General features: G+C 39.7%; 4 protein-coding genes across 11 annotated transcripts in view; 2 read left to right on the top strand and 2 right to left on the bottom strand.

The window, feature by feature from the left end:
- FLVCR1 (FLVCR heme transporter 1) overlaps positions 1-10195 on the bottom strand; it is a 23651-nt gene extending 13456 nt beyond the window's left edge. Inside the window, exons 1-3 of one of the 2 annotated variants that reach the window (XM_036442945.1) lie at positions 9332-10195; positions 5184-5328; positions 1-111 (exon numbers count right to left, since the gene is read on the bottom strand). The exon at positions 1-111 is cut by the window's left edge and continues 30 nt beyond it. In XM_036442945.1, the coding sequence (XP_036298838.1) occupies positions 1-111; positions 5184-5328; positions 9332-9973 (898 nt within the window). In that variant the 5' untranslated portion in view covers positions 9974-10195. The remainder of the gene's footprint in view (positions 112-5183; positions 5329-9331) is intronic. The other variant, XM_036442946.2, reaches the window with a different exon arrangement.
- A 6945-nt stretch (positions 10196-17140) lies between these two features.
- Positions 17141-22906, top strand: SPATA45 (spermatogenesis associated 45). The gene is made up of 2 exons (XM_036442957.2): positions 17141-17457; positions 22549-22906. The coding sequence occupies exons 1-2, from the start codon at positions 17181-17183 to the stop codon at positions 22566-22568; spliced, it is 297 nt and encodes a 98-aa protein (XP_036298850.1). The 5' UTR covers positions 17141-17180; the 3' UTR covers positions 22569-22906.
- A 4921-nt stretch (positions 22907-27827) lies between these two features.
- Positions 27828-39149, bottom strand: TATDN3 (TatD DNase domain containing 3). 6 transcript variants are annotated; one of them, XM_036442952.2, is made up of 10 exons: positions 38999-39148; positions 37222-37254; positions 36263-36336; positions 35971-36055; positions 33950-34012; positions 33338-33447; positions 33123-33178; positions 32005-32117; positions 30340-30420; positions 27828-28634 (listed from the first exon to the last, which is right to left on the bottom strand). In XM_036442952.2, the coding sequence occupies exons 1-10, from the start codon at positions 39062-39064 to the stop codon at positions 28491-28493; spliced, it is 825 nt and encodes a 274-aa protein (XP_036298845.1). In that variant the 5' UTR covers positions 39065-39148; the 3' UTR covers positions 27828-28490. The 6 variants fall into 6 exon arrangements, with proteins under 6 accessions (XP_036298845.1, XP_036298846.1, XP_045439074.1 ...); XM_036442953.2 differs by having other exon boundaries at positions 30340-30417; XM_045583118.1 differs by lacking the exon at positions 38999-39148 and adding an exon at positions 38866-38919.
- An 8-nt stretch (positions 39150-39157) lies between these two features.
- NSL1 (NSL1 component of MIS12 kinetochore complex) lies at positions 39158-61707 on the top strand. 2 transcript variants are annotated; one of them, XM_036442950.2, is made up of 6 exons: positions 39158-39460; positions 43439-43517; positions 46674-46804; positions 48824-48878; positions 59441-59508; positions 60202-61707. In XM_036442950.2, the coding sequence occupies exons 1-6, from the start codon at positions 39224-39226 to the stop codon at positions 60478-60480; spliced, it is 849 nt and encodes a 282-aa protein (XP_036298843.1). In that variant the 5' UTR covers positions 39158-39223; the 3' UTR covers positions 60481-61707. The 2 variants fall into 2 exon arrangements, with proteins under 2 accessions (XP_036298843.1, XP_036298844.1); XM_036442951.2 differs by lacking the exons at positions 59441-59508; positions 60202-61707 and adding an exon at positions 51845-52319 and having other exon boundaries at positions 39224-39460.
- Positions 61708-71201: the final 9494 nt, after the last annotated feature.

The raw sequence follows: 71201 nt of genomic DNA, 5'->3' as shown, positions 1-71201 counted from the left end.
TGTTTTTAAACAGGTTCATTATTGAGTTCTTATAGGAGTACTCTGCAGGGGGGCTGTCTTGAATGGCTGCTTGAGCCCGACTTGGAGGATAGCGAGGTTTTTCTTTGAATGCTGGAAACGTACATGAAAAGGTCATTAAATAAATGCAGCGTCAGTAGTGAGGTGACTAAATTCAATTTACGTTCAAAGAGGCAGTGAAAGGCCAAGAGTAAGGCTTTTCATTTTCCACTGATTTCTAAGCGATGACTAGTTTGGCATTGAAACGGACTAAAACTCAGTGATTTGGATCATTCAAAACTGCAAAACCATTAGCAATTCGTAACAAACTTGCCCACTTATTATTCCAGTTTTAATTAAGCAAGAGCAATCTTTATTAAGTATCCAACAATTCTATTTCTAACTTTAGTTCAATTTGAAAGTAGAGGTAACATCAGGTAGGAGCAAGCCAATATATTACTGAACTTTTAGAGGATTGTCTTGAGTTAGTAACTATTTCTTCTGAAATCTGGCAAAAGTATTATGTATCCAATCCCACTTCTGGAACTGAAAAGGTCCAGGTGGATTCAGGGGGACTGCTAGCTGCATATGGGAGGGCTAGGGGTGGAGTTGAGAGAACAAGTGTGATGGTTTCTGATTCTGCAGGTCATAGCACCGCCCACTGCTATGGACTTAGGAACGGGTTTCACAGGCTTCTCAGGCAGCCATTTAGAAGACTGCCCTTTTGCTGGGCAGGGAAGGATCCACTAACTTCCTGCAACAGATGGCTAGGGAAGAGATTTCTGTAGGATTTGGCTAGCCAAAAGTCAAGACTACTTACTAGAAGAGCCAAACTGCCAAAACCTGGTACATCAGAAATCAAAATCCAGTCTTAGAACCAACTCAAAAATTTAAACCAAAATAAAGTGGAAAATACTGTATTTCATTGAATCTAAGATGGTCTGATGCTGGCACTCAATGATCTTGCTAGGCATCCATAGAAGGTTCTCACATAATCATGTCTCAGTTGGCACCAATGTTATATGCCATTGATTTTTTTTATTAGTATTATTGGGAAAAGAACACGAAATCTACCCTTATAACAAATTTTAAGTTCACAATATGGTATTGTTAAGTATGGGCATAATGTAGAACAAGAACTTTGGAACATATTCATCTTAGATGGCATTGATTATTAAGATCATTTCAATTTCAGAGATTTCATGATAAAAGTGTACATTTTGGAATCAATGAAATAGAGTAAATGGATTCAGAAAAAAAGTAATATTTTCTAAAAGACAAGAACTTTTTTTTCTTCTCTCTCTTTTTTAATAGTGGCTATTTCTTCCAACAAGGAAGGCCTGCCTTGTTTAAAAGTGGGCTAGGTCTGCTGAAACCGGTATGGCTCAGTGGATAGAGCGTCAGCCTGCAGACTGAGGGGTCCCAGGTTCGATTCTGGTCAAGGGCATGTACATTGGTTGCAGGCACATCCCCAGTAGGGGGTGTGCAGGAGGCAGCTGGTGGATGTTTCTCTCTCATCGATGTTTCTGACTCTCTATTCTTCTCCCTTCCTCTCTGTAAAAAATCAATAAAATATATTTAAAAAATAAAAATAAATAAATAAATAAATAAATAAATAAATAAATAAATAAAAGTGGGCTAGGTCTGATGGACCTGGCTGACAACCATAATCACATAGAAAATTTAAAATAATAGTTTTTATGAGACTATCCAAGAGTCAATGAATCGGAACCTCTAGAACAGAACCTGTGAATCTGTATTAAACACAAAACTCTCTGGGGGTTGGGGGCGGCTTGGGAGAGGTCTGGGGGGGCGGGGAGAAGACTTATGTAATACTTTAAACAATAAAGAATTTAAATTAAAAAAAATTTTTTTCTCCAAATGCTATTAATATCCAGCCAGCTGTGAAAATCACTGAGAAAGAAATGATCCTTAAAGCTTCTATATAATACTGCAGTTCTTTAATTCTTCTCTTTGCTACTAAACATTAAAAACTTAGTTCTTTACTCATCAAAACATGATTAATTATGATATAACTAAAACAGACTTCTAGTTTTACAAGTCTCACAATTAATTCAAGAGGAGACATAATTCATACATATTTACTCTATAATATCCTTACATTGGAGGACAGGTAGACATAAATGTTTAAGTTGCTGCAATTTCTCCTCTTCCTTTCACCCTATCTGCTCCTTGCACTGTTGAGGAAGTCTGTTGTCCTTTCCTGAAAGGGTCCTAGTTAAGATAGGAGATACCTTTTTTTATTAATATTGGTCATACAGAACTCACACAGTCTTTGTAAAGCAAAGTTTCAGAATGCAAAAAAATGCTTACAAGGTAGTCATGAATATTTACTGAATCTTAATTTTCTTCGTTTTTTATTTACTATGGCAAAATTAGTCTAAATGGCACAGATCTGAACTCAAATGCAAAATAAAAACGATCCTTGATAATAGTCTTTAAATCCACTAGATTTATTTTCTGAATAGAAGTGTGATCCTTTCATTTCAGGCAGTCAGTTGCCCTCTGGAACAAAAATCAGGCCTGTATCTACCGGCTACACGATATAATAAAGTTGGGTTTAGGTCTATATGAAGGAAAGAAAAAGGAATAAAAAAAAACATTGGTCTGTGACCCTGTACTGCATTTTCAAAGGATGAAAGATGGCTTTTTTTCTCGTCCTTTGAAACTGAAAAACAACTGCCTTCTTACCCCGCTTTTTCCCCCCACCAAAAACTTGTGCCAATAAAACAATTAAGTAAGTTAGATAAGCATATGGTGTGCCTTTCAGCATATCTGGTACGTATCCAGCAATCAAATGTTAGAGGCCGTAATAGAATTCTCCCAATAAGAAGGGGGTAGTAGTGTCAATTTAGTGGAAGGCTTGGGTTAATTTAGAAACGCCAAATGGATTACACTCAAGCTCGGTGTAAGAGCGTTGCATGGCATGAACCCTCAAGACAGTATTTTAGGAAGACGGCCAAAGACCAATTTAGTTATGTCACATTGCTGAAAACATAAGTTACAAAATAATTTAGGTTGTGCTTCCAAAGTATTTATGGGTAGAATTTAGAAGAAAGTAGGATTGTCTCTTAGTAACTTAGGACCTTTAAGTTAGTAAGGACTTTTTAAATAACCCCAATTTTTCCCAATAGCAACTATTTGGATACATATTTAATTTATTCAAATTAAAAATTTCATTTAAATGTCACAATTTTCAACCTAAGACATTCACATCACAACAGTGTATTTTTTTTTTTTTTTTTTGCTTTTATACTAGGCTTGGTATTGTAAGATTGGTCACCAAGCAAAACTGAACAGTAAGCCCTTTTTTCCTGTTCCATTTCCAGTCCATGTTTTACATTCCCCCACCCCCACTTCTATTTCCGCTGTGAGCTATAAGCTATGCACACATAAATAAGTAATTATGTACATGCATAGTTCTCTTTTAAATTCTCAAACAGCACAGGGTGATATGCCAGTGGTCACACCGATTATTGTGGGTGGTTGTTTTTTTTTGTCTTTCTCCCTTAACAGATAAAAACCTTATATTTGTAGCATCTCATTATATATGTTTAAGCACATATGTGTACATATATAATTTCATATCTATAGATATTTCATATACAATCTATTAGTCTCTCACTTCTTTCAAAGAGACAATTTGAAAACAATAAAGAAAGGAAAACCAGAGTTTATGTGAAGATTCATGTGCAATCAAAGGAAATAGGATTTTCTATTGTAATAATCCCTATGGCTAATAGAAGACTCAGGAATGCAAAATGCATATGAACTATATTTCATCTAGCAAATCAAAAATGGCTGTCAGAAAAATATACTTAAAAGTTTGCTTTTAAAAATATAGATTTCTTTGAGACATAAGTAAAAAACTTTAGACCATAAATATATATATGTATATGTATATGTATATATTTTAATATATATATAGATTTCTTTTAAAACTTTGTTAAACTGCTAAAATAGTACAGGAATAATTTGTCCTTTTTCAGTAGTCTGCACACAACAAATATGCCACTCACTAACTGAAACACAAAAACCAACCATAAGTAGAGTGGATATGTCAGAATATTTCTTATGCTACCAAGAAAATATTTTGTTCATTACCTTAAGGGAAATTAAATTTATGTGGCTGAGCTTCCTATACCTGAAATCCATCTATAAAGGCAGTCTCTATCAAAACATTCTATCATCTTCAGCGTACCTTTCGTTGAACATTGAGGATTTCCTATTTGGAGATCATAAAACTTGAACTTCTCATTACTATTATAGCCAAGGTAAAAATTAATATATAAATGAAAAACCCCAGTTTAATTGTAAGTTTTAATGATTAAAAGACGGCCTTACATCTTTAAAGTGCCCTTCTTCTCACATTAAGATATACCGAGCGCCTAAAGGGCAGTATTATAGTTAGGTTAGCAGGCACATTACTTTAAATAAACCTTACCTAGCCCTTGCCCTGAAATCAAAATTGTTCCCCATTAAAAATAAACTGTAAAAAGCAGACCTTCCCAAACCTTCTTCCAAACTGATGATGGCTGCTTGCAGCTGATTCTGACTGACTGCTTCGAGACACAGGCCCCGACGAGAGGACTCAGTGACGGAGGGTGGCAGCAGGGCTGTGCTGGCATGGCCTAACAAGTAGATAGTTGCCACAGTTTGAAATTCTGCTGGACAGCTCGCCACTGCCCAGGAGCATTCACTGGTCAACATTTTCAGATCCAGTCAATGGTTACATTGAGGATCCTCAGGAGGATTTATCATTCAAGGAAAGATTGTAGCCTGTCTGCATCATATCAAAGCATTGGCAAGAACCTGTTCCTGGCGAGGTTAGCGGAAGGTGCAGAGCAGGAAGAGGAATATGCAAGGAGGAGGCAGGTAAGGTTTGAAACCCAACAGTTATCAGGGAAGAAAAGTTAGTAGGGGGACAAGGGAGATGAATTAGTCTTCAAACCCTTTACAATATTAAAGTAGATGGACCAGACATAGCCCTAGAGCTGTAGACATTTGTTCCCTGAGCAAGACAGTGTTAACAGCAAGAATGAAACAAGCAAATGGCATTTGCGATAGTAATAACAAACGTTTAGGGTTGGTTGTTTTTCTTTTCAGACTTTTTTTCTTCTTCATGCATTTATCTACCTAAGCTCTAGGGAAAATAATTCACTTACCAATTATTGTTAAAATAAATAAAAGTGTGGAGATGGCCGACGTTCCATAAAACATGGTACTGATATTATAAGCCAAAAGCTCCGTGGTGTTATGTGAGCTGGGCACCAGCACTGGTGGTAGCAAAAAGCCAACTGCAGTTCCAAGCTGTAAAATAAACAGTCCCGTTAACAGGTACATTAGGAGAGAAAAAAGCACATACTGCCAATTAATACAACCAAAGAGGACAGCTAGTGTATGTGAGAACTCTAAAGCACCACGTTCTAATGTCTTTAAAAAAAAAAAAAAAAAATATATATATATATATATATATATATATATATATATATAATTGATTTTTTTACAGAGAGGAAGAGAGAGGGAGAGAGAGTTAGAAACGTGAATGAGAGAAAAACATCCATCAGCTGCCTCCTGCACATGCCCTACTGGGGATGTGCCCACAACTAAGGTACATGCCCTTGACTGGCATCGAACCTGGGACCCTTGAGTCTACAGGCCAATGCTCCTTCATCCACTGAGCCAAACTGGTTAGGGCCATTCTAATGTCGTTTTACAATGCTACCCTTAAAGAGGAACTGCTGACAGATACCTTCCCGATCAACAAGCATTCACTGAGCTCCTTAACCTAAATGATTCTGCTCTAAAGATTGATACTTACAATAAAAAAAGGGAATAAGAATATGCAAAATAAGGTTGAGAAAAGACAACCTATAGGATGGAAGAAAATACCTGTAAATTGTATATTTGATAAGAGTCTACTATCCAGAATACACAGAGAACTCCTACGACTTGACAACAAAAAGACAAACATCCCAATTCAAAAATGGGCAAAGGACTTGAATAGACATTTCTCTGAAGAGGCTATACAAATGTGCAATAAGCACATGAGAAAAAAAAAATGCTCAGTATCATTAGTTATTAGGGAATTGCATATCAAAGCCATAATGAGATACTACTTCACAGCCATCTCCCTTCCTCTCTGAAATGAACAAAAATATGTTATAAAAAAAAAAAAAAGAAAGAAAGAAAAAAAAGAGAAGACTAGAGTTAGCCAAGTGAAGTAGAAATATCCCCAGACAAGGGGACATCATGTACACAGGAAATATCCCCAGACAAGGGGACATCATGTACAGAGAGCATGACCCTGTGAGAAACTGTATGTAAAGCACACAGTTTCCCTCAGAGAAAGAGTAGGCATGTGAGGGTGGGGGTGTGGAGAGAGGTGACACTGAGGAATTGGCAGGAAGGCAATGGAAGCCGCTGCAGGGGAGAGCCCAGACAGATCTATTAGAAAGACCACACTCGATGAATGTGGAGAATAGAGGGAAGAGAGCAAGAGCTGCGGATGGAAAGGTCGGTTCACAAGCTCCAGGTGACGGCTGCAGGCAGCCAAAGCTAAGACAGTGGCACTGGAAATGAGAAAAGAGCTAGGAGGCAAAGTCAATTTTGATTGGTGGGGTCGCATGGGATATCCAAATGGAAATATCCAGCTGGCCAGTGTCTGTGAATCTGAAACTCATCCACATAGTCAGCAATTTTTATGGAGACTCTACACTGTGCCAGGCATTGTGACAAATGCTGGTGATATAGGTGTGTACGTTCAGATATCTTGTGCCAATTTTTGTGAAACTTACAATCTGATGGCGGGGATGGGAAGTGAGTAATAAAGAATGGCTGCCAAAGCCGGTTTGGCTCAGTGGTAGAGCGTCGGTCTGCGGACTGAAAGGTCCCAGGTTCGACTCCGGTCAAGGGCATGTACATTGGTTGCGGGCACATCCCCCATGGGGGGTGTGCAGGAGGCAGCTGGCCGATGTTTCTCTCTCATCGACGTTTCTAGCTCTCTATCTCTCTCCCTTCCTCTCTGTTAAAAAAAAAAAAAATCAATAAAATATATTAAAAAATAAAGAATGGCTAATATACAAACAAATAAATATGTAAATATACCAGACGGTGATAAACACTCTATGGAGAATTAGCGTATAATTAGGTAATAAGAGAATGATTGGACATTACATGAGATTGTTAAGAATTGCCACTGAGTGATATTTAAAATGAATTTAAACTGAGAGCTCAGTGACAATAAGGATGTAATAGTGTCATCCTAACAAGGAAGAACATCCCAGGCAGAGGGAATGCTTCTGCAAAGATGCTTATGCAAAATGCAAGTTTAGTATTGTTTAAGGAACCAAATAAGACATATTAGTAAGGTTGTATAATTCAAAGTAGACTTTAGATTTTAAGTACTATGGTAAATCATTGGCAAGTTCAAAGCAGGGCAATAGCTTGATATATTTTAAAGGGTTCTTTCGGGTTAAGAGACCTGGCAATGTTAGATGGGTAATTTAAAATCTAGAATTCATGAGTCAGACTTGAGTGTGAATGTTGGCATTAATTAGCTGTGTGACTTTTAGGAAATAATTTCATCCCTTCAAGACTCAATTTCTGGATCTATAAATTGGGGAGAATCATAGTTCCTACCTTACATTACCAAATTAAATGATGCATGCAAGTAAAGGACTTAATATGGTGCCAGGTTTTAGTGAGTGCTGAAAAATGTTGTCTATTATTATAAATGACCACTCCATAATCTAGGCTGAGGTTGCACACTTGAGGGTCATGAGCTACTGGAGTCAAGGAAGGTTGAGAACAGCCAGGTAGATATAGGAAGAAGGCCCAGAGATGTGCTGATGGTTAGAGGGAAATCTACCTATGAGAAAACATTTCCACTTATTATCCATGAAATAGATAATCCAGGGCTATAGAGTTGATAATATTTGTCATGCTCAATGAAGTCTTAATCTTGAATATAATTTTGTAAATGTGAAATACTTTAAGTAAACAGTTCCTATCCAAGCATGCAGAAACAAACAACTAAAATATTGGTCATAAATTATTTTGGATACAATATAGTTCAAGCTACACTTTTACACTTCTGCACTTTTAGAGAAAGGAAATAAATATAAAGCATGTAGAGCTTATCTTTTTTTTTAATGGATTTTAAATAAATCTTACTGTGATCTTGAAACAGTATTGGATTGGAAGTAACATTTTTTTTTTTAGTTTCTTTTTTAATAAAAAAAATTTTTTTTTTCAGAGCGTAAGAGAGAGAAACATCAATGATGAGAATCACTGATTGGCTGCCTTCTACACGACTCCCACTGGGGATCCAGCCTGCAGCCCAGGCATGTGCCCATGGCTGGAATTGAAGCCAGGACCCTTTAGTCCACAGCCGAGGCTCTATCCACTGAGCCAAACCAGGTAGGGCAGAAGTAACATTCTTTTGTTACATAACTACATATATTGCTACATGTAGTACAGAGAGATGCGACGTTCTTGGTGTACAGGTTTTTAACTAGATTCTCCTCAAGCTTAATGAACATTCAATACAATTCACATAAAGTATAGAACTCCATATGCAAAATGTAAATTACAATAAGAGAATCATTCTGCAATTTTAAAAATCCACACATTCTACTTAGTCATACTAATGGAATATGAACCTATGGTGTAAGAAAAGACTAGGAAGCACCTTAATGGAGACTGGGCAATGTAAGCCACCCTTTTACAATGGATTCCAAGATCTGTGATTTATCTTCATTTTCTTAATTGTTAAAAATTGGTCATTGGACTCAGGAATTTGGTGAGATTTTTATCACTAGGACACCTATTTAGCAGTCATGTATAAGTGTTTGCTATGTACCAAGCACTCTGCAGACGGCTACTATAATATATAAAACTAAACAGGGCTATTCACATTGGCCACTTACATGGAACAAACTTCCCAGAATCCAATACCTCTTCTGCAAATACCCTGGTGGGGATGACAAAAAAAAAAAAAAAACCTACCCAAGTCTCTGCACTGCCAAGTCTTCTATGATGTCAGGCACATAGGAGCCAATTCAGTTAATTATTTTATAGGTAATTCTCAAAGCCAAGTGATAAGGTGCTTACTTTAAACTATTTTTTTTTTCTCCCAAAGTCCTGTCTTTACAAAGAGACCAAAAAAAAATCCCTCGTTAAGCCAAGGCTGACTCCTATTCATTCACAGACAAGCCTCCTGAAGGTCCATCCCTATGCCTGGCTCACATTGGCCTATCCCTTTATCTGGCCCTTGAAGCATCCGATTCTCATCTCTCATCCTAGTCCTTACCTGATTGCCTAGCACGGCGGTGGCACAGGCTGTGGACACCTCTGTGGGCCCAAACCACACGGAGGCGATGCGGGACGGCAAGCCCAGGATGAAGACCTGGGCCACGGAGCACAGGGACTGGCCCAGCATGGTGACCCAGAACAGGTGCTGCTGCACGCTGCCGCACTTGACCCAGGCGCCCAGGCAGTTGAGGCCGGAGCCCAGCAGGGCGGTGAGGCGCAGGCCGCGGGTGTCCAGCAACCAGGTGGCCGGGAAGATGAGGGGCACATAGGCCAGCATGTACACCATGGACAGCCAGTTGATGTGCAGCGAGGAGACGCCGTAGAAGCCCTCGAAGATGTTGCTGATGATGCTGTACTGGATCCACTGGAAGGCGTTGACCATGGAGTACAGGCTGAAGATCAGGAGCACCACAAAGCGCCGCGGGGTGAGCGCAGTCCGAGGCGCCAGGGGGCCCTCGGCCCCTGGAGGCTCCTCCCCGGGGGTCATGGGCAGCAGCCGGATCTGGGTCTCCTCCTCCGGGGCCAGCTGAGTCTGCAGCCTGCCCAGGGCACCCGAGACGACGACCGTGGGGCTGTCCCGAGGGACCCCATTCAGGGCCACGCAGCCGGCTTTGGGCCCGTTCTGCGGCTCCGCGCTCATCTTCCCGGCCGGCGAGTCCCCGGGGACCGGGAGGAACCCGGGAGGGATCCTTTCGTAGGCGGATGCCCGGGCGCCACCGCTATCCCCTCCTCGTCGTCCGGCCTGGCCAAGTCCCTGGGCTCCCCGGTGCTGCCTCGCGCCCCCAGCCTCCTCCCTCCCCCGCCCTGCACCCCCTGCCAGCACCCGAGGCCCTCCCGCACCCCAACCCAACCTTTTGGCCCACCGATCCTGTGCGTGGCCCCTCTCTCCGACAGGGAGAGGCAGGTGGGAGCCCCAACTAGGAAACACGCAGCCTGGATCCGCGAGCAAAGTAAATGCCCCGAGAGGAGAGCAGAGCGAGGCGGGGTGGAAGTCACCCCGCCCCAGGGTGTCGCATCACCTCGTGATGACAGCCCACCGACCAACCAGCGGGCGCCTCCGCCCGGCGCGGGAACCAATCGGGGAGCTCCCGTCAAGGGCGGGAGGAGTTCCCGGAGGCCGAGGAGGAGGAGGCAGGACTGGAAGGAGTCCGGGGGCTGACACGCAGCAGGCGGCCGGAGGTCTAGGCTGCTCCCGGTGGGGGACGAGGAGGAGGGAGGAACAGGGGGAGACAAAGAGGCACAGGTAGCCCGGGAGTTTGCCGATGGGACCCAGAGGGGCGCCCCCAGGGCCAGCTCCAACACGGGCGGAGGTCTGATTTGCACCCTCGCACCAGCACCGCTGTCCATCAAGGTCGGACCCTGCCTTTGGAGCGGACGGCGCCACGTTTTGTAAATCCGTGCTCTCTCTACGCAGAGGAAACACACCAGAAGGGATTCCAGTCCAAATAAAGCGATCCCGTTAGGTTCTGCTCTTGCGAGGTTGGCATCCCCCCACCCCCGCTCCCTGACAAAGGAGGCGGGTGGGGTTTTGAGGTCGGAGCAGGCGCTATCGCTCCGCATTCGCCCTCAGGCCGCCACGTGTAGTTAGTAATGAATGGGCACATTCGGAAGGTTCAGGGGGTTCCAGGTACCAAACTTGTTTGGAACGGTGTGTGCCAGATACATGAGAGGGCCCTGGGGTATAAAATATTAAAAAGGGACATGATCTTTGTTTTATAAAGCACATGTAGTCAGTCCCAGGACGGTGTGGCTCGCTGGTGGGGAACATAGGCCCGCGCAACCAAAGGTCGTGGGTCTGATTCCCTGTCAAGGGCACGTACCTGGGTTGCAGGTTCGCTTGCGCCCTGCCCTGGGTGGGGGTGTCCAGGAGGCAGCAAGTTGATGTATCTCACTCACAACAATCAATCTCTCTCTCTCTCTCTCTCTCTCTCTCTCTCTCTCTCTCTCTCTCTCTCTCTCTCTCTCTCCCTTCCTCCTCCTCCCTCTCCCCCCACCCCACTTCTCTAAAACGCAATGGAAAAAGTATCCTCTGGTGTTAATAGGACTAACAACAAAAGTAGAGCACATGTAGCCCGCCAGTCTTCCTGGACTAGAGGAGAAGTCAGCCCTGCTACTTGAGAAAAAAAATTACTAAAAACAAAACACACACACACACTCCAAATAGTCATTATTAAACTGAAATTAAAACTAGGGGTTTCTCACAATAGATTTAATCTTAAATACAGTAAGTGTTAGATATTTACTGAATGACTGCAGCTAACAAGCATTGAATATTTAAAATATTTGCTTTGCAAATGAACTTCTCCCCCCCCCAAAAAAAAACCAACTTGTAAATTTCCTCTACAAATAAGAGTTTCTAAACATTTATTTGAGTATTATTTCATATTACTAAGCAACGTTCTCTGAATAAAAAAAAAATAGCTAAATATGGAATCCAAAGGCCTTCGGTCTTCGTTAAGAGGTTTATTTTATGGATTTCTGAAAAACTGGCTAATTGTATTGCTTAATATTCAGCACAACTTACTCAGTATTTAAAGGCATTTTTAAGTCCTTCATGTACCATGAAACCTTCTACATAGCGCGCGCACACACACACACACACACACACGCACACACACACACAAAACCGTTCAGAAAAGGAATCCAATGGGGAGAATTTTAAATGGACCTTTCCTTGCCCACCAGAGTTGCACCTCCATTGCACATGTTGATAGTAAACAGTCAGGTATTTACAAATTGCCCACTCCCTTTCTGAAAGCAGAAGCTGGAACATTACATTGGCCTCTTTTTGTTCTTTAACTTCGTTCACAGAGGCAGCCTCCTGCATGTACTCCTGCAGGGAGACATTCTTTCTGATTGTTTAGGCTCCCTCTGTTTATAGATAACGTGTCCTCTCTGTGTCCTTTGCAAAAAGGATGGGGTTGGGAGTCCTCTGAGGACCAGTGAGCAACTACTTTCCCTCCGCATATTTACCAGCTGGTGCCTATCCTACTCTTGTCGGCCTTGCCATTTGCCTTCCCTGCACATTCAAAGCTCTATATGTGACACCATCACTATCCACAGGGAGTGTACCACCAAGGGCATGTAGAGCGGTGGAGGAGAGCATCAGATCTAGAGCTCTAGGCTACCTGGGTTGGTATACCAACTTTAGTACAGACTCAGTAGCTGCAGGACCTTGGGTAAGTTACTTATGTTCCATAACCATTCATGTTTCATAGGACTGCTCTTTTGAGGATCAAGTAAATAAATGACACCTGCCATGTGGTTTGGACATTCTCAACTAGTTACAATCATTAAGGTGGTCTCCTGTCATGGCTAAGGGTCCAGACTCCAGGTCCCATTGGCCTGGATTCAAATCCTAGCTCTTTCGTTTACTTAGCTGCATGACTTTGCTTTAGTTACTCTGCATCTTAGTTTCTACAATACAACTGGAAAATGAAAATAGTGTGAGAAATAAATGGCTAGGAAATATAAAGCACTTAGGTGAGTGCCTGAGTGACCTCTGACCTATGGTAATACTCTGTAAATGTTACCACTATCATCAACTCATATTTCCTCAAAGTCATATCTCCTTCTCATGTTATCTTAGATTTGACCCCTTCTTGTCTAGTCAAGGCTGCATGGATTGTCCTGGAATGACTCCAAGATTTTCAGACCAGATTTATGATTGCAGCACCTGGAAGGTGCTCTGTGGATGCCCCTAAAGGGCAACACACACTGGCGTGCACTAACTACTTTTGGCCTAACAAGAGGAAGATTTCCTATCATTAGAGGCGGTCAGCAGTTGAATGAACCACCATCTAGGCAAGAGTTAGATGATGTCTATGCTGGACCACGTATGTTGTGGATAGGATTCATGAATTCCATGGAAGATTGAGCTATGTGAGATCTAGAGTTTCTTCTGCTTTTAAGTTTCTGTGACTCACGAAAAGTAAAATTAGTTATTTCCAAGGAAAGCATTAGACAAAATTCACATACCTGTTTCAACCAAGTGTGAAAATAAAGAATGGAGCTCAAAAAGGGGGAACTCAGCAGTATCTCTTTATTGTGTGATTCCAATCTACTAGCCTTACCTTCTCTCTCTGGAGGCTGCCATAGTAGGTACTTATTAACCAGGTCAGGCATAAATCATAAAGACATCATACATCCGGATGTATAACACAACATGAACCTTAATCTCTGCCAGCGAGGGCACGGCAGGGAGCATCACTTGGCTGGGAGTCCATATCAGATTGAGCTATATTGTGGGCATGAAATGCCAAGTCTGAGAGAGATTTGAGTACAGAACAGTTCGGCAATATGAGATCTGAACGGCATCTGGGAGCCAAGGTCCAAGAAGCCATTAGGAGTGATGTGGCTGATCCTGAGCAAAGGTTTCCTGCCATCTAAGAGGGTAAGCTGCAGAGCAGAGCAGTGCCAGGAAATGTAAAATGCATTTTTCATGGGGTGGGAGTAGATTTTAGCAGCCTGGCCTTCAGAGTGCACCACTATTCCTGTGCTCGGTTCACACGAACAGCCACAGCTGTGCTGTTCTATTCTGTGGCATGATTGCATTGGGAATGAAGGGATGGAGGAGGCTTAATTACCTTCAGGATCTCTTTAAGAAACTGACATCAAAATTAAATGCCAAGAAAATAGGTGCAAGACTTTCAAAGACACCCTGAATGAAGCTTAATCTATAGTAACTTGATGGTAATTCCACCTCTACTCACCCCTCCCTTATCATCCTTGTTTGATGGGATCCTGCCAGGATTCAAGAATTGTTCAATAAAGCCAATTAGATCTTTAAATGCACTCAGTTGAATTTTTGTTCTTTTTTTAAAAAAAATTTTTTATTGATTTTTTTACAGAGAGGAAGAGAGAGGGACAGAGAGCTAGAAACATTGATGAGAGAGAAACATCGACCAGCTGCCTCCTACACACCCCCTACTGGGGATGTGCCCGCAACCCAGGTACATGCCTCTGACCAGAATCGAATCCGGGACCTCTCAGTCCACAGGCTGACACTCTATCACTGAGCCAAACCGGTTTCAGCTGAATTTTTGTTCTTTATACAACATATATGTCTCTCCCTCAGCCCCAAACTAAGCTTCAGTCTAAGTCATATTTGAATCTCCTGCTCTTTGTGTTCCCGGAAAGGGGACCTGGCCCTGAGTGTGTGGGTTCTGCCAGCAGTGTGTGGGTTATGACTTCACACAGAAAATATTACATAATACAAGTTCAAGTGATTTTGAGAGAACATTTATTAAAGCTGGGGACAGTAAAACAAGAAAGGGCCTAGGGTGGAAGAAACAAAAGGAGACCAGGTGGGCTGCTTTAGCTCTCTAAAAGTGTTATAGGAAAGAAATGGACCTAGGTCAATGGTCGGCAAACTCATTAGTCAACAGAGCCAAATATCAATAGTACGATGACTGAAATTTCTTTTGAGAGCTAGAAACTGACTTTTGCACATGGGCCACGAAGTTTCAATTGCACTGTATGTGTGCGCCCACACGTGGTATTTTGTGGAAGAGCCACACTCCAGGGGCCAAAGAGCTGCATGTGGCTCGCGAGCTGCAGTTTGCCGACCACTGACCTAGGTGGAGCAGCTGTCAGCTCATTGGAAAGGCAGAGAAATGGGGGCCTTGGAGGCAGGTTCAGGGGATTAGCCTGTGATGAGCTGCCACTGCCCATCGCTCCACTGGTTGCAAGTCCTGTAGGATGCCTTAGTTTAGGAGATGCACACCTGTCCGGGAAGAAGAAGAGGAAGAGCAAGGCTCAGATATGCTCCCAGGAGGTGTGTGCTGGATCCTTTGTTTTGCAGGTTTTAAAGTCTGGAAGTTAAGGGGAGGATCTCAATAGAATATTCATCAGCTTTTCCACATGTACCCTTTCAGGGTCATGGTCTCCACCAAGGGTCGGTGCCAAGACAAGGACCTAAGTTATTGTACATGGTCCTGGTGTCACCCACCTGGTTTTGCTGCTGAGGAGGTTAAGGTTCGATTTCCGGTCAAGGGCACATACCTGGATTGCAGGTTTGGGGTGAGTGCAGGAGGCAGCTCTGCTTAATACATAGAAACAAACACAGAGAAGCAGTCAAAACGTGGAGACAAAGAAACATGTCACAAATAAAAGAACAAAAGAAATCTCCAGAAAAGAATTAAATGAAATGGAGGCAAGCACACTACAGGATACAGAGTTCAAAATGGTGGTTCTAAAGTTGCTCAGTGATCTTAATGAGAGCTTCAAGGGACTCAATGAGAGATTGAAGGGACTTAGTGAGACTTACAAGGATCTTGTGAGAATGTCAAAGACATGAAAAAGAACCAGTCAGAAATTAAGCATACTCTATCTGAGGAAGCAAAAAAACACCCAATCAGAAGAGCAAAAAGAATAAAAAAAAATATGAAGTTAGTGTAGGGAGCCTCTGGGACAACATCAAGCGTACCAATAAGCATTATGGGGGTGTCAGAAGGAGAAGAGAGAGCGCAAGATATTGAAAACCTATTTGAAGAAATGACAGGAAACTCCCCCTTCCATCCACAGGCCAGCGCTCTATCCACTGAGCCAAACCTATAATTTCTTGTAACTAGGATTCTATAAATAGAACAAAGTTGGAATGGCACAATCAGAACATTCCATCACCAGGGTAACATTCAATGGACTGATCCACATGAGTGGACTTCAAATAGGCTTTGGATTGCTGCATGTGAAAGGTAATTTAAAATAAGGTACTTGAAGAAACAGTAATATATTTACTTGTGGTTTCACTTTTTTCGTGGTTTCAGTTAACTCACGGTCAGCCACAGTCCAAGACATTAAATAAAAAATTCCAGAGAGAGAGAGAGGAAGAAAGGAAGAGAGGGGAAAGAAGCCACATTCACATAGATTTTATTACAGTATATTGTTATAATTATGCTATTTTATTAGTGATTGTTATTAATCATTTACTTTGCCTAATTTGTAAATTAAAAATTTATTAGAGATTTATATGTACAAAAAAAATTGTATATATAGGGCTTAGTACTACCCAAAGTTTTAGGCATCCACTGGGGAGTTGGGGATCTTGGAATGTATCCCCCCAAGGACAAGGGAGGACTCTGTATACAGTAGATTCTCATTATTGTGGTACTTACGTTCTGTGAAGTTTCCCCAAACATTGACTTAGCAAATCCTGATGGAAGTACAGGATTAGGTTCCTGCCAGTCTCTCTGCTCACAACATTTTTGTTAACAGTCAATACATAACCTTGTTTTATGTGTGTTTCTGTACAGTTCTAACAAGCAAAATCTTCCTAACTACTCAACAACCTTTATACATTTTAAAATTTATGTTCTACTTTAGCCAATTCACTGTTGTTGTTTTTCTGTATTTGTTATAATAAAATTACTTTGGATATTTCTTGTGAAAGAAACATCCAAAATGTGAATTTGGTTGTTTTTGGATCAAGAGTGATTTTAGCTTTTCTACCTTATGCTTTTCTGTATTTTCTTTAAATTTTTTTTTTATAATCAGAAGAAATAACAAAATGCCCTAAAAGCAAGAATCAATGCATAGTATCTAAAAACCAAAATATATTCTTCTACTATATCCTTTTTAAACACCCCCCCCCAAGAAACATAAAAAATAAAAAGACATTAGAAAACAATAATGAAAAATTGAGTGAGCTGTGGGGTGGGGGCAGCAGTGGAGGTATAATGCAGGAGGAGAGTGAAGACTGGCTGACACCTGATTCTGAACAATACTGGCTTCTGGATCAATCAGGCAACTAACTGATGGTTTTTGTTTGTTTGTTTGTTTGTTTGTTTGTTTGTTTTTATTTGTTTGCAGGACACAAAGAAGCACCTCATGATTAGTCTGCCAGCATAATGACGTCTATAAACATAACCAATGAAACAATTATAAAACGCAAAGCCGATAGACAACGTCTCCTGAAAGAAATCAATGAAAAGCGTGAGTCCAACTGCTTGGTGGAAAGAAGCAATCAAGTCAGCTTACTGAGAGTTCAGAGGAGGCACTTCAGTGGTGCCTACCAGTGCCATATTTATAGCCAAACCAAAGAACCTGTGCCCGACAGTGGCAGGAGCTCCTGGGTCGAACTGAGTCTCATTGCTCACATAGAGAAGAAGCACTTCCCATCCAAACGTAAGATGTTGTGGGTAGGCTTCCCACCCAATCGACAGGAGGGAAAGATGCATACATTTAGGGAGAATTTCATAGTGATGTTCTGGGAGAGCTTAAAGGGCAACCTGTCTGAGGCATCAGTAAGCGAGACTAGTTAATGGAGATTCTCACTTTTTTTTTTGAAACTTGATCTCCTTGGGCCACAGGAAATACAGGTGAAGTGCATTTTTTAAAATATATTTTATTGATTTGTTTTTTATAGAGAGGAAGGGATAAGGATAGAGAGTTAGAAACATCGATGATAGAGAAACATCTATCAGCTGCCTTCTACACAACCTCCACTGGGGATCTAGCCTGCAACCAAGGTACATGCCATTGACTGGAATCAAACCCAGGACCCTTCAGTCCAAACAGGAGAGGGCATCATTTATCTTGTGCCTACAGAATCCCAGGCTCAACATCCAGGAGGCCTCATTTAATATAGGCTCTAGATGGGGTTTGGGGCCTGCATTCTCAGCAGGCTAAGGTGATTTTGATGCTGATGGCCTGAGAATCATATAATGAGAAAAGTTGTGATAGTTAATTCTAATAAACCACAACAACTTAGGAGGCCGCCTATCTCACCAATGTTCATTGCCTCTGCAAAAATTTCATGTGCAAAATTGAGATAAAATGGAAATTATTTTGATGACAAGTATTAAACAAAAAGCCCCAGAAACAATAAAATGTGGATGGAAGTTGGGATGACGGTATGCACTGGGGGTAGTATTTTGCAGGAGGAAGAAGAGGAACTGGTAGCTACCTTGATTGTGAATACTTGTTTCTAATTCAAGGCAAACAACCGATGATGTTTTTCTCCTTTATTTGAAAAAAAAAAAAAGAAAAGTAAAAGGAGAGTATAATTACAATGGATGTGGCAAAACATCCCAACCAAGCTCCATTAATTTTTGCCGAGTGACCAAAGATGTGTGTGGCCTTGCATTGTCATGATGGAATACAACACCTTTTCGATTTGTCAATTCAGGCCACTTTTCTTTAACTGCATTGTTTAATTTCGTTAGTTGTTCAATGTAGACATCAGAATTGATCGTTTGGTTGGGTGGTAAGAGTTCAAAGTAGACAATTCCTTTGTAATCCCACCAAACTGATAACAAAACCTTCTTTTGATGAATATCAGCTTTTGATGTTGTTTGAGTTGGTTCACCTGGCCTGCTCCACGATCTTTTCCACTTGATATTGTTGTAAACAACCCATTTTTCATCGCCAGTTATCAGTCGTTTTAAAAATGAATCATTTTCATTATGTTTCTTTAGCAAATCGCAGCTGCTAATGCGTTGCGTTAACTGTGATTCTTTCAGTTCGTGAGAAACCCATGTATTGAGTTTTTGAACATAGCCAAGTTGTTTTAAAATATATAATACAACCAACAAGTGATCCCGTTAGATCAGAAGCAAAAGAATCGCCATATTGGAGATTTGGAGGTTTAGTTTCTTTGATGAGGGGGCTGTGACTTTGCCTTTGACTGGAGCGCTCCTGGTAGGTGGTGTTGAGAAGATGAAACAGTAGGGCCTGGACAAGTGAGATTCTCCATTGTGTTTTAAAGTTAATCTGTAACAGGCAGGTGTTTATTTTACATTAAAAAGTAACTCGTTTAGGAGGAGGAATGCCTTTAGTGTTCCTAATTCTAAGTGTTACCTTTTATTCTGGTTGACTTACTTGGAGCTAGATGAGTTAAATCACAGGTAGTAGGTTAATTCTCACAAGTTTAATGGTGAACGTTAACATCCACTTCCTATGACATAGTTTACCGCTTTGCATGAATGTACATGGTTTTCTACAAAACAGAGTCTAGCAAGTACAATTCCCATCACCAACATTAATGATATAGAGGCTATAAGCCCACAATTCTGGAACATTAAAATAAACCTTTAAATACTGCAGAAAAGCTCCTTGTTCCTTTTAAGTGAACAGAGTTCAACAGAAACTCAACTTTATGATGACAAGATACTGGGTAAGTCTAGACCTAATGTAAATGTTATGGGAATCAGTATGTGAATCCATGGTCTTTCCTTAACGAGTCTAAACTAGTAGTTCTCAAAGGGTGCTCTGGGGATACTGGGGGCTTATTTTATTTTTATTTCCACAAGTGGAGAGTCCCTGGGTATTAGAAAAGGGTCCTGACACTTGTTTGAGTGTCTACTTTATTCTGAATACTGTTGAGGTTTGAAAAAGTCAACAGTAATTCCCTCCACTGAGAGATAGGTGGAGGTTAAAATGGTGACTTTGTTGCTGGAAAACAAATCTATACTGGAGGCATTGGCTTAAAAGCAGCCGAAGGTGAACTCACCCCAAAAGAGAACTTGGCCCAATCTAAACCAAGAATTTGGGCCTGCCACACTAAGACTGAGAGCACCCCCTTCCTGCAGAGGCCAGCAGATGCAACGAGAAAACCCTCATTTGTGAAACATTGCCTCCCAAATTTGATGCACATACAGTACTCTAGTAGATCCTCAACAAATGTGCAATGAATCAAATGATAAACATCATTAACTATAAAATAGCATCCCCTTTATTAGGATGGCCCTCTCCTGTCCTCCGCATGCTGAAAAAAAAAATCCTGGGCCCTCTTTCAGTACCTACCCTTGGTTTCTAGGTGATTTCCACCCAGACAGATTGCAGGTCGCTGCTCTGTTACAGGATTCAAAATCTCATTTCTACTCTGAGAACTCCCGCATTTCTATTTCTACCCTGACCTTTCTCCTGAGTTCTGGACACGTCTATCAGATTGCATTTATCAGATTGCCACCTCTCCTTGACGTTATGTGAAGTTTACCATCACCAAAACAGAATTCCTATCCTCTACCCCACAATCTCCTTACCCTTGACCCCTCCTCATCTCAGAAAATGGCCATATCGTGAGGAGTACCTTTGACTCTCTTTGTCTCACATCCCACATCCAATCTGTCAGGAAGTTCTGACAGCCCTTCCTTCAAAATCAGTCCTGAATCTGACGACTGATATCACCCAGATCCGACCCATGATCATCTCTCTTTCGAAGTACAGCAAGGACCTTACATCTGTTCCCCAGCCTCCGCTCTTGCCAGCTCCCACATTTATTTCTTCACACGACAGCCTGAGTGATTAAAACACACACACACACACACACACACACACACACACACACACACACACCTATGTTAGATTCTTCACTTGTTGCTCAAGACTCACCCATCATGTCACACCACACTGGATAAAATCCACACTGTATCCTGTGGGTGCTTATCTTTTCTGCCTTTTCTCTTCTACTCTCCCTGGCCTCATCCCACTTAGCCACCATGGTCTTCTTCCTGTTCCTGGGATGTACCACTCCGGTTCCCACCTCTCTCTCTCTCTCTCTCTCTCTCTCTCTCTCTCTCTCTCTCTCTCTCTCTGTCTCTCTTTCTCCCTCTCTCTCTTTCCTTCTCTCCTCCCCTCAATTTATTCAGATCTTCATTCAAAAGCCAATTCATCAGACTGAGGTTCAGTGCTTGAGTGGTGATCTATGAACCAGGAGGTTGCAGTTTCATTTCCTGTCAGGACGCATGCCCAGTTTGAGGTCTTAAAACCCAGTAGGGGCCGTGCAGAAGTCAGTCAACCTGATGATTCGCATCATTCATGTTTCTCTCTCTCTCTTTCTCTTCCTCTCTGAAATCAATAAAAAAATATTTTTTAAAAAGCCAATTCATCAGAAATCACCCTATCTACAATAAGTAAAACTTTCCAACATCCTACCACCCCTTTTCACGCTTTCTCTTCAGTTTTCCACTTAGAGGTGTGAACACCAAAAGAGGGGCAATCTTACTGAAAGACACTAGCCTTAAAAACGGAAAACTTGAGTATCTTAGTTTGGGCTGCGATAAAAAAAAAAAACCTCGTACACTGGTGGCTTAAATGACAAGTTTCTTCCTCACAGGTCTGGAGGATGGGAGCCTGAGATCAGAGTGTCAGGTCAGGTGCTTGGTGCTTGCTCTCTACCTGGTTTATAGAGGGCTACTTTCTGGCTATGTCCTCTCACATGGCAGAAGGAGCAAGCTAGTTCTCTGGCCTCTTCTTTTTAAAAAAAATATATTTTATTAATTTTTTACAGAGAGGAAGGGAGAGGGATGGAGAGTTAGAAACATCGATGACAGAGAAACATCAATCAGCTGCCTCCTGCACACTCCCTACAGCCTTCTGCACACTCCCTACTGGGTATGTGCCCGCAACCAAGGTAATGAATGCCCTTGACCAGAATCGAACCTGGGACCCTTGAGTCTGTAGGCCAATGCTCTATCCTAGGGGTGTCGAACTCAATCAGAGAAGGGGCCAAAATCTAAAATCCAGCCTAAATTGTGGGCCGAATAGTTTACTGAACAGTCTTAAACTGTCATTGTGATGGAAACGCAGCGGAGTGCAGTGATGACAGCGCGGTGCGGGCCACATTGCAAGGCCTGGCGGGACGGATTTGGCCCACGGGCCTTGTGTTTGACACATGTGCCTATCCACTGAGCCAAATAGGTTAGGGCTGGCCTCTTCTTATAATATAAAAGCACTAATCTCATTTGTGAGGGCTCTACTCTTATGACATAATCATCTCCCAAAGGCCCCACCTTCTAATGCCTTCTAATCACACTGGGATCAAGGTTTCAATATAGAATTTTATTGGGGGGAACACTGACGTTCAGTCCATTGCACTTGGGTTCATGTCCTGCATCTGCCATTGTCTAGTCCAGTGGTCGGCAAACTCATTAGTCAACAGAGCCAAATATCAACAGTACAATGATTGAAATTCCTTTGGAGAGCCAAATTTTTTAAACTTAAACTTCTTCTAATGTCACTTCTTCAAAATAGACTCGCCCAGGTCATGGTATTTTGTGGAAGAGCCACACTCAAGGGGCCAAAGAGCCGCATGTGACTCGTGAGCTGCAGTTTGCCGACCACAGGACTAGTCTTACGCTTTCAGTCACTTAGTGTTTCTAAACCTTACTTGCTGTATCTTTGAAACAGTATTCATCCTCTCTGCCCTCAGGGTTATTTAAGAAACTATGAAATGAATTATAAGTTATTTAACAAATACTTTTTTTTTCTTTTCAGATAATGCCATATTTGGATAAAGTGCATCCCCAGAGACACACAAAAATACCATCTCTTTATCCTTCTTCAGTATCTATTTACACTATTTACAAATGTTAATTATAAAAGAAGTCAAAATTATTTGCTAGGTCACCAAGGAAATACTTTGTTAAGTCATATAACATGTATTACATCTTCATCAATTTCATTCTATCAGTCATATTTTTGAAGGGATGAGTTATTAAATATACTTCCACCCAAGTTGGTGTGGCTCAGTTGGTTGAGTGTCGCCCTGTATGCTGAAAGGTTGAGGGTTTTGTTCCTGGTCAGGGCACATACCCACCTTTCAAAACCTGTGGGAAGCAACTGATAATGTTTCTCTCTCTCTTTCTCCCTTTCACTCTAAAATCAATAAAACTTTTTTTAAGTTAAAAAAAAAGATACTTTAAAATATATATCATCTAAAAGGTCCTCTACAGTAATCTCTTTATTAATTTAAAATGTTTAAATTGTTTGTTTCTATAAATTAGTGGAGTACATTGATCAACCTCACAAATCAAGCAGAAAGCTAAAGTCCTCAAAGTTAACAACTTGCTTCTACACTGAACTGCATGAACTCAGAGCTAGGATTTTGGTAATTTGACTAAGTACCTACTTGAGAGATTAACAAGGTGGAGCTTTTTTGTTTTATTTTATTGTCCATCCCCAAAGTGAGCATTGCTAGAATTACCTGTGTGTCATTCCTTCTTGGAAATTAGCAGACTAATTTTCAGATTTAGAGGTGGTGTTGGGTTCCTTTTTGCAGTTTGAGCCAATAGCCTGTTATTCCATATGGCAAACTGGGTACTGCTTGGCTTGGAACCCAGGTGCTGCTTTGCATTTGTATTTATATCAGTGAAATATTCACCTTTTGTTTGGTTGCCATTTCCCTCCATAGAAAGCTCAGATTCACAAGCCAAAGAATATTAATATCGGAAAGGATATGTGTCAGTCAATTGGCCTAAAACCATATCTCAGCTAGGACTGCACCAGGGCACAGTGGGGTAAGATTCATTGACCCTGAGAGTATATATTAAAAAGTGAGGCCCAAAGCTAATTTTTTGCTTCTCAAAAAAATTCCCGCAAAAAAACAAAAAACAAAACTCACACACACACACACACACACACACACACACACACAAAACAAACAAACAAACAAACAAAAAAACACCTTCCAGGGTTAAGAGCTGTGAAGGGTTAGTCTGCCACAGTTTCACGGGCATTAGTGACAGAAGACAGAAGAATCTTGGTCCAGAGGCAAAGGACTTTATTGCTCAGAGCACAGTGTTAACATAAAAACCTGCAAAGAATTTTTGTGAATTAATTTGAGCCAAACTGTCGACAGTTGCTGGAAAGCAGTATCTCAATGGATTGGGATAATGCTCTAGAGTAGGGGTGTCGAACTCAATCAGAGAAGGGGCCAAAATCTAAAATCCAGCCTAAATCGCAGGCCGAATGTTTTACTGAACAGTCATAAACTGTCATTGTGATGGAAACGCAGCGGAGTGCAGTGATGACAGCGCGGTACGGGCCACATTGCAAGGCCTGGCGGGACGGATTTGGCCCGCGGGCCTTGTGTTTGACACATGTGCTCTAGAGAATGGCAGTTTTTAAATCTATTTTTATACATTGCAATCAAAGGAGAGGACTTAGGTGGGTTACATGAAATCCATTGGTGGTAGGTTATAGAGGCGGGAGAAAGCAGAGGGGAGGGTGATGGACCTCTGGGACTGGATAAAAAGTAAAATGATGGATACATATTTATGCGGGTGCAGGGTAGTTAACAGTCAACAATTAACATGATAACAATAACAATGAAGGAATTTGTGGCATCTGTCCCGGCGCCCTCCACATTTGGTTGTGCCCCAAGGGATCCGGAAAAAGGGAAGGTACAATTTACCCAGACATTCCAAAGAGTATATTATCATAGATGCAAAAGACAGATAGGCTCAGTTAAGGTAAAGGTTGACCATATTAGTGAAGATACAGGCCTAGGATGTAACTACCCACCAAAAATGCTTTTAGTTAAAGTTTAATTTCAGGCCATCCTTTGTGGTTACTTTAGGTCTCTGAATTTGCAAGACTGCAATACAGGCCTCCCCTGAGCTTCTCCAGTTAGCATGTGGCCCTTTCTTCCACAACAGCAAGCAGCACAAGTCTCATGTTCTGATTGGTACCCTCTGCCCACCTCCACCCCCAACCGGCCCCAAATAATGTGAAGTCATCCAGACAGATGCCATACACACAGAGGCTTCACAGCTGAAAGTCTCTGCGCTTTGGAAACCCAACCTTTGTCCTGGCTGGTGTTTCTCAATGATTAGAGCATCAGCCTGTTCCTTGAAGGGTCTCAGGTCTAAGTCCCAGTCAAGAGCATATACTTGTGTTGCAGGTTCGATCAGCAGCACCCCTGTTGGAGTACATGCCAGAGGCAACCAATCGATGTGTCTCTCTCACATCTCTCTGTCTCCCTGTCTTGTTCTCTTTCCCCCTTCCTCATATTATCTATAAAAAAAAAAAATCAATGGAAAAAATATCCTTAGGTGAGAATTAACAAAAAATAAAAATAAAAGAAAGAAAAGAGAAAAGAAAGAAACCTAACTTTTGACTGGAGGAATAGATGCTCTCTATTATATTGTAGAATAAATAAACTTGCCCTCTGCTTCAGTGGGAGACATTATCTGTCTTCCAAAGCCCTTGGCTATATAAACATCCTTGAAGAGATCATCTGGGCCTTGGCTGGTAGTTCAGTTGGTTAGAGCTTCATCTTGATAGGTCAAGGTTTTGGGTTTGATCCCTGGTTAGAACACATGCAAGAATCAACCAATGAGTGCATAAATAAGTGGAACAATAAATTGATGTTTCTCTCTCTCTCTCTCTCTCTCTCTCTCTCTCTCTCTCTCTCTCTCTCTCTCTCTCTCTCTCTCTCTCTCTCTCTCTCCCCCCCCCCCCCCCATCTCACTCAATTGAAGATAATCTGGACCAAAAGCTGTCAGTGTCTCTGCCCCAGGGACACACAGAAATGTGAGACCTATGGAGAATTATCTCCCAACACTTAGCAGCCCACGTAAAGACTATCAAACACAGCATCATGTCTTTGGTTCGTTCTAAGATGAATCAGGGAATAAATACAAAGTAAATGAGTGTCAGGTTATGTATAATACACTTAACAACTTTCTAATCTTAATTCTCTATCCTCTTCTGCCTCCTCCCTCATGCGCCTCTGGTTTTATGGAACTACTTGCGGTTCTCTGCTTTATTCTCTTACCCCCCTTCACCTGGCTAACTTTCGTTTAAATACCACCTTCCCACGGAAGCTCTCCCTCCGCCTCCCCCTTAGGCGTTTCTACTTTGTCCCCCTCTATACTCCTCTTATCAGCCTCAGGCCAAAAACAGAAAGTCAGTCACAAAATTATCAATTTTGGACTCTGACCCTACCTGAAATCATAGTTAAGTCCAGACACCTCTCCACCCCTCCCAGGTGTGTTTTGGATTTGTGGATGCACCTGTTCCCTCAGTAGACATAGGGGGATGGGCTGACAAGCATTTCCCTCCATTGTTCCTCAGCCTCCCTGCAGAGCTGTCTGCGGTGAGTTCCCAAGTCAAGGCCACCAATGCCTGTGCAGAAAGGCCCTCTGTGGCATCCCTGGTATTCAGAGAGGCTAAGGTATGGCCTGCCATTGCCGCTGGAGCTACCAGCACCCAGTGCCTCTTCCCTGGAGAGTGTTTTGCAGGCCAGGGCGGGGGAAGCTGCATTTTAAAAAAATATATATTGATTTTTTACAGAGAAGAAGAGAAAGGGATAGAGGGCTAGAAACACTGATGGGAGAGAAACATTGATCAGCTGTCTCTTGCACACCCCCTACTGGGGATGTGCCCGCAATCAAGGTACAATACATGCCCTTGCCTGGACCTTTCAGTCCGCAGGCCGATGCTCTACCCACTGAGCCAAACCGGTTTTGGTGGAAGCTGCATTTCTTTGCTGGCATGGAAGATGTGTCCAGAGGGAAGGACCAGGCACAGTGGAAGATGAGCTCTGCCTCATAAAGTAAGAGGTTCCACAAATACAGAAAAAGTGAAGAAAAAGAATTTGGGCTGTCCCCAAATCAACACATATCCTTCTGCCACAGAATATCGTTCTAACATGCTTTCACAACATTGGTCACCATCTGCTATGGACTGGCAGTATCTTATCCCTTAAAATTAACCGGTATTTTGCTTCCTGGAAAGTGCTCCAGGCACTATCATGAGTCTCAGATTTCCTTCTCTTCCTTCCTCCTTTCCTTCTTTTCCCTAATGATCTCTTTGTGATAACTATGTCAGGGTATGAATTTCCTCATCAAGCAGGGTTCTTAAAGATACAAGCAACAGAAACTAAACTTGGCTAATTATTTAAAATATATATTCTATTGATTTTTTTACAGAGAGGAAAAGAAAGGGAGAGAATTAGAAACATCAATGAGAGAGAAACATCAATCAGCTGTCTCCTGCACATCCCCTACTGGGTACATGCCCTTGACCAAAATTGAACCTGGGACCCTTCAGTTCGCAGGCTGATGCTCTGTCCACTGAGCCAAACCAGTCAGGGCTAAATTTGGCTAATTAAAAAAAAAATTGCTGAAGGGTAATGGATAGTTTGTAAAATCTCCAGGAGGGTGGAAAAAACAATTCATACCACTGAACTAGAAGCATAAAGGCTCTACTAACAGCCTGTGGGCACAGACCCTGCAGCTAACAATGCCAACCTCACTAAGCTGTCATACTGCCACCCTCAGTCCTGGCTGCTTTATGTGACTCACTTCATTCAAAATCTAGGGTGAGCCCTAACTAATGTGGCTCAGTGGATAGATAGAGCGTCGGCCTGCGCACTGATAGGTCCCAGGTTCAATTCCAGTCAAGGGTACATACCTTGGTTTTGGGCACATTCCCAGTAGGAGGTGTGTAGGAGGCAGCTGATCGATATTTCTCTCCCATCGATGTTTCTAATTCTCTACCCCTCTCTCTTCCTCTCTGTAAAAAAAAATCAATAAAATATAGTTTAAAAAAAAAACAAAAAAACCCACAAAAAAAACCCCAGGTGGGTCATGTTATGGGTTCCCTGGTTTCAAGAAAGGCTAGAAAATGATTACCCATGGGAGCCACCCTTGCCAGAAAAAAAATGGTTTCAGTTCATATGGTGGTTCAGTTCCTGTGGAGCTAGGTTAGAAGCAGCAGTGATTCCCAGTCTTCTGCTAGGACTCTATTACTCGAAAAGCAGTGCAAGGTAGAATTAGAACCCATGGTTTCGGGTTCCAAGTTCAGTTTTATTTCCGAGACAAATATTTTTCACTCTGACCAGTTTGGCTCAGTGGATAGAGGGTCGGTTTATGGACTGAAGGGTCCGGGTTTGATTCTGGTCAAGGACACAGTTGTAGGCACCATCCCTAGCCCTGACTGGGGAGATTGCAGGAGGCAACCAATCAATGTGTCTCTCTCACATCGAGGCTTCTGTCTCTCCCTCTCCCTTCCACTCTCTCTAAAAATCAATGGAAAACTATCTTTGGGTGAGGATTAACAATAACAAATGATAAATATTTCTCTAAAATTATAATCTTCTTTATCCCTATATTATAGGGCCTATAAAATGGTTTCTTCAGTTCAGACTAGTAATCAGAACATTTCTTTTTTTTAAAGATACATTTTATTGATTTCAGAGAGGAAGGGAGAGGGGGAGAGTGATAGAAACATCAATGATGAGAAAGATCCAGATTGGCTGCCTCCTGCATGTCCCCTACTGGGGAACAAGCCTGTAACCCGTTCATAAGGCCCTCGACAGGAATTGAATCCTTCAGTCTGCAGGCTGACACTCTATCCATTGAGCCAAACCAGCTAGGGCCAGAACATTTTTTTCTCAAATGCTGCCCTCTTCAGTTCATTTGGCTTTGAAGCTATTTACGGAGCAGGTGCTGGAGCTTGGGGAACAATTTCAACGCATTCTGTGTTGTCACTTCCATAACTTCTTCCACTGAGATTCCTTTCACCTGGGCAATATATTCTGCTGAGATGGTAATGTTCTGGGGTTCATTCCGTACCTGAAAGAGAACAAAGCAGACATCAAATCAAACATGACTGTCCAAAAAAGCAATCCTTGAAGACTGTAGATAAAATGGAAGAAAATGAGTTAGTAAACACAGATAATGAGTTCTTTTTTTAATGGAGATGGGGGAATAGTGGGAGGCAGTAAGGGGAGAAAGTTTTGAACTTCAGCTTAAAAGCTAGAGCTACACACTGACTGTAAGTCTGTGTTGCTCTTGAAAAGAGCTGTGGGGTATTAACAGTTGAGGTCCCAGCATCTAGCAGTCTGCAAACAGTGGACACTTGGCAACCTGCATGACTGATGGGTTAGCTGTCCTTCGGTTTAGTGCTTAGCTGAGTCACTGTAAAGGTCACTGTTCTACTCCTTGGCCCCTTCACCTCTCAGGCTACATACATTACAGTTTGATTCAAGAAATGTCATCGTACACATTCAAGAAGTACCAGTACATATCTGGAAGGCTAAACAGATATGTACTGTACTTCGCTGAGTCTACGATGTATTTCCGTCTCCCCTATTTTAACATCTCTGAAATAGATAAATATTTTACTTAGATTCAATGACATCTCATTGTATAACTGGCAGGTGCTTTTAAAAATATATATTTTATTTTTATTTTTAATTAAATTAATTAATTTATTTTTACAGAGAGGAAGGAAGAGGGATAGAGAGTTAGAAACATCGATGAGAGAGAAACATCAATCAGCTGCCTCCTGCACACTCCCCATTGGGGATGTGCCCACAACCAAGGTACATGCCCTTGATGGAATCGAACCCAGGACCTTTGAGTTCGTAGGCCGACGCTCTTATCTATTGAGCCAAACCAGTTAGGGCTGTTTTGTTTTGTTTTTTTCTTCATTCTAATGGTCAAAAAACAGTGGTGCATCTACAATCATTTAAATTTGGTGAAATGTATTATTGTTATTAAGTTATCTACTTAAGATGATAATATTGAAAGGAATAAGGTATCTATTAAGTTTAAGAAAAATAACCTGGTAACATTCATCAGATATAATTATGTTGAAAACTACCCAAATCACAGTATCAAGTTAAATATACTATGATAGATTCACACACTGGAAAATTATCACTCATTTTACTTACTCGGAAATAAATAGAGCCTCATTATAACAATCTAATTAAAAGATTGTTATAAACATTTATTGAGCATCTTACTATATACCAGATACTGCTAAATATATTATTCCATTTAATTCTCACTATAATACTTCAAAGTATTTACTATTTTGCTCACATTTTATAAGTGAAAAACATTTCAGAGACATTAATAACTTGCTCAAAGTCAAACAGTTAGTGGGTAGCAGAGACAGGATTTGAATCCAGGTCTTCCTGACTCCTGACATTGAGCTTTTTGCTATGCTGGTCTGGCTTTCATTATCACATAGGGGAGGACATGATCCATATCAAATAACATTCTTTGGGGCAAAACAATTACATTTAGAAAAGACCTGAATCTAAGTTGATATAACCTCTCGACCTAGCATTAAAATAGGATTCCATTGTACTTACATTGTGATGATAAACATAGATAAATCAAAAATAGCTCAAATGGAAGATGCAAACTAAATCAAGCATGTCAAATACGCGGCTGGTGGGCGGAAGGCATGCCGAGGCATGCGGCCCGCTGGCTATGAGTTTTACATGCTTGATCTAAATCATGTGGAAAACAGAAAATGATTTACCTGTTTTTCTGGTCCTAGTGCAGGTGAATCTGTTTCCAGGCAAATGGAGGTTAAAGGCAACTGTTTCACAAGTTTCTGCTTCTTAGAGAAAAGAAAAAGCTACCGGTAGTAAGTTTAAAACAGAAGTAATAAAGAACATTAAACCAACATGCCAATGCATTCTACTCTGCAGGAGCTTAAAATTCAAGCTTCAATAGTCAATTGATACATGTTTTCTATGTTCTCATTCTATTACTAACAGATAGATCAGATTCTAGGGCCATTAAACTCAATCAATTTAAAAGAGGTGAAATCATACAATGAATGTTTCCTGAACACAGTCAAAGTAAAGTAGATATCAGTAATGGAAAGATATCAGGAAAATTCCTAAGTATTTGGAAATTAATAATACACTTTTAAATAGTCACGATGGTCGAAGAGGAAGTCTCAAGGGAAATTATAAAACATTTTGAACTGAAAGAAAGTGAAAATACAGCAAAGATCACAAATAAACCTATTGCCATATCCATACTTACACTAGAACACAGCTTCATTATAACAATCTAATATTTGTGGGTTGTGATTATATGTGGTTAGTGCTAATGCAACTATTGCATAAAATATCTATATTTGAAAACAAGGAAGGTTTCAAATAATCTAAGGTTCTACCTAAGAAACTATAAAAAGGATAATATATTGTCAAAAAAGTATTTGACAGAATCCAATATCCATTTTTGATAAAAACACTCATCAGACTACAAAACAGAAGGAACTTCCTTAAACCCTATAAGAAACCTGCAGCTGATAGTATACTTAATGGTAAAGGAATGAATGTTTTCCCATGATCACGAAAAAGTCAAGGGTTTCTGCTTGTACTACTACTATTCAACAGTCTACTAGCTGTATCCAGTGAAATAAGGCAAGAGAAAGAAATAAAAGGTACAAATATGGAAAGGGAAAAGTAAATATCTGTATTCAAAGATGACATGGTTAGCTACAAAAAATCCTGAAAAATCTACAAAACACTACCAGCACTTACTAATCAGCAAGATCACCTGATAAAAGTTTAATATATAAAAATAAACTGTATTTCTATATACTAGCAATGAAAAATTGATAACTAAAATTTTAAAACCAATACCTTTTAAAATAGAATGAAAAACATGACATACTTAGAGATAAATATAACAAAATATGTGCAGGATTTGAATGTTGAAAATTATAAAACATTGATGTGAGAAATCAAAGATCTAAATACAGAGGTATAGTGTATCCATATCAATTATTCCCAAATTGATCTATAGATTCAATGTAATTCCAATAAAAATCCCAGCCAGCTTTTTTTTTTTTTTTTTTAAGAAATCAAGCTGATTCTAATGTAGATGGACAAGCAAGGGACTTAGAGTAGCCAAAATGATCTTGAAAATAAATAATTAGAATTCTCATATTATCTGTTTTAAAAACTTATTATAAATCTAATGTAATGATAATATGATATTGACATAAGGTAGGGACCTAAGATTGATTTTTGTAATGTAACTAGAATAACATCACAGTGTTATATATAAATATTACATATAAAATATATATCATATATAAAATGTTTTATTACATATAAAATATAAAAGCTCTTATTTTAAAGTGTATTTCACAAAATATAGGTTGAAGTTCAATGAAAGAGTTTACCTGTCCACTCCTTGTGATAGAAGGAGGGATTGAGAAGAAGTACCCAGCTTTTACTCCTTCCATGGCTACAGAGGGCCGACCGTCAAATGCATGGAGCAGCACTTTGTCAGCACCTCTCAAAAAATAAAAGGTAAATCAGAATTCCAATTTATTTCCTCAATGAGAGGTTTTTCCATTAATCAAATTGAATAGTAAAGATCAGGAATTTGGTCACTATGATATGAATATGAGGTCCTATGACTTCTGAAGGAGGGATAAATGTATGTACAGTGTTTAAACAGCAGAATAAAAATATAATACATTCTTCACTTTCAGAATAAAATTATTAAACACAATTGAAATACAAAATTTTAAACAATTATTTAATCTTCCTATACCACCAAACATTTTCCAGAAGTTTGTGAGCTGTCGGGTTATCGTTCCTAATAGGAGGTTTTTAAGCAGTCAAATAGTCCTTAGCGAGAATGCTAGTGGAAGAGGAAAAGAGGAGGTAAATGAGTCACAAATTGACTAGTCAGCATTAGCTTCATAAAATCGCCCCTAGTTCTTAAAGGATGGCTGCTCAGCCTGCGAAAAAATCATGCTCTCAGGGACCCCAAAGGGTTCAGCACTCGTCACTGGGAAATACCATGCTTTCTAGAGGTAGGCAAGTACATTTACTTCACTATTTGGTACTATTTTTTGAATGGCAGGAGTGACCGTTAGTGGGTTATAACCACAAGTGAGTTATGAAATCAATTTAGTGGGTCAAGACTGACCAGTGTATACACATATATATTTTTAACACCAAAAAAAGTATATTTGTGTATATATTAGTATCACATCAAAAAATTTGAAAAGTAATGCTATAAGATACGTTTTTATTTTAGGACTATAAATTACTTGATCCAATTTTTCATTTGTTTTACCCTGGCAAATGATTATAAATATCACAATCACACTGAAAATCTTGTAAAAGTAGAGTGACTTGTAAAACCACTTTAGTTGACTTCCCTTTTCCACCCCTCCTGCTTCTGCCGTTTAAGAAATCATATTAAAACATGGCCTGTTCTATGAGAAGATGGACTGGAATTATCAAACGTAAGCATTAGGCACATTTGTCTCAAGAACCTAAATACCTTGCTCATTTAAGAGGCTGATGGTGGGTCTCCCAGCTGAACGTGAGTGAACATTTCTGTTTAACAACAAAAAAATTCCTTTTAAGAACTTAATGTGACATTATTTTGTCCTATAAAGTAATTAAGAGGAAAAGAAATCCAGAGCTCCATTTTAAAAAGAATCATTTTAATTGGCTGTATAGATATGAATATAGAGAGACGGTTAATTAACCTACAGAGGCAAATTTAGTCTTTTGGCTAACTGGATCTGTCTGATGAGGACTTGTCTTTGCTCTTCCTTTTGTTCATCAGTGCGAGCAAACCTGGGGGAGAAGTCCAGTCCCACCTATAAAAGAAAAGTCAAACAAAATTACATCTGTCATGGTTTAATGAATTCAAAAAATCATATTATGGAACAGTCCTGTCCAAGAGAAAGATAATGGGAGCCATATGTGCAAGCCACATACATAACTTCACATTTTCTAGTCAGCCACGTTAAAAATACTGACAAGAAATGGGTGAAATTAATTTTGATAATAGACTTTATTTAATCCAATATACCTCAAACATTATCATTATTATAAAGTAATGCATTATTTCAACACATGATCAATATAAAAATTATTGAGTTGTTTTACATGATCTCTTTGTGGTGCTAAGACTTTGAAATCCTCTGTGAGTTTTATACTAAGAGCACATCTCAATCTGGACCAGTTATTATTCAGCTGGATGGGGTGAACATGATTATCCAAGTCAGTTATAATCACCAAAATCAAATTAAGGGTTCTTTTCATATATCACATGAAGGTCTGAATTAGAAGTCATTTGATCAGTTAATGGGTGTTTACCTCTCCAATTGCCAATAATTGATCCTTATAATTCTCGATAATGGGCAAAGCTACATCCAAATCCTGGGAGAAAACAAAGTATATTTGTTAAAACAGGAGAACAAAACTGATATTTTATAAATACCTATTAAAGGCCAGGCACTATGCTGTATTGGTCCTTTACATATATTCTGTTCCTTTAACCAGTGAGGAACTAGGAATAGTAACCCTAGCACAGTGAGCACTTCTCTCTGGGTAGGATCCCATAACGTACTCAGGTCACAGGAATGAAACTGTTTATAAAGATGCACACTTAAACATTTCCTTCTGTTTAGGTGGCATTTCCTGGCATTTAGGACTGATCTGATTTCCTGGAATAGCTGGAATTTCTGGAGAGAAGAAAGCCACCTTTTGTAAGTGAGTTTTGAGAAGCACATTATGTTATGTTCTCCTTTTAGGTTATCATTGGTTTGTGAGTTTGTAATAGCGATAATCCCATACACTCTTTGTGCTCTCTGTACTGATTTCTTTTGTCTTCATAATCTTGCTTAGCCTATTTTTGTTCTACAGGTTCAACAATATAAACACTAAGTACCATATATGTGCTTGTCTTTCAATCATTGAAGTAACTGTGTACCATTAGTTTCCACAATATTACTATTACACTTAGAGAATTTGCCCTCTGAGGTTTCCCTTGTCAGACAAGGGAAAGGCAAATATGTAGAAAATTTGCTTCTTTTAAAATATTTTGAAGATTGTAGTCTCAGGATATGTAAGTTGCAAGGTGCTTCTGAGGATAATTCAGGTTGCAGTTCAAATGTCACCGCCTCAGAGTCCTTCCTTGACTACACAATCTAAAAACTATCATCCGCAATTCCTATCATGCAATCTTATTTTATTGTCTTTAAAGCACTTAGTGCTACCAAAAGTTTTCTCGTTCATATGTCTAATTGACTGTCTGCCTCCACTTAGAATCTACTTTCATGAGGAGGGATATTACTCTAAAGTGCTTGAGTGGGAGCTCAATAAACACTAGATTGACGACTAAATGAATGCCTATTGCTATAAACCTCTACATAAATGAAACAAATGTCATTCTGCTATGATCCCCAACATTTTCAGAATTGTAACTCTCTGGGGAAATTTTATCACATCAACTACTCAGGAGAGTTACAGAATAAGTACTTATTTTTACATGAAGTGAATTCAAAGTAATTTTGTTGCAAACAACGTAATTTTGTTGCAAAATTAAGTAGAGCTACTTAGGACATTCAAATGTAGGGATACAGATTCATTATTACAAAAAAGAATGGACCTTATCACTTTATTCACAGGTAGCACAAAGTCTTCACTCCTTTAAAATGGGAATGTTGATCCCAATATGTAATAAAGCACTCAAAAAACTGTGCATCTCCCCAATGCTGAGTCAGGAGTCAAGTCTGAAATATCAGACATGTTGGCTATGGTGAGTCAGTGCTAGCTCATGGGTAGGATCTTTTTTAGAGAGGGCATGAAAGCCATGCAGTTTAGTAGATCAAGAGCACTCCTATAGGGATGGTTTAATGTTCAAAGATACTATGTATTTGAGCTCAAGTGTTCCCTCACAGTAGTGCATCTGTGAATTTGTAACTTCCTTTCTCTGGATACTTTATCAACTTTCTGCCAAATCAATATAACAATATGATGGGGGGGGGGAGTAAAAACAAATCACATGTAATTCTGCAAGATTGTCACAACTACTATCATTTCTGTTTTTCTTTATTGTCTTTTGTTTATAGAATATATTTTTACATGATGTCACTCACTGTGAATAAACCGTGTGTATCCTGCTTTTCTGCAGTATATATCATACTGCAAACATTTTCCATGTTACTACATAAATCGTATAGTCTTCATTTTTAATAAATGCATTATATTTAATACTCTATAAGCTAACTAATTATTCCTTTTAGATTATTGCCTTGCACTATAAAGTGAAGGATTCCCGAGTCAAAGGTATTACATCTTCTATGGTTCTTGTTTTATCTGACTGTTACTGTTACCTTTAATGTGACACCTCTTTGGTCCTCTGGTGAAAGTCCTTGAACTGGATGAACACCCAAGCATGGCAGGACAAACCCGTTATACCTAACAGTGTAGAATGAATTGAGAAGCCGAGTATGAGACTAGCAGACAAAGTTACTCTAAAGGATAAGTAGGAAATAATTGTTAGGGCTATATTAATATTTTTCTTCCCATTCTCTTTAAAAAACGGATAATCTTTTATATTATGAACATGACATCATAGCTATATCCTTATTAGCAACTCTTTAAGTTCTTAATGAGAAGTCTCACCTTTCTGAAAGCTGCATAATCTTTTCAAATTCTCCTGAATGTTCAGCGACCACCACAAGAGCCATAACATTGGCCTGAAGCAAAAAAGAACAGAATAGAATAACTAGTCTCGAGCAATAGAACATCCAATATAATTAAATAAAATTATAAAGTTTTCTGTGATTTCAGTTATTCTTGCTCATCCATACTCAGTCGGTATAATCATAATGGCTATCACTGAGTGTTTCAGGCACTGTGTTCAGTGAACATAAATATTACCTTTGTTTAATCTACACAACTTTATGAGGTGGCATTGCTATAATCCCTATATAGGCCAGGAGTCAGAATTCTGGATGGAGTGAAATGATTTGCCCAAGATCACTAGGCCTGTATAACTCCAAAGCCCTCACTCCTAATTAATGTCATAGTGAAAGAGGGTTGAATATAAAAATACACTGACAGCTACTTCTAAACTAATACTTTGGGGAAAGACCATGAAATGTTAGTGATAATGAATTTTATAAACACTTCCAAAAATTAATAATTTTTCTCAAACATGTCAAAATGGTTCCCTAAACTTTTATAATCTCTCCAAAATCCCCAGGATAATGTTAATTTTAGAACCAACAGATGGATCATCTATTCCGTATTGCTGGTAAGTGTGATGGCTGGGGGAACATGTTTCGATCCAGACTATCCTGTCTGTATCATTTCACTAGCGGTATGTTTTGGGACAAGTTAGTCTGTAGGCCTTAGTTTCCTTGTCTACAAAATGGGCAATAAATAATTGGCTAAAAAATAAAAGTTTCCTCAGAAGGTTGTTGTGAAACATTAAATGAAATAATGTACAGAAAGGGCTTAGGTTAGTACTTGTCACACAGTAAACCCCTAATAAATGCAACTTATTACTACTGAAGCATCAATATAGCATATCTAGAACAAAAACAAAAACAAAAGGGCAATTGTAGGTACTGACTTACTTTCTTGGCTTTCTCCAACACATCATCCAGATCCTAAAACAAGCACAAGGTATCAGTTATTTTAGATGAATAAGTAGCTGCTCTTTGGCTGTGTTTATCACTTTAGTGGAGGCACCTTAAAGAATGACAGCGATGACAAGGAACAGTGTGGTGGAATGTGAAGAACCTACACTGACTGACCCACCTTTCATTTCCTCTTCCTTTTCTTAGTGACATTTGGCATCTGTTCCCACTCCACTAACACGGAAACTGTTATTGTCAACTGTGGAGGGCACTTCTCCATATCTCACTTACCCCTCAGTAGCATTTAGGAGCCCCTCACTTATCCACCCCTCCCTTCCTGAGATATTTTTCACTCTTGGCTTCTGCAACACCACTCATCTGCAAATGCCACTCTTTTACTGGCTGCTACTTTTCCCTCTTCTTGACTGGCTCTTTCTCCTCTATCTGACTTCAGGGCCCTCTGGGCCTCCCTCTGTACTCACCTGAAGTGATCTTACCCATGGGTTTACATGCCATTCATTACTATGCTAATGAGTCCCCAGTTGTTATCGTCAGCCTATAATTCTTTCTAAAACTCAAGATTCACATTTAAGAATGACTATAAAGAAAAATATAAAAAACAAACATTAAAAAAAGAAAAGAATGACAATATGACCTGGCTGGATCTTAGGCTTCAACATATACCAACTCTATGCTCTCCCTAACAAACCTCTTCCTTCGGCCTTCCCTCCACAATCTGTCTTCTCTCAGCTCAGTCAACAGCTCATCAGTACTCCATCGGTAGGAGTACTACCGTCCTCCCTGCAGCCTCAAATTCTCTCTTTCCCTCCCTCTCCACACACAATTCCCCAGCACATAGGTCCTATTTCTAAAATTCACCTTCAATGCATCTGCTTCTCTCAAACTTCCCTGCAACCACCATCACCTCTTATCTATTAATACATACAGCACCCAAATGGCTCTTCTAGCTTCCACCCTCCCTCTCCTCTGCCACACATCAGCAAAAATTTTAAAATGGATATCAGATCTTATCATTCTCTTAAAAAAAAAAAAAAAAAGATTCGCATTGTTTTAATGAACCCCAAACTCCTTACTGACTTATCACACCTATCCCTGCAAATCTCTTCAGTCTTGTCTTGGGCCGCCCCCCCCCCCCCCCCCCCCCCCCAGCTCCTTCCAGCATTTGGTAGCATGAATGTGCCAGGTCAACCTGCCAGCGATCATCCTACATCCTTCTTCTGTTTGGCTCCCCGTCTACCCCGCCAAATAGACACCGCTCTTCCTTCTCTATTTTAAGCCTCTGGTTTCCAATATAGCGGGTAAGACACTTTGTAAGATATGTACACATATAATACCTTAATTAAAAAATGAAAAATAAAAAAATATTCCACACACACACAAAAAAAGACACTTTGTAACTCTGATCTGGTGTGTGTAATGTTCTTTCTGTTTGCATGGGATCAGAAACATGTTGGGAAAAGTGGATTCTCAGCCGGGCCCAGCGCATGTAGGGAGGGGTAAGAACTCCGGTAACAGGCAACAGCCAGTGGAAAAGGAGACACGGGGCTTCGGTTATGCAGGATCGGAAAGAAAGATCAGTAGACTGCGGCTAATAACTAGGGAGCCAGAAGCAGATCGCACCGGCCACAGCCCGGCCTGAGTGTGAGTCTGGGGCTCCATCCTAAGAAACGAGAGCGAAGACAGCCCAGACAAGTACGGGGGCAGGGGACGGGGGATCGCCCCGCTCCCACGGCCCGGCCTCGCCCTCACGCACGTGGTCGAAGTCCGGGGCGGAAAGGTGGCAGTGGCAGTCCACCAGCCCTCCGCCCACCGCCCCCATCGCCGCGGCTTGCGGGGACCTGGAAACGGCCCGCGCAGCCTCTGCCCGGAACCTTCCTGCGGCGGCGGCCTGAGTTTCCGGCCGCTGCACCCGGGCACTTTCTCCGGTGGCACTCGCTTCCGCTCCCAGAGTTCCCGCCCCCCGGTTCAAACCAGGAAAATGGCGGGGGCTCCCGAGTTGGGGAGCCTCTCGCTTCCGCGGGCCGTGGAGAGCGTGGCCGGGACAGAAGACCGCGCCGCGGGCCCCGCCGCCACTCCGCGGGAGGACTTCCGCGTGCGCTGCACCTCGAAGCAGGCCGTGCTGGAGCTGATGGAGCTGTGCGGCCGCTTCGTGCGGCAGCTCGGGGACGCGCTGCCGGCGGAGGTTCGGGAGCCCGCGCTGCGAGACGCGCAGTGGGTACGGGCCCAGTCGCCGGCGCTTGTCGTTTCCCCCTCTTCTTACCCGGTCTCAGGGCTTCGGCAGAGTTAGCGGTGCCCGCGCTCAGGAAAAGCAGCCCGGGGAACGCTAGGGATCGGAGTAGATCAGGGGGCCGCCGGGCAGTGCTCATCACCAGCGCTGTCCGACGGGAAAGAACGAGGCGAGCTGTGTAGGTAACACAAAAAGTTAGAAAAGACAGGGGCAATTAATGGTAATAACAGGTTTTACTTAGCCCACTGTGACCAAGATAGCGTTTTACTTTGTAATGATAATAATAAATAACCGGAGGAGATATTTTACATTCTTTTTAAAAATATATTTTAATGTTTTTTGTTTGTTTGTTTTGCAGAGAGGAAGGGAAATGGATAGAGAGAAACATCGATCAGCTGCCTCCTGCACACCCCCTACCGGGGATGTGACTGCAATCAAGGTACAAGTCCTTGATTGAAATCGAACCTGGGATTTTTGAGACCTCAGGCCGTGGCTCTATCCACTGAGCCAAATCGCTTAGGGCCATTTTGTTTTGTTAGTATCCAACTTTTTCCAGTTGGTGTCTGAAATTTACAGCTCATCTTTCGGATTAGCCACTCTTGAAGGCCTAAGTAGCTCCCTATTCGAATGCACGTAAACTCCGGGAGGATTTCTCCAGGAACCGGAATCCTGGAAGTTCAGTCGGGCAACAGGATTAGCTTTTGGTCTTTCCTTTTGCCTGCTTTAAGAATGTCTTGTAAAGAGAGTGGAAACATCTCCCCTATAAGTCTGAAGTAGATAAGGAAGCTGTCTTGATTATAAACATCTCCTAAGATCATAACTGGCCCTTAGAGCACATTTTCCCTTCCTTTCTCAAATGTTTTCTAAAACATTTGAAGATTTATTTTTTTTTGAGGGGAAAGGTACAACAAATTGAGGGATTGGTGGCTGTCATAACAAAGCACACATTTTCTATGTAGAAAAAATTTTTTTAAATGCAGCACACCTGGGAGTGTGACTGATCACAATGCAAACAATAAAAATAAAGGATAAGTGGCAGACGAAGAAATACTTAACTTACTCCCTGGGTTGTGCTGTATTCCAGTGTTGTATAAACAGTGGCTCTTATTCCCTCCTGTAACCAAGGGAAGAATAGACACTCTTAGTAGTTTTTTGGGAAGGATGCTGTTTTGTTGTGTAATGATCTTAAGAGTTTGCCCCCGTCTAGGAACTGCTGCTAAGGTAAACTATCAAGGAAATTGACTTGTGTTTTCTTTTAAATAAGAACAAATAAAAGGCAGAGGCTTTAATTATGTTGACATGCCCCTATCTAAAACTACATAATATAGTAACAGATTTTCTTAAAAAAATAGCATTGGTACAGTTGTGCCAATGCCACAATGGCAATTTGTATTCCCAAGTAATCCTTGAAGCCCCATATAAAGTAAATATTTTACTTTATAAAAATTTTAAAGTGTAAAATATGTACTTTATAACTCTGCATTATTTGATTTATGCTTATTTTTAATTATACAAAATATCAAATATATCCTCATTGTAAAAAGAAATAGCATAAAGCAAAGTCTTTGAATTTCCTTTCCCCATCCCTTTTCTTTCCCGGGAATAACTTACTGTTTTGGAGGGTACAAAGAGAATATAATCCTTCATCCTTCTTTATGATTTTAGATCTCTCTCACTTTCTCTGTTTTTTGTTTAGTTTCATTTTAAACATTGTCATGCTGATGTATTTAGCAACCCGCTCTCCCCATTTTTTCTCTTATCCAATACGTCAATATTATGCTTCATTCTTTTTAAGTATTGCATGGTATGGATATATTGAATATTTAACCATTCTTCTAATTTTGAATTTAAATTTTGTGATTTTTCTCCTCAGTATTTTATAATTTCAAATAGTGTTAAAATAAAGATTCCTAGTGCATCCTCTTTATGGTCTTACTAGAAGCCTGGTGTATAACATTTGTGCACTGGGGCGGGGGCGGGGGGCGAGGGGGGGCTCTGTCAGCAGGGCCTGTGACTTCTCACAGTCCAGGACCCCTAGGAGGTGGGAAAGGCTTGCGCTGCTGCAGTCACCAACTGTGAGCCCAGCTCCTGGCTGAGCAGCGCTCCCTCATTGAGCTCCTGCATTGAGTGTCTGCCCCCTGGTGGTCAGTGTGCATCATAGTGACCTGTCATTCAGACGGGTCGATTTGCTTATTAGGATTTCATTTGTAGCAATGTATCCTAACCTAAAGGGCTATTTATTCTCATCCTATATAATAAAACCCTAATATGCAAATCGATCAAACAGCAGAACGACTGGTACTGATCACCATGGGACAGATGCTCAACACAGGAGCTGCCCTCAGGCCCCAGGCGGGCCAAGGTGGGTGCCAGCAGGGCCCCCCCCCCCAATTGCCCCACAGATCGGCTCTGATCGCCAGCTAGGCCTGGAAATCCTACCCATGCATCCATTTCGTGCACTGGGCTGCTAGTTGTTAGATATTAGAGATTGTGCATTCAGAATTTTAGTGGTGATTCCAAATTTCTTTATTTTTTGTTAATATTCATCCTAGGATATTTTTGCCATTGAAAAAGAGTGGAAGGAGGGGAGGGGCACAAGAAAGAGAGAGAAACATCGATGTGAGAGAAACCCATTGATTGGTTGCCTCCTGCATGTGCTCTGAACAGGGCTGGGAAGTGAATTGAACCCCTGACCCTTCAAATTTGCAGGCCGACACTAACCATTGAACATCACCAGCCAGGGCAGTCCTTTATTTTTTTAATGTAATAACATTAAAAAAATAATTCTTTATTGTTGAAAGTAATACATATGTCCCCTCCCACATTGGCCCCCTCCAGTCCACCCTCACCACCTCCACCCCTGTTCCAGGTCTTCAGCACACTATCATCTGAGTCCATGGTTATGCATATATGCATACAAGGTCTTTGGTTGATTACCTCCCACCCGCCAACCCTCCCTGCCTTCCCCTACAAAAATATAGATTAGTACAGTGAATACCCATATATCCATCACCAAATTTAATAGTTATCAAAAATTTGTTACTTCCTATTTTCATACAAATTCAAAATGTCATGTGATTTCATCCTACACCCAGTATACATCTCTAAAAAATACAGTCCTTTATAAAGCAGACAATTTCACTTTCTTTTAAGCATATATATTCTTCTTGTTAACAATGACTTTCATTCACGCAGGGGTGTTCAAACTACGGCCCGCGGGCCACATGCGGCCCGCAGAGGAGTCTGATCCGGCCCGCCACGTTTTTTGGGCAGTGAGCGCAGCCGAGGTGTTACAGTAGGAATTAGTAGTTCATATAGTCCGGCCCTCCAGCTCTCTGAGGGACCGTGATCTGGCCCCCACTTTAAAAAGTTTGAGGACCCCTGATTCACAGCATGTGTAGTACATATACTTTTGAGATTCAACTGAGCCCAAATTTGTTAGCTTTTATTTTTTAAAAAAATTTTCATTTAAGAAGTATATGTTTTTCTTTGAAAGACTATTCTAAAATTTTGGATTGAATTATCTCAGGTAGTTTAATGGCTGTCAGTGAAAATATAGATAGAATTAATTGCAATGGAATCTTAATTGAAAATAGTATACTAATAGGCTAATCTGCTACTTTTTAAATATTCTCTTTCACAAATCTGAAATTATGCCCTGACAGGCATGGCTCAGTGGTTAGTTGGCCTGCATACCAAAGGTCAAAGGTTTGATTCCAGTCAAGGGTGACACGTACCTGGGTTGCAGGTATAGTCCCCACCCCAGGTTGGGGCAAGTTGGGAGGCAACCAATCTATGTGTCTCTCTCACATCAATGAGACCTACTTACTTCCCACCTACTCAAGAAATCAATGGAAAAAATATCCTCGGTGAGGATTAACAAAAAACAGATTATCTTGGCCAAAATGTTTAAATTCAGTATTTGAAGTTGTTTTTAGTGACATTACTGTTGTGAATTTATTGCAGACGTTTGAATCTGCTGTGCAAGAGAATGTCAGCATTAATGGGCAGGCATGGCAAGAAGCTTCAGATGATTGTTTCAGGGGTAAGTGATTTCACTGTCTCCTTCGGTTGCTAATTTCTGAGTTATTTTTGTAGCTATTTTATTTTAAATTCTCATTTTCAGTTCTCTTTAAAATGTATTTTACTGGGAGGGGAGAGAGGAAACTAATCTAGAAGACTATTGAAGTTGTATTCTGAGGAAAACAACATAGTAGGTACCTTGATCTTTATATTTCTGTCTGGCACTCTCAACAAGACTTTAGTCTGGTCAATCTTTAAAAGTACCCTTGTCAGTAGTTTATTGGAAAATATTCCCAGATGAAGAAACAGGCCCAGAGAATTCCTGTGATTAATACCTTATGAATCAGGTTGTATTTTTACAAGTGATCCTTAGGCAGTGAAACACCCTTAGGAATGTGAAGTTAAACTATAAGAATACTACATCAAATATGAAATCATTATTTAGAGAAACCTCCTTAAAACGACAGAACATTTCCTGGTCCAAAGCAGACTTGATTGTATCCTAACTAATGTTATTGACATATCTAAAGAAATCAAAGTTTTTGGTAGGAAGAAAAGGTTCAGTGTAGGAAGAAAAAATTCAGTAGAAAAATGATGTTCGGTGTGGAAAAAGAAGCACAGCTCTTCAGCAGTGTCTTGAAGAAGCGTGCCAGCGTGTTTTGTCTGTCCCCTGAGTGGTATTATAGAGATCTGATGAGCATTGTTTAATGCTGCTTTTAGCTGTTCTGATTACTCCAGTACCTTTGAGCTGATTCCAAACCCATCAAATAACCCTCTGTGGTTGTAATTTTTCTTCTCAACATTGAGATAATACTTTGCTCAGAAGACTTTACTGTCCAATGCTTGAGATTATTACAGGGATGGGCAAAAGTAGGTTTACAGTTGTAATACAAACAAATAATAAATAATAATACAAGAATAAACTGTTTTGTGTACTCACAACTCTAAACCCACTTTTGCAAATCCCTGTGTAGTAGTTATCTTCTCAGAGTTACCAACTTGTATTTTTTCTGGTTTATGTATTAAGACATTAAAAACAGTAACACTGTATTTTTCAAATATTATTAGAGTGATTGTAGGGAAGAGGGAGTGTATCAGAACCATCTACAAGTTCAAGCTATACAGCCTTTACTGTGTCTTTATCTGACTCTTTTTCTCTAAGGTCATTTTAGAATTGCTTTATTGATTGGCACAGACTGCCTTTAGCAATAGGATTAATCAGTTTATAGATTAGCACGTATATGCCCTGACAGGTTGGTAACCTGGGTGGAGTATCTTTGTCTCCTTTCCCCCTCATAACTGTGAGGGAAAATAGTCATAACCCTTGTACTTTTTTTTCATGGGCACTTGATAAATGTCAGCCACTATGCCAACTGCCGGGAGATAAATGCAAGGACGTGGTCCTTACCATTTAGCAACTCATCATTAATGGAAGGAAATGGACAAGGAATCAGTATACGCTTTGGGAAGTGGGAGTAGACATAACAGAGTAGGTTGTTAAATGCATGTAATAAATGAGAATGTGCTAGACAGAAAGGAAGTAGGAAGGACATTTCAAGTAGAGGAAACAATGTGCAAAGGCACAAAGGATTGCTTTGTTTTGAAAATGTCAGAAGTGAATTGGGATAACTAATGGCAGATACGGTCAGAAAAATAAGTTGGGACCGATCACAGAGAGCCCCCTAGGAAGTGCTCAAGAAATTGTACTTTACCTTGTAGGTAATGGGGAACTGGTGAAGACTTTTAAAGTAGAACTTACAGGAAAGCTAATGCTGGCTCTGTGTGGGGGTGAATTGGAGAAGGGAAAAATTCAAGGCTGTCAGACCTCAGGGAGGTTATTGCAGTAGTACAAGATCTGCCCCATGACAGTGGGAAAGGAGAGAGAGAAAAAGGCACAAGAGATGTTCAGCAGGTAGAATTAGTAGGATTTGTATCTGATCCTGATACATAGAAGCAATAAGTAAGCTTCACAAGGGCAGAGGTGTTTGTCTATTTTATTCACTGAGATTTTTGTGTAAAAAAGTGAACAAACAAATGAATGAATATAGGAATATACAATACATATAAGTGAAAGCAACTTCTTTTCTGCCCCTTTACTACCCTGAGTGGATTTGATTTCAGGATGATTGACCAGGCACATTTAAAAATTAAAATGTAAGTTCCTTGAAAGCAGAGATTATATATATATTTTTTTCTCATTACTATGTTTTCAATACTTAGCTTGACACACAGTAGGCACCCACTAAATATTTGTTAAATTAATGACTTCCCTGCTCAAATTGTTTATACATTTCACTTTTATAGCTTTATCATTAGGTGGCACTAAGAAATCATTTTCTTCCCTATATAGATTTAGCTGGGAAACTTGATTTTTTTTAGCTGATTGTGAAATAGTACATTCTTTCTTTCAGGTTACTGATTGAACTTTTCAAATGGATAAATTAAAATTTAGGGAAGATTGCTCATTTAAATGACTTTTTAAAGTTAGAAATGACCGTATCTCTTTTAATATCCTTCAAAATAAGTAATTTAGTTGGATTTAATATTTGTTACATGAATGAAAGGCCAAACTGCACCTCAGTTATCTCTACCCAACATGTAAATATATGCTGATATATATCAGCAGTGTCTAAAAATATTTCCAAAAAATATTTATGGTACTTCTCACTAATGAAGCTTTGACACAGCAGAACACAAGCTATAAGACCAGTTAAGCTGATGACCTTTAGTGTTTAATAAAACTTGAAAACTTTATTTTAGAGAGAAAGGAAGGGAGAGAGAGAAACATTGATTCTTTTCTCCACGCATTTATACATTCGTTGGTTGCTTATTGTATGTGCCTTGATCTGCTATTGAACTGCAACCTTGGCATATTGGTATGATGCTTTAACCAACTGAGCTAACTGGCCAGGGCCTCTTTCCTCCCTATAACTGTGAGAGTATTAAAATAGAAGTTAGTATTTAATATTTAAAAACAAAATAGCTTTCTCTGACTAATCAATTGTTCAATATATGAATGAGTCAATCACCAAAGTGAGGGCATTCACTAACTTGCCAAGTTTGTTTTCCTTAATTATTTTGTGTTTTCTAAATTTAGTTTAATTACATTACATTCTATGTAGAATATAAACAATGTGTCTTAAGGAATTTTTTGATAGTTTTTTTGTTCTTTAAATAGATTCTGATATCAAAGAACTTGAAGATCACTTTGATGAAATCATAGTAGACTTAGCCACGAAACGTAAGCAGTATCCCAGAAAGATCCTTGAATGTGTCATAAAAATTATAAAAGCAAAACAAGAAATTCTGGTAAGATGATTTATCTTTAAAATAGTAAAGTTTATGTTATGTCTCATTAAAGTATAGAATTCGTGTAGAGATAAATGACTTATTTTTATTTTTCCTTCTTTAATTACTTCTGTTTTTGTCTCTTGAAGACTTTTTTCCTGTTCTAACATACTAACATAGACTTTGAAGATGGAAGATTGACAATGAGTTTATAATTCTGATACCAGGAAGGAAAAAGAAAAAGAGAATTTTATTTTTCAAGGCTTTTCTTTCTATTTGTCATTTGTGTTTAGCATATTATTTGTATATGAGTACATATTTTGTAAGACCCTTTGGTTAAATTCATGGTGAAGACTGAGTACCTTTTCATAACACTGAAATTTGTTTTATGAATTGTGTGTAATTTGTTCAGCTCCCAAAGTCATGATGGGTCAAGAGGAGGTTTGCTGGGGAGTGGCTTTGGCCTCTGCAGCTAGAAATAACATGTTTTCCATTGTGACACACTGTTTGCTCTTAGTTTTTAAAATGAGCATACTTTATATATAAATCTTTTGATTACTTTTAGAAATTATTTTAGACAATAAAGGCAACATTTTAGTCATTCTATGAGAAAAAAATATTTATAAGCAGAATTTTTTCTTTTTTCTTCTGTTGCACTTATTCTTCAAAGGAATACCCTGCTTTATTCCCCACCCCCTTTTTAAAGTTTTCTTAGGAAAGACATTAAAAGTGTGTCTTTCCTATTAACTGCCCCTCCTTCCCAGAAAAAAAAGCCTAGTAATCAGTATTGCATAAAGGAAAAAAAGTTGCAGGCCTAGATGAGATACTGCTGTGGAAGTTTAAAACTGATGCAAAAACGGATGGGGTGAAGATACTAAAGACAGCTTCGTTTTTTATTTTAATTTTTAAAATTATTTTAAAGAGAGGACATAGAGTTCACTTTAAAAAAATATATATATATATTTTTATTGATTTCAGAGAGGAAGGGAGAGGGGGAGAGAGAGACATCAATGATGAGAGAATCATTGATCAGCTGCCTCCTGCACTCCCCCACTGGGGATCGAACCCGCAATCCTAGCATGTGCCCTTTACCGGAACTGAACCCGGGATCCTTCAGTCCGCAGGCCGATACTCTATCCATCGTGCCAAACTATAATAGCTAGGGCAAGACAGCTTCTTTTTTTAAATTTATTTTTTATTTAAATTTGTTATTTTTTTATTTTCAAGAAAAATTATTTTAAGTATATTCAGTAAACATTAATATTTCAAGAGAAAAATATTTTAAATATAATAATATTACCAAAACTGTACTAAAATAGCATAACACCACAAAAGTTTTAGGAAATATTAAAAATCTGTAAATAACAGGATTACTTCTATTCTAAGACAGCTTCTTTTCTCTCTTGCTCATCCCTCTACCACCACCCCAAGCCTCCAGCCCCCAAGACAGCTTTTTAAAGAACCTTTGGCTCTTGCTAGCTTTGGGCAAGAGTAAGGAGGAAGATTTTCCTCTTTCCTTTTGCCTGAATTGTGGATCCTGTTCCTGTAATTCTGCTACTGTAGTCCTCGTGTGTCACAGGATATATACTGTAGGCTTTAATGTGCTGACATGGCAGTGGCAGCCACTTTTAAAAACAGTTTCTGTGGGAATATGAGCTCTGAGTTCCAAGCTCTTGTCTTAAAGTGAATTTTTGAAAAACAGTTCACTCATAATTTGGAGATTATCTAGTACTTGAAACACAAAATTTAGTCTCTGTGCCTTTAATTTGCTTGATTGCTTTTCTTAAAATTTTTATGGTGTAATTTCTTAGTTTATGCAGTAGGTGGCAATACTGTAAAAAGTATAGTTCAGACTTAGGTCTTTTCTTCTTTTCCTCTCCCTTTCCTACAGATTGCAGGATTTCATTTTCGGGGTAGGTGGTGGGTTGGGGGAGGGGGGGGCGCAAAAGAATGGTACTACTAATAGTATATTTGCTTACATTAGCTGGAGAAAATGTTTATATGAGGCATTAAATCTATTTTAATTTATATTATATTTAGAAAGAATACCACCCTGTTGTACACCCAGTGGACCTAAAATATGACCCTGATCCTGGTGAGTCTGTTTATTTGTGGTAAAAATGCAGAATCAGCTTGTAATTTTTATGGGTTCCTGATAACTCATTTAAAGGTGTCAGCATCAAGGGCTGATGCTCTAACTCACTATCAGCCAGCCATGTTTAGCTCTTTCCTAAGGATATGAGAAACTGCTCTAAACCTACTAACTTAGAGTCTCTAGGAGTAGGACACACGAATCTGGGCTTTATAAAGCTTTCTCCTGACCTAGACTATTATACAGCTTTCCATTCTCTAACTTTTATTATAATACTCTCCCATCTCTAACTTTGCATTACGGCCAGATTTATACTATTGAAGTACTCATGGTGTCACTTCCCATTGTCATCTTCATTGGTTTTTTTTTTATCCTTTACAAAATAAAATCCACTAAAAATACAGTGTTGAAACTTAAGAGATGTATACGGTTGTTACACCTTTCAACTCAGTTCTGTTTCCATTTAGATCTATCCTCTGAAACAGAAATCAAATTGATACAAAGTCATGTAAACGCAGAAAGAAGCGGCTTTGCTAAAAGTGTGGGATCATTGTATTTTTAAGTGGCTCCATTCTCACATTTAAAAATTTGTAACAGTTTCCCTAAGAAACCTTTTGGAATTTACTTTTGGCATGCAAAAGTATTGCTTCTAAACTATTAAAAAAATTTGTTAAGACCTAATTTATTTGCAAGGGATATTTATACATATGACTTTGAGTACCTTACCTTTGTTGAACTCTGAGCTACCAGAAAGGTGTCCTTGCCCTCCCCAAATTCCCCACGTTAATGGAATAAATGATGAAAGGGAAATACAAGCTTAAAGTTACTCTGAAAGTGCTTAAAATCACAGCATTCACTGTGTTTGAAATAAAAATTGACCTAGACTTACTGCTTAGTTGTTATGATTCACCAAAAAGGGATAGTTGCCAGATGCAGTGGTTGAAATATACTTGTTTTGGTTTTGAGCAACATAAAGATAAGAATCGAAACTTGTGGTATCATAATATACTCAAGTATTATGACTTTTTAAGACACAGTTAATTCCCTGTAAAGAAACTTGGTGACCTTTTTATCTTAGGAAGGAAAACAGATTTGCTTTAATGATCCCTTAAAGGTCTACATGATTTTATTCCTACCATTCCAATAATGTAGTATTAGAAAAATCTCTGTATCATGATTCTGACTTCAAAAGGAAGCAAAGGAATAATCAGAGTCTATCTTCTGGATAAATTTTGAGGAGATTTGGTCATTTTTCTAATGTTTACAGCACAGCAAAATTAGCTTGCTGTACACCCTTGGACAAGTCACTTTAAGCATTAGTTGCCTTATGATAAGGGACCTAATGCTTTCGGTGTGAATACCAATTCTAACTAAATATTACAGAAATGTTCCTGCCTATTTATTTGAGGTCGTTAATGAATCACAGGAGATAAGGGGCTCTGTATAACTAAGATAAATGAATAATAATTGGTAAGGAGATGCTATGTAATAATAGCCCTATTATTATCCCATTTACAATGGTTTGCCTTTTAATAATGCATAGCTTATAATGCATCTAGCTGGTAAAATCATACAAAATTAATTAAAATGGCTTAATGTGGAAAATAAATTTATATGGAACATAAAAATCTAAATAAGCTGCATGATAAAACTTATTGGAACTTCTTGAAAATTTCTTTTTGTTATTAGACTATTAAATGATATCAAATGTTTTTGAAAGCTGACACTTTAAAAAAAGGTTGTCTGTTTTTCAAAACAATATAGTCTTCCCTCGGTTACTGGGAGGATTGGTTCCAGGACCCCCCACAGATATAAAAATCCACAGATGTGTAAATCCTTTTCATAATCTCACATCCTTCTGTATAACTTAATTATCTCTAAGTTATTATCATATTTAATTCAATGTAAATGCTGTGTAAATAATTTATACTTTATTGCTAGGGAACAATGAGAAAAAAGGTCCATACATGTTTGTACAGACACAGTTACCATAGGTCTAACTACATCATACATGTCAGCAACAATGTAACTTTTTTTTTCCGCCCCCAAATATTTTCAATCCATGCTGGTAGAATCCATGGATGTAGAATCCCAGATACTGAGGACCAACTGAATAAGGCAGTGTACACTGTGTAACGGTGATTTGGCATAGTTATGTTAGGAACTTAGGGAATACAGAGGTATGGTATTTTATGCTCCCCATAAAGAGCTTATGTCTGAGTGGAAGAAATAGGAGATGAACTTAAAACAGGATTCTATCGTGCTCGCTAACTGGTTCCTTTCCCAGTTTTCTTCGTCAGATAAAATGGCACCTTCATGTACACATTGCTTTAGCCACAGTTAACCTTGAGTTTTTCCTCTTCTGAGCTCCTCATATCCAGTCTTATCAATAAGTTCCACAAATCATTCCATGGAAATATAATTTTACTTTAATCTACTTCATCTCATTATTATCAGCTCGAGTCTCGGTCACTATTACTGTAGCCAGGATTTCTACACATGCTTTCTGGAAGGGCTTCCTGTTTCACTCTTGCTCTCTTCCATTTCATTGTGTAGACATCAGGCACGGCTGATTTTTTATAAATGATTTCAAATATATCAAACAGGAAATATGGAGTACAACATAATGGCATCTTTGTACCTACCACTCATACTTTAGGGCTATTCACATTTTGTAAGCTAGGTCCAGACCTTTTCAGGAGCTAAAAGGTATGGATATAGCGGAATCTTTCTTTGTAGCCTACAATTCCATTCCACCCTTCTTCAGAGTAACCACTATCCTCAAGCTGAATGGATCCTTCGTATTCATGCTCTCATAAGATAGTTTGTAAACATAGAGGTTATTTGTTTTTTTCAAAGAGTGGATAAGATTCATCCATAAAATTATTTAAGCCTAGGGTGCATGTCTGTCTGGGTGATATTTGACTTAACCAATTTCTTATACTTTTCTACTTTTTTTTTGTTCATAGAAATATTGTGTATATATTGGGATATTCTTTTGAAATCTTCTGTATTCATTCAGAGATGTTTTGGACAAAGATGGGGAGTTTGTGAACTTCAAATCAACCTGACTAGAAGTCTAAGATACTTTTTAAAAATGCAAATCAGCTTTCATTCTCTGCTTAAAATCCTAAAAACTTGCAATTTTAAAATATACAATAAACTTCAAACTTCTTGGCATTCCCTTACATGATCTGGCTCCCACCTACCTCTGCAAATTCATTTCAGGCACGTTCCTCCTTGCCCTAATTAAAGTAGCCTCTCCTCAGTTCTCAGTCATAACACTTATTTCCTTAATAGCATTTGTCACAATATGTATTTGTGTGTTCCCTTGCTTATGGTCTCTCACAAAACTGGAAGGTCCATGAGCTTTCTTACTAGAGTTGGCATTATATGTAGCCAGCATATGGCACCATGCTCAATAAATACTGAATGACCACTCTTCATCACAGTCAGTATGTTTATTGAGTGTCTGCTATATCCCAGAACTGTTCTCAATGTGGAGGATGTAATGGTGGCCAGCACAGACAAGGTCCTTGCTCTATGGGTCTTACATTCTCGTGGGAACAGAAGAGTATAAACAGATCTAAAAATAAATAATATCAGCACTAGGGTGGTTGTTTAGGTATGGGAAGTACTTTTCTGAGGAAGTAACAGAAAGGAATTTATCTTGTGACAAGAGGAAGAGCTTTTCAGTTAGAAGAGCTAGAACAAGTTCCTATGTCAAGAATGGGCTTGAATATTTATGGAACAAAAGACCACTGAGGCTGTAGTGGAGAGAATAGAGGGAAAGTGCATTACAGGATAAGGCTTAGGCTAGATAACACAACTAGGATTTTGAAAGTCTTTGGTGCCTTAAGAGAAATACAGCTCTTCAGTACTGAAGGAGCTGGTGGGATGCAGGTGGGAGCGGGTGCAGAGGGTTACACACATGCTACAGATCTGTTTAAGTTGTAGCGTAGGGTTATCTTCCAGAAAGTCATAACTCACTGCTCAATTTTTGGTTTCATTTTTATCAGGGATGCTGCTTTACTCTTTATGGTTCTTATGCTTTTAGTTACTCCTTTAGAACCAGTATTCTATGTTATGTGTGCTCATGTACATGCTTGCTCACTCATGGACTAAAATACATTAGAAATAGAAAGGAAGCACTCAGTTAATGCTTTTTTGATGAATTTCTGAATTTTTGCAGGCTTTTGGAATTTTATGTTTCCTAGTTTAGTCAGTGCAGTGACCTGAAAGCAAAACTAGGTTGGTTACTCAATCTTTCACTTCCATTTTTTCATTTCCCTATGTTTTAGAAAGACAGTGACTAGGGAAGGCAGTATCTTCAAGGGTGCTTAACTTCCACATTTTAAAATATATATATTTTATTGATTTTTTTACAGAGAGGAAGAGAGAGGGATAGAGAGTTAGAAACATCGATGAGAAAGAAACATTGACCAGCTGCCTCCTGGAAACCCCTTGCTGGGAATGTGCCCACAACCAAGGCACATGCCCTTGACCAGAATCGAACCTGGAACCCTTCAGTCCACAGGCCAACGCTTTATCCACTGAGCCAAACCAGTTAGGGCTAACTTCCACATTTTAAAGAACAAACTTAATATTCTTGCATCAATCTTCTGATTAGCTGTCTACCAATAGGATGAGTTTTCATAATCTTTTGTGATCCTACTAGTAAAACTAATAATTGCTTCCATATTGTCTTCTTTTTCAAAATGTTCTTTGAAGTTAATTAAGGATACTTTTCCCCCTCACCCTTCACTAAACATGTAGTGATGACAAGGAGTTATTTTAAGTTTCTCTACAGTAGACTTGATGATACTTCAGTTCCTTTGCTGACCTTATAAGCAGAGGACTTAAGAGCCAGTTCCTCTTCTTAATAATGCCAACTGGCTTAAACCAATGCCAGCATTTTTACAGGTAGCCACCCACTTACAAATTGTTGTTTCAAGAATTCCTATTTAACCTGAACTTTGGAATTTGAAAGGCATTTCCTCCTGAAAAACATTTACAAATCTTATCTATATACTAAAAGCTTAAGCGACTGTTATGTGGAACGACCAGAACAATGGGTTGCTATGATGTGTACTGACCACCAGGGAACAGATGCTCAAGGCAGGAGCTACCCCCTGGTGGTCAGTGGGCTCCCCCAGGGGAGCACAGCTCAGCCAGAAGCCAGGCTCACGGCTGGTGAGTGCAGTGTGGTGGTGGGGGCCTCTCCCGCCTCCCCGGCAGTGGTAAGTAGCAGTGAGCAGGCGGGTGGTAAGGAGTGAGGAGTCCTGGACTAGGAGGGATGTGTGGGGCGGGTCTAAGCCAGCAGGCGGACATCCCCTGAGGGGTCCTGGACTGTGAGAGGGTGCAGGCCAGGTTGAGGGGAAACCCCCCACGTGCACAAATGTCATGCACCGGGCCTCATCCTAACTAATAAAAGAGTAATATGCAGATTAACCATCACTCCAACACACAATATGGCTGCCCCCATGTGGTCAAAGATCCTGCCCCCATGTGGACACAAGATGGCCAGCAGGGAAGGACAGTTGGGAGGGACCAGGCCTGCAAGGGAGGGCAGTTGTGGGAGATCAGGCAAGTAGGGGAGGGCAGTTAGGGGTCACCAGGCTGGTAGAGGAGGGAAGTTGGGGCCAAACAGGCTGGCAGGGGAGCAGTTAGACATCAATTAGGCTGGCATGGGAGTGGTTAGGGGGTGATCAGGCTGGCAGGCAGAAGTGGTTATGGGCAGTCAGGAAGGCAGGCAGGCAAGCAGTTGGAAGCCAGCAGTCCTGGATTGTGAGAGGGATCCCAGATTGGAGAGGGTGCAGGCTGGGCTGATGAACCCCTCTCCCCCATGCACGAATTTTGTGCACTGGGCCTCTAGTGGTGGTATAAATGGGTAAGTTTTTAAGCTAACCTTTAAAGACCTGCTTAACTTATCAAATAGCTGAACTAATATATTTGTGATGAAAAATATTAGGAATTTCTCATTTCAGATGCACATTAGTTCTACTACATGTTGTCTAAATAAACACCTTTGTTTATGATGAGAGGGTAAATAGTGGTGCCATGAAGATGTTCCCCTCAAGGCTGTGGAGAGAAAGCTGTTGGGAATGTGTGTGGCTCCATCTCTTGTAGGGCAGCAACCAGCCATCGGCATGGAGACAGTCTTGAGTCAAGTGTTTGTATATCAGGGGTATCTAAAGGTTCTTACTAGTTATAAAATAATCTCGAGAGAGTTTATATATTTTGAAATTTCTGAAGCAGATATTAATGTTGGAAAATGTTTTTGATGCATTTACATATAACACAGTCACATATTTAGTGATCATTTTTGTATTTGTTTTTCTCCCCTATATATATTATATTTTTAATCTCTGTGTATTTGGCTGTATTCTTAAAATTGATTCTTTTTAGTTTTCAATCAAAGGAATTTAATTCACTTAACTTAAAGGTACTGTAATATTAATAGTTAAAATGGATTTAACTAAAGAATTGTTCTATTTTTAATTCTTTACTAGGCATAATATGTTTTTATTTCAAGAGGTTTTCATGCCATAAACTAGTTTGGCTCAGTGGACAGAGTGTCAACTTTCGGTCTGAAGGGTCCTGGGTCTGATTTTGATCAAGGGCACATTGCTGGTTGAGGGCTCAATTCCCATAGGGGGCATGCAGGAGTCAGCCGGCCAATCAATGATTGTCTCATCATTGATGTTTCTATCTCTCCCTCTCCCGTCCTCTCTGAAATCAATAAAAATCTTTTCTTTTTTTTAAAGAGGATTTCATTATATTGCAGCTAATTTTTTTTTTTTTTTTTTTTTACCACTTTTAGATTTTATTCTTATGTATATACTATGATTTTTGACAAAGTGATGTTTTGGAAAGTTATTTATAGAATATAGAAGAGCAAGTGTTTTGGATTCTAGGAAGTATGGTTTCACTTCTGTTCAATTCTGGGTACATTTTCCAGCTCTTGCAGCTCGTTTCCTTTTCTATACAAGGAGGCTAATGAAACCTGCACACCTCACAGGGTTGGTTGCTAAAGGTATTACATAAGATTGATTGTGTATGCCAGCTCATACTACTATAGGGATGAGCTGTCAGAGGATCAGTGAGGGAAAGTTTTCATGCCATTGTGTTTCTCTTCTCTGAACTCCTTTTTATAACCTAGTTTCTCAAAAGAATAATCTATACTGATTCACTTTTAATCTCTCCCTTTGTAAAAAAAACAAAACAAAAACAAGAATACAAGAACAGCAGTATATAGTATTAACATTTGTAATGTTAATTGCTTTGTTTTCTGTTTGCTTTGTTTGCTTTCATGTCTATCAGTTTTTTCCTGTACACTCCCCGATAAGACTGTAAAATTCCTCTCACTGTGGTAAACACTTCAGGTTATCCATCAAATCCATTTGATAACTTCAGGTTAACTATCAATCTTTTTCTTTTTCTTGAGGTATTCCTCTGGGAGCCTTTTGTCTTCCTGTTCTAATCTGGAATGTTGCTCTCTAGGCCTGGTGCAAAACTTATATCCTGTCTGTTCCTTTCCTCATCAGCCTGGGAATTTCCTTTCCTTCTCTAATGTTTTGAATCATGTTTCCTGGTTCCTGTGTTTTCTTCTTTCTTGATTTATTCTCTTGTTTTGGTATAGCACTTTCTCTTCCACCCTACTTCCTATCCCGCCTCCTCTCCAGCCTCCAGCATCAATTCCATTTAAGGTGACTCTTTATAACACCTGTGAAGCTTTTACTCTCCTTTCAATTCCCCTGTTGGATTGACCTCACCCTCCTTTGTGCCTCCACAGAATCCTCTATCATAGCCTTGTCCATCATATGTATGGATTACTTTACATGTCAAGCTCTGTTCAACACTGGGGAGTCCAAAATTGAGAGAATGAGGTTCTTGTTCCCACGCAAATTCTGATAGACAACGAACACCTTGGTTCTCTCTGGAGGCAGTACTGCCCCCTAGTGGTTCTTTTGAAAAAAAGGGGGTTCATAGAGTTGGCCTGTGGACTGAAGGATTCTGGGTTCTATTCTGGTCAAGGGTATATGCCTGGGTTGTGGGCTCGATCCCCAGTAGGGGGCATGCAAGAGGCAGCCAATCAATGACTCTCATCATTGATGTTTTTATCTCTCTTCTCTCTCTCCCTTCCTCTCTGAAATCAATAAAAATATATTTTGAAAAATTGGGGGTTGGAAAGTGTTTGGTTAACCACAGTAATTGGGGGGAGGAGGTACAACTGGCATTTTGTAGTCAGAAGATAAGAATACTGAATGTCTTATATGTCCAGCACAATTTTAGAATATTCCACCAGACATTTATGTGTGAGCATATGTTTATAATTATTCAAGCCTGGGGCCTAACTCCTTTTTACACACAAACCCAAACTACTCTTGGTACTTTCTACATTGTCATTGCTTGTGCAGCAGATGGAGGACAGCTATTGTCCATCAGTATGGGTTTATAGACAATTAAAGAAAAGTAGCACGTGTTCTTAAAAAATTAAGGATACCTAGGATGATAGATTCAAATGAAGAATATGATTGTCTTGACCTATACATAAAAGTAGGACAATTTTCTAGAGTAAATATTTTAAAAGATTTTGTTTGTTATTGTGTGTGCATGTATATACTGCATTAGGGTGTACATACAGTGCACAGCTTGATGACTTTATATCCACACACATTAACACATGTTCCTCGATTTTGCTCTAGAATGTGGAGTGTCTGCATAGTTGGGAAACAGGATAAACTTATTTTTAAACAGTGTGTTAGATATATTTTCAAGTAATATGCCCATTGCATTTTCATGTGTACAATAAATATAATTGTTAGACTATAGGGGACTATAGACTTGGGAAGCAATTACATTGCTATTTTTACTAATCTCAAACTGAAATTTAGCATTTTCTTTCCATTTAGAATACAGGAAATGGTGGTATTACTAGCCATACCTGTAACTTTTTTTGCTACCAGAAGCCACAGATATTTTCAGTTTCAGTTGTTGCAGATACTTCACAATATTGTTTATACTCATTATTTTCATATTACAGTAATTATCAGACCTGCCAATTGATGATGTTATTTAAATCACTAGTAAAGGGACACATATTACACATATACAACTTTTAAATAATCATATTTTAAAATGTTATTTTAAAACATTCTGAAATTCTAGAGTAAGCAAAACTAATGTATAATGATATAAATCACATGAATGGTTGCTTCTTATAAAGAAAGAATGGTTACTTCTTATAAAGTTGACTGGGGAAGGGGAACAAAAGAATTTTCTGGAGTGATGGAAATGTCTATCCTGGTATATATTTGTTAAAGGTGATTGAATGCTAAACTTAAAATATATAATACATTTCACTGTATGAAAATTATATCTCAATTAAAAAAAAACAGTACATTAAAAAAAAAAAATTCTAAGAAGAGGTCCATAGGTTTCACTTGATTTCAAAAGAAACTTCTGGTAACAAAAAAGGTTAAGAACCCTTTCTTGAGCCGGTCATGTTACTTACAACCTTTGAGTGCCTGCTCTCTCAGTGCCTGCTTTCAACTTTGAGTGCCTACTTTCTCTCATTTGCTTTTACTATTCGTTTCCTTTTTTTCTATTAGAAGTGTTCTCACTTTTTTGAGCTAAGGAAAGTCAGAAAAGGAAAATAGCAGCTATGGAAGAAGTTATTTTCTTGACTTATTTGCCAGTCTCTTGAAGCTGATAAAGTTAGTCTTTCTAACATAGTTATGTACTTGTTCGCCTAGACTAAGAAGTTTCTGCCCTGGCTGGTTAGAGTATGCTCCCATGCACCGAAGGGTCTCCGGTTTGATTCCCAGTCAGGGCACTGGAAATAAAAAGAGGAAATTTCTAGTGACTAAAAACTAACTTGTCGACAATTTCATAATGGACTGATTTTTCATATTTCTGGTTTTTCATGGAGTTTGTTTTATCCCTCCATAATTGAATATGCAGTTCTGTTATGAAGTAGCTGTGAACATTTATAACAAAGATTAAAATAAAATAAAATGTATTTGGAATTAAAAAAGCATCAAAGAAGTAAGAAAAGAAAAATTAATATACTACTGACAATCTATTCCAGAAATTCCATTTAAGGTATCTTTGGATGCAGTGTGAATACAAATTCTAAAATACAAATATGTTTTATTTGTATAAAATTCAGAATAGTACAAATATCAAATATTAGCCTATGTTTATTTTAAATGTGATGATAGGGCTTAAAGATGTCAAACGTAATGGTAAACAATATATGGAACAAACATGCTTTCTTCTGGAGTCACAGTGTTAAGACTACTCATAATACAACTCTTGTTGTCTATCATCTTATGTGTATAACTATTAATTTTACTCTACTGTTCTTATGTTTTTTAGTTTTCTTATGTATCTAGATAAATTTAAAAGGACACTTGTTTTAATAGATTTTAAACTATCCTAAGAAAGCTTGAGCTAAGGTGAATAGTCCTGACAGATGTTTATCTAGGTAGCATCTACATGCCTTTTATGATGTTATTAGACTTAAAAATGTAAAATACTGTTTGGCGGTTTCTTTGCAGCCTCTCGTGTGGAAAATTTGAGATGCAGAGGAGAAACAGTAGCAAAGGAGATCAGTGAAGCCATGAAGGTAAAAGCTATACGCTAAAAAATTATAAAATGAACTAAATCTGTAGCTAGGTATTTGCTTTTAGCAGCCACATCTGTGTTAGTCTATTATAATAGGAATTATTAGTAGTTTTTAAAATAGGTCATTATTTAATTAAGCAACAGTGATATTCAGAATAACTACCATTTATTAGATACCTACTGTGTGCCAGTATTATACCTGGCTTCTTTAAAGGTTGGTTATATTTTTGAGTTGTGAGAGTTAGCAGTCCAACAAACAATTTTGGGTAATAATACCGGCTAACATTTAGTGAACAGATAGCATGGATTAGGTACCATCTAACTGCTTTACATATGTTACCTCATCCTTCTAATAACCCTATGAGATAGATACTGCTATTTCCCTATTTTACAGAAGAAGAATCAGGCACAGAGAGGTTAACTAGAGTTCCCAAATAAGTAACTCAGCCAGGATTTAAACTAGTTATTTGGCTCTAGAGCTTATACTATTACCCACTATATTATATAGCATATCAAATTGGAGTCTTAATATCTTCTGTACTTATAAAAGGGTAAGTTTTATACAACCCCAAAACTTAGGTCTTAACGAAAGCCTGGACCCATAGAATTAAATTCTAGAGTGTTGTGTCTGTCCCTGTGTATTTGTTTCAACCTGAGATTAATTTTGAGTATTATTGTTTGTTTACTTTTTAAGTCCTTGCCTGCATTAATTGAACAAGGAGATGGATTTTCCCAAGTGTTAAAGATGCAGCCTGTTATCCAACTCCAGAGAATCCACCAAGAAGTCTTTTCCAGTGGTTATAAGGAGCCAGATGCTAAACCTGAGAACTTTATAACACAAATAGAAACCACACCAACAGAGACTTCTACCAGCAAAACCACTAACGTGGTACTGAAAAGAAAGCAAACTAAAGACTGCCCCCAGAGAAAATGGTATCCGTTGCGGCCAAAGAGAATTAATCTTGATACGTAAGCTATTTTTGTTTATCTCGGGAGTTGAAATTAGGCTGTCATCATTTAGATTAAAGTCTGATGCCTAGACAGGACTTCATTTAAAATAACAAGTAACTCTTTAGTGATTTCTTTATACAGATGTAATAACTCTGTCCTGGGGTATGATGTAATATTGTATATCCTCAATGTTTCGTCTATAGTTGATGAAAAGCATAGTTTTAAAATGTTGGCACAAAGCCCATCAATGGGTATAAACAGTACAGTCTTTTACTGTCCTAAAATGCCATCAACTCTTGGCTGCTTTTATGGAATTTTATGAGTAACATTCTGTCAGTTTTCTGGATCTACTGCTTTCTTTTAAAAAGAGCTGTGTAACAGTTGTCTTCATTTAAGTGCTGAGAGGAATCACCAGTTCTGCACTGGAACACATGGAGGGGTTTTTTTTGTTTTTGTTTTGTTTTTTTGGTGTTTTTTGTTTTCAATGTGATTTCTTTTATCAAATGAATGTGCAAATGAAAGACTAGCTTTGACTTTGTCACTAGTTCAACTAATTTAGATCTGTGAGTATAATTGTAGGAAGTTTTGTTTTTATTTTGTGTTATAAGACAAGACAGCTATTATTTGTGTAAGAATTTCTTCCAATATTTCTTGCCTACACTTTGTTTTCCATAGACCTTTTAATTTTTAAGCATAATTTGACTTGTGAATAATATTTTTAAACGATTTCTCATTATTTCTTTGTATATGGCTCCAGTTCAAAAATATATATCAGAGTAATACATTAAGAAATTGTCATGTGGAATAAATATAGATATAATCATACTGAACTATTTTATTTTTAAGGTTGTTTATATATCAAGGCTATAATCATTGGTAGAAGTCTGAAAAGGCTATATTGCCCATACTTGGAATATTTTCTACAGTTCCTTATAGCTCCTGCTGTCTTTTACTCACACTAACACAATGTAGGCAGGACCATCTAACTTGCCAACCGTTTCCCCTTTTAATGATTATACCTTCATTCATTTGCAAAGGAATTTATTAATCATGATGTTGGAAATCTCTACTTCTTGTGTTTATTATGTGTTAATGTCAAAATGTGACAGAAAGTCTATCTCAATTAAGAAAACTTACGTAGCCACTTTATGGTATTCTGTATTTTAATGTTACAATTTGAGATCTGTACATTTGTATAAAGCATTTTGTTTTTTATTAAAATGTGCAATGACTAAAATTTTTATACTGTTTTTTTAAGAGTTGTCTTAGGCATTTTTAAAAAAATATATATTTTTTATTGATTTTTTACAGAGAGGAAGGGAGAAGGATAGAGAGATAGAAACATCAATCAGCAGCCTCCTTCATGTGCCTACAACCAAGGCACATGCCCCCGACTGGAATTGAACCCGGGACCCCTCAGTCCACAGGACGATGCTCTATCCACTGAGCCAAACCGGTCAGGGCTATCTTAGGCATTTTTGAACTCAGCTTTAGTTGAATGGAAGCTCAGTACCTTGCATTTTAGAATGTACTAAGTTATTTTTAAATTGTTTGAGGCTACAGAATATTGTTATTCTAAGGCAGTGTTTTTTTATAGTATATAATTCTGTATGAATTGTTGCAAACAAAAGAATTATTAATTCTCCTAGATTAGATAATTGCATTCTGATTATAAAAGAAAATGTCTCTTTTTAAAATGATACATACAGGGATGCATATTATTTAGTGAGCTTGATGTCTTGGACTTGCTCTGAAATATGTTAGCAAAGGGGAAAGGAAAAGGAATAGCTTAAGCAAATGTGGTAAAAATCTTGATAATGTTGAATCTGTGTGCTAGATATATTCTTTCTATTCGTGTATCTATTTGGAAATTTGTATAATAAAAAAATTTTGTTGTATTTTATTTTAATTTTTTATTAATTCTCACTTGAAGATACTTTTTCCATTGTTTTTTGTTTGTTTGTTTGTTTGTTTGTTTGTTTTTTAGAGAGTGGTTGGGAGCAGAGGGAGAAGAGAGAGAGAAAGAAAAAGAAGAAAAATATCAATGTGAGAGAGACACATCGATTGGTTACTTTCCACACGTGCCCTGACTGGGGCTAAGATCAAACCTACAACCCAGGTATGTTGCCCTTGGCTGAGAATCGAACTCGAGAATCTTCAGTGCACAGCCTGATGCTCTAACCACTTACGTACACCAACCAGGTCAGGTTCTATATTAAAACCCCCAGACAGACAGCTGAAACTTGAAGTCCCTCAGCAAGTCCAAAGTTTCACTCCATAGTTAGAACAGTCTATATTCAGGTGTCCAAAGAAATGAATAATAAAATAAAATTAAAAAACCAGGCATGCATTCTTTGCAGAAAGCTGTACAAGAAAAATGTAATCACAGTTAGAGATTGACCACAGTGAACAGTCTTTATATAAGCATAATAATGAACATCCCAAATATGAATTCAATAGGAAATTGGGACAGTTACATGGGGAAGGCCAGAGGATTGGGTATGAAAGATTAATGTGGCACAGGCACTGGGCAGTCAGAATGGGTAGTGGTCCAAGCACTGGAGCGGGGTTCTGGAGGGCCCCCTTAGCTGCTGTGTGCTGGGGAAGGCCAGGGTGTGCCAGCACAGGAACTGGAGCAGGCAGGTCGGCCTGGAGAGGGCACTGAGGAAGCGTCTGCCCTGCCTAGCACAGAAGTTAATTTTGCTGTGGTAATGTGTGACCGCTGAATATCAGCAACAAAATGGGAAGTTTGGGAATGAAGTGTTCATCACAATAGGACATCAGCGCCTATTTCTAAAATAGCTGAATCAAGGGAGAGCACCATTTGGATATTATTCTGGTTAGGAGAAAAACAGCTAAGAGAGTGGAAAGTAGTTAACTTTGTGAATGAATCTAGGGGAGGGAAGTAAGCCAAGGAACTGCTTTTTTTTTTTTTTTTTTTTTTTTTTTTTTTTGTGGTTGACAAGCCTTATACATTTTATTCTTTTAATTATGTGCATAAAATAGTTGCATAAAAATAAATTTGATTTTTAAATGATTTAAAACTAACACAAATGCAAGTGAGTATAAGTTGTCTTTGACACTGTCTTCATATCATTGAGAATTAAGACATAATTATATGCCAGAGGCTTCCATGATCTCAATATATTTCAGATAAGACTTGTAGTGTCTGTTTTTAGCTGAGACATTTAGTTTGGGTTTCTTTGCTTCCCCCAACACCCCCCCCCCCCCCAATTATTTGTTTTGCAAGTAGATTCTGTTATCAAGCCTCTGTGTACAAAAATGAAGGAAAAATATATATTTCTAAAGCAGCGGTCGCCAACCGGTGGTGTAAAAGGTTGGCAAACCACTGAAGGGTTTGTGGGGATTTTATATAAAAGGACTTGGGGAAATCAATATTTTATTTATTTGAAGCTTCAGGGTTGAAGAGTCCTCTTGTGTTCATTGCTGTATCTCTGCGTTGCTTATACCCTGTGGACCCTTTGCTGCTATTAGTTGAATGAATGAATGATTTTATATTTCAAATTTCTAGCATCACTTCCCCCAAGTCACAATCTCAGGCAAAAATGACTTGTGGAATTTATAAGCTGCCTCCTGCACTCCCCCCACTGGGGATGAAGCCTGCAACCCGGGCATGTGCCCTGGCCGGAACCGAACTGTGACCTCCAGGTTCATAGGTTGACGCTCCACCACTGAGCCACGCTGCTGGGCCATACTCATTATTAATTCAGCTTAGAAGATGGGCTTACTTTTGCAGGGGATGGGGGTGGACGTGGGGTTTAAAGGACTGAGTGCAAATCACTAGGACAGTGTTTTTCAACCTTTTTTGGGCAAAGGCACACTTGTTTCATGAAAAAAATCACGAGGCACACCACCATTAGAAAATGTTAAAAAATTTAACTCTGTGCCTATATTGACTATATATATATAGTAATTCTCTTGAATAGGAATCAAATAAACACAAAGAAAGTATTTTATAATTACTTTCTTATGAAATATTAAGTAAACAAAATAGTGAAAAATTATAAAATTCTTGTCTTGTCTGCACCTACGGCACACCAGGCAACATCTCGTGCCGCGGAACAGCGGTTGAAAAACGCTGCACTAGGAGAACTGTCTGAATTAGAATTCTCATTTTATGGCTATTCGAGCTTGAAGCCTAGTCCCCAGTTCCCTGCCTGATCAGAGAAGAGAGTGGCATTCACACCCCTCAGACCGACTCCGTTCACACCCCTCAGACTGACTCCGGATGCTAGAGATACATCTGCCTCTGGCCCTCCTTCCTGTGGCTGCATTTCCTTGACTTCTGGGTGGTCTGGGGGAGCCAGGGGAGACCTGGCTCCTCGGGGTCCCCTGCTGCAGCTCCTGTCTATGCCTGTGAAGGGTCAGGCCGCCTAGCGTCACCTCAGCTAGCCCCATTCAGAGAATGGCTCCCATGCTCCTGGGCTCAAATGGATTGCAGGGCCTCCCTTGCTGCCCATGTGTGTGGCTCTGTGGCCACTTCCTCTGCCATGACGGCACTGGAGTTTTCTGTCCGTTTCTGCCTCTCTCGTCACCTTGATGGAACATGCCCCTCTTCACTAGTCCCTGGTATCTGAGACTTGAGCATTTCTTTCTTGTTGTTCCTTCAAACTCTTCTGAGGTTTAGTTCTTCCACGACGCAGCCAGCGGTAACCTCTTCAGGTTCCTAGCTGCCTGAGTCACCCCAACAGCCCCTCAGCACCCCCCACCCCCCACCCCACGCACACACCTCTGCCCTTTGGAGCACCAGCTGGTTCAGTAGCCCTTTCTTTGATAAGAGCCCCCTTATTCCTTTATTCCCACTTTTGAAGCTCCTTTTCTTTCAACCATTTTACAGTTGAGCATCACCACCAGAAGACCAGGTAGGGAAATCAGAGGGGACGCTATGGCCTGCATGTCTTACTTTATTTCCTTCCCTGTTAGGAAAAAAAAAAAAAAAAAATTTTTTTAATAGGGAAAAAGGTTCACATGAGTGTGGGTATGATTCTCTCTGATCTCTGTGTATGCCATATCAACCCAGCTCTGTTCCTGTGGGAGTGTAGAAATTAGGGGACTGAAAGAGAAGGGGGTGGGGGAGGAGGGAAGGAAAAGAAACTATTGGCGAAACCGGTTTGGCTCAGTGGGTAGAGCCTGTGGACTGAAAGGTCCCAGGTTTGATTCCACATCCCCAGTAGGAGGTGTGTAGGAGGCAGCTGATTGATGTCATCTCTCTCATCGATGTTTCTAACTCTCTATACTTCTCTCTTCCTCTCTGTAAAAAATCAATAAAATATACAAAGAAAACAAAAAACAAAACTAGGGGATGGCAGTGACAGAATAATAACATGTGGCCAACTTGCAGGGCACCTCTGCTCCAGGTCCCACACATCCAGCTTCAGAGCCTTGTGATCTTCCCAGTCACATACCAAACAATATTTTCAAATCATTTTTTATAATCACTGTAAATGTTTCTCTCTTTTCCCCATCCAGTGCGGCTAGAGAGCGGTCCAGTTCCTGAGTAGGGGCAGCTGGGGATTGAGAAAATGAAAGAAAAAGACAGACACAGAGATAGAAGGAAAAAGCAGGGACCGGGTGGGACCACTGCTCTCTTCTGATGGAGAGACAGTGACCCAGAGCTGATACAGCGTTTTATTTTTTATTTTTTTTATTTTATACCCCAAATACCAGGAAGTTTTACTAGAAGGCAAGACGCGATTATTTGCATTCTTGGGTGGGCCCAAATTGTATTCATTCCTGGTGCTTGGCTGGATTTACATAATAAAACCCACTCCCAGCACCTGGGCAGAAGTGAAGGTCAAGCTGACAACATTTCTGCATTTTGGCAGGATGTGTTTCCAGCTATGTGGCTTTACCTACCGCCCTGGATTCAGCTGACAATTTAAAGAAATGCCCAAGTGCCTTCCTAGGGGCTCTCTACAAATCACACCTTTGATTCTACAAATAGTCAATGAATCATAACAGTGTGCGAAGGTGTGTAGGTCTTCTAGAGTGAACCGAAGCATAGACCCTGCCCACTAGCATCGACCATTAGTCACAAGAGACATCATGGCAGCTGGGAATCCGGTGTGTGACAGTGAGGGGGCGGAGGGAAAGGCCCAGGACTGGAATGGGAGGGGTAGGGGGAATCCATACTGTTGCTGGGGTTCCAGGCACCCAAAGGGAAGATGAGGCTGAAACTCATGGGTTTTCAGATTTCTGTGGAATTAGCTGTTGGCGAGAAATAGTTTTGCCTGGTTTCAGAAACTGATGGAACACTAAGAAATTGTTGTAATTTACTGGCAAATGTAAATACTTAACTTGCAATTTCTCTTTGGTATAAGCCCAACCCAATGAATTTTTCTTTTAAAGGAGATTTTCAGATTTGACAGAGGAGAAATACTTCTAACTAAAATGAATCCTCATTTGTCTCACACTGACAGGGGTCAAAAGTTCAAAATCAAATAAGTATTGCATTCTCTCTGCTTGGGTGATGGGCTCTATGACCCCCCCTCCCCCCAACCCCCAGCACTCCCAGACTTGCTCTCCCTGAAACACCAGACTTGCTGGAGACTCTGCCCATCTCCCCTCCTCCCTGCTGTTATCTAAGTCAGAAAAACAACAACAACAACAACAACAAAAAACGGAGGGAAGAGCTGAGATGTGTCAACAAAGGGGCCATGACCAAGTTCACCCCCGTGTAGTCTGTGAAGGTATTACACTCTGGAGAGGTGCCAAACGATACATGTGATGTGCAGATAAGCCTGTGGTTCCCTGCACTAGGTAAGATACTACATGAGAGCCTCAGAATTCTCAGAAACCATTGTGTGCTTCTCCCCCCAGAAAACTTTTATTTCGTATCTCCCTATAAATATGATTTGAAAAAAATATCTGAACCTCACTGTCAGATTTGCTCTAGCTACATGAGATCACAATTTATTCTACTCTTTTATTCAAGATATAAGATTACCCAAAGGAAGAGATTGAGTAAAGCCGACAACTGTAACATTGCAGCAAAATTGGGTGAAAGGCCATTAATTGTATGAATTACAGAATTGTTTAAAGCAGCATATTTTTAAAACAAGCATATAAAATATTTACTGTAGCGTCAGGACTTAAAAAAATATTTTCCTATAAATGTTTGAATACAATCTTATTAATTTATTTGCTGAAGGTAACAGTATAAAATAATAATTACCATGTGTCAGTAATAAAATACTAATAATTACCATTAATAAAATACCATTAATTCTCAAAAACCATTAATCCCAAGTCCCAGCTGAACCCAGCTTCCAGCCAACTCGGATCACAGCACTGTGAGCAAACAACCACTTGGTTATTGTTTTAAACCAAGAACTTGGTGTGGGCTGGTTATTCAAAAGGCCTGCTGGTACCGTGACTCTGCTTGATTATTAAATTTCTAAGTATTTGGTTTATGAAAATATCGTGAAGCCCACTTTGGAAGATCAAATACTCTTCTCCTGCTTTCAGGAATTATAGTTTATTTGTTTTGGCATCAATTTTTGTGTAACAAATCATTCCATAAGTAGTGGCTCAGGGCTGCCCAAACCACAAAAGCAGAAAACTTGCAGATCTTCTTGGGCTTATGCTTGGAACTGGCACATTACTTCTATATTCTATTCATAAAGTAAGACACAGGCCAACTTAGATTTAAAAAATGAAAAGGGAACCCTCTGAATGGGAGGACATATTTGCTAATGATACATCTGATAAGGAGTTAAATTTCCAAAATATATAAAGAACTTATACAACTCAACACCAAGAAGACAAACAACCCAGTTAAAAACTGGGCAAAGGATGTTAGTAGGCAGGTCTCTAAAGGGGACATATGGATGGCCAATAGGCATGAAAAAATGTTCAGTGTCACTAATCATCTGAGAGCTGTAGATTACCACTTCACTCCTGTCTGAATGGCTACCATCAATAAAGGAACAAATAAGAAGTGTTGGTGAGGATTTGGAGAAAAGGGAACCCTCCATACTGTTGGTGGGAATGCAGACTGGTGCAGCCACGGGAAAACAAAAAATTAAAAAAATGCCTTTTGACATATGAACCCACTTCTGGGAATGTATTAAAAAACACACACACAAAAACAAACAAAACACCTAAAACACTAATTCAAAAGAATATTTGCACCCTATGTTAGTAGTAGTATTTACAATAGCTACAATCTAAAACAGTAAGTCAATAAGAAATATGTGGTATTGCCGAAACTGGTTTGGCTCAGTGGATAGAGTGTCAGCCTGCAAACTGAAAGGTCCCTGGTTTGATTTCGGTCAAGGGCATGTACCTTGGTTGTGGGCACATTCCCAGTAGGGGGTGTGCAAGAGGCAGCTGATGGATGATTCTCTCATCAATGTTTCTAACTCTATCCCTTCTCTCTTCCTCTCTGTAAAAAAAAAAAAAAAAAAAAAAAAAAAAAAAAGATGTGGTATGGCCCAGCTGGCATGGCTCAGTGGCTGAGCATCAACCTATAAGTCCTGGCACACTGCAGATGATGTGTTGAGTTGTACACTTATATGGTTTTGTGAACCAATGTCACCCCAATAAGTTCAATTTAAAAAATAGTGGAAGTGGGGGCTATACAAGGGTGTGAATGCTGGCAGAGAAGCTTGGCTCCTTTAGGATTTAGGGCCATCCAATTGCTGAGCCACTGCAATAGTCTTAAAAACTTTCAATGGACCTGGCTGGAGTTGCTCGGTGATTGACCTCCCATGATCTAAGAAGTCACAGTTCAGTTCCTAGTCGGGGCACATACCAGGTTATGGGCTCGATCCCCAGAGTGGGGCGTGCAGGAGGCAGCCAGTCGATTCTCCCTCATCATTGATGTTTGTATTTCTCTCTCTCCCTTCCTCTCTCAAATCAATAAAAATATATATACATATATATTTTTAAACTTTCAATAGGCACCACATCCTCCATATCTAACACAATGCTTAGCTTGTAGTAGGTTGTCAGTAAATACCTGTTGGTAACTACTACAGAAGCATCTGGCTAAGGATAAGCAGCACCACTGGAAATGCAGACCTTCAGGTTCTGAGCAGCCACCTGCAGAGCCACATGTACAGCAGCAGCACTATTTGGCTGCTCTGATGTGTTGCGGTCATTTGCACATCAGTGAGACGCCATGGGACTTCTCGAAAGCCATCACCTATTATGTCCTTCCCGAGAATCTGTGTAAAACATGGTCCACAATAAATAAGCTGCAGCATTGACATTCTGTGGAAACAAAGGGGAAGTTCTTGGAGAGCGGTTAGTGTGGAAGGGGGCAGAGGGTTTCATTGTTCTAGTCAGGCAGGGGAGATTTCCAGGAAGAGGTGGTTTCAGGCACCCTTTGAATGATGGGAGAAGTGATTTGACCTTAAGGGGGTGGGGGGTGGGGGGAAAGAAGACACAGAGGAAGATGAATGAAAGGGGTGGCGAAAGTTTGCAAAGAATGGAGGGGCAATTAGGGGAGGTGTTCGACAGAATAGTCCAGGCCGTTTCTGCAAAAGCTTGCCAGTGCCTGACTGCTTCTGCCAAAGTTGACCACTTTGTCATGCCACTGCCTAGGCCCCCTTCCCAATCCCCCCACTCTGCTTCCCAGCCACCTCTAGAGAGGTTCAACTGGGAGCACAGGACCAACGTGTCTCTTGGGTTCCCAGGTACGCGTGCGGCTATGCACAACTTCAACAACACCATGCTTAAAAAGTGTCTGCCTTGGAAAGAAACCAGGAAACCAGGAGGAGGCAACCTGGCTAACCCCAGCTGGCTGGAGCCCCATTCTTCGCTGCGGGAAGCAGCCCCCACGAAGCCAGAGCTCCTTGGAACCCAACCCCTAGCACATTCCCCTGCCGGGGAGCGCATTACCAGGGGCAATGTGAGGTTGCTCTGTAACCAGCCCCTTTGCAGTGCACGTGGGAGAGGTGACTAGGAAGTGGGCAGGGGGCCTGTATTTTCCCTGCTTGACCTACCACCAATGAGTAACCAGCAAATTCCTGGAACTCCCTTTACCGTTCGCGGCGTGGCTTTTATTAGGAACCACACTCTTGAGTCACACAGCCAGTAAAGCTCATTAATATTGACACACGTAGAACCAGGCCCAAGGAAGAGACCCATGAGGTCACAAGTGGAAGGAAGCCCCCAAAGCCATCTGCCCGGCCTCCCGCCATCAGGAATGCCAAATGTCCCTAATGCCAAATTACCCAGTGGACTGGTTGTTAACAGAAAAATATGCCTTGCTCTCAGCCTCTTCGAAGGTCCCAGGGAATATCTCCAAGTGATAAAATAATTGGAATATGAGACTCAAATGCCAAGGAGAAGACACCTGGTTGAATCACACCGGGAAAGATCCGGCTTTAGGCGCAGTGATTGAGTTCTGTGGAAGCATCTGGGCCAACACTTCTCTGCCTCTGCTGGGGACAGAGCGAGAGGAAATGGGTTTGAAAACGTCATGTGGAACTGAAAATAAGCATGAACTGCTGACTGTCAGCATTTTAAAGTCCTGGATCACCAAGGGAGGGGTGGTACAGACTCCTCAATAAAAAATAATAAAAAAGTCTTGCCTAAACATGAACCCAGAGAGATCTATGATAGAACAATCTCTCAGGGGTTTTTCGATAGTATCAGCAGGTATTGCTGGGTGAAGGAAATATCAATGGTAATTTATATTTTATTTTAACTAAATTAAACATAATAGTTTATTACCAATACTGTCATTTTGAATTTTTCTATAATGCTTCATTT

Source organism: Pipistrellus kuhlii, unplaced genomic scaffold (genome assembly GCF_014108245.1).
Source record: "Pipistrellus kuhlii isolate mPipKuh1 unplaced genomic scaffold, mPipKuh1.p scaffold_m20_p_18, whole genome shotgun sequence".
NCBI classification, from domain to species: Eukaryota; Metazoa; Chordata; class Mammalia; order Chiroptera; family Vespertilionidae; genus Pipistrellus; species Pipistrellus kuhlii.
The sequence above is the reverse complement of the archived record's forward strand: the minus strand, read 5'-3'. Positions and strand labels throughout refer to the sequence as shown.

Excerpts from the sequence above, each read along its gene's own strand:
- TATDN3 (XM_036442952.2), bottom strand. The coding sequence starts at position 39,064 with ATGGGGGCGGTGGGCGGAGGGCTGGTGGACTGCCACTGCCACCTTTCC. Across the intron at positions 37,255-38,998 it reads CCGCCCCGGACTTCGACCAC|GATCTGGATGATGTGTTGGA; the intron begins GTGCGTGAGGGC and ends TGCTTGTTTTAG. Across the intron at positions 28,635-30,339 it reads CACTAGGACCAGAAAAACAG|GTACGGAATGAACCCCAGAA; the intron begins GTAAATCATTTT and ends GTTCTCTTTCAG.
- SPATA45 (XM_036442957.2), top strand. The coding sequence starts at position 17,181 with ATGACGTCTATAAACATAACCAATGAAACAATTATAAAACGCAAAGCC. Across the intron at positions 17,458-22,548 it reads GAAGCACTTCCCATCCAAAC|ATAATGCCATATTTGGATAA; the intron begins GTAAGATGTTGT and ends TTTTCTTTTCAG.
- NSL1 (XM_036442950.2), top strand. The coding sequence starts at position 39,224 with ATGGCGGGGGCTCCCGAGTTGGGGAGCCTCTCGCTTCCGCGGGCCGTG. Across the intron at positions 39,461-43,438 it reads CGCTGCGAGACGCGCAGTGG|ACGTTTGAATCTGCTGTGCA; the intron begins GTACGGGCCCAG and ends AATTTATTGCAG. Across the intron at positions 48,879-59,440 it reads AAAATATGACCCTGATCCTG|CCTCTCGTGTGGAAAATTTG; the intron begins GTGAGTCTGTTT and ends GTTTCTTTGCAG.